The following is a 72,089-nucleotide window of genomic DNA, read 5'->3' as shown; positions in this document are numbered from 1 at the left end:
GGCATTGAAATATTTTACTTAATATGGGATTGAGATATTTTACTTATGAAGTACATTGTTTATATTAATAAGTTCCATGTTAAGCTCCTCCATGATTAATAAATTATGAAATTTGTTAATCCCTTGGGTTTATAATATTTATCTTAGGATTTATGTACCTTGGGTTTATAATATTAATACCTTAGGTTTAATATCATTCACTTGGGTTTATATTATCAATTTATTGGGTTTTTAATCTCTTCGGTTTTAGTATTAATCCCTTTTTTTTATTATTCCCTTGGGTTTATAGTATCAATGCCTTTAGGGTATATATACCTTGCATTTATAATATTAATCCCTTGGTTTTTATATTATTCCCTTAAGTTTATAATACCTTTGGGTTCAATCATGGTCAACCATGGTTAATCATGATCACATTGTGACAAAGACAATCTCTTGGTCCAAAGTCACATTGTCACAACCATGGTCATCCATGGTCAACCATGGTCCAATGTCGCATTGTGACAAAGATTGTCTAAGTATGGAGATCAACCATGGTCAACGATGATTGGCCATTGTCCAACATTGCATTGTGACAAACATTGTCTCAATATGAAAATCAATCATGGTAAACCATATTCCAACTCGCATTGTGATAAATATTTATCTTAGAGTTTATATTCCTTGGGTTTATAATATTTATCCCTTGGGTTTAATAATATTCCCTTGGATTTATAATCCATTAGGTTTATTGCTCCCTTGGGTTTATAATATTTATGTTAGAGTTTATATACCTTGGGTTTATAATATTAATCCATTGGGTTTATATTACCAATCCATTGGGTTTTTAGTATTAATCCCTTCGATTTATTATTCCCCTGGGTTTATAATATCAATTCCTTTACGGTTTATATAACTTTTGTTTATAATATTAATCCCTTGGGTTTAATATTATTCCCTTGGGTTTATTATTCCCTTCGGTTTATAATATCAATCCCCTAGGTTTATTTGGTTCATATTCTTAAGGTATAATATTATTCATAGAGTTTATACTATTAATCCTAGGGTTTAATATAAATCTCTTGGGTTTACAATCATGGTCAACGATGGTCCAATGTCACAATGTGCCAAATATTGTCTCAATATGAAAATTAACTATGGTCAACCATGGTCCCATGTCAGATTGTGAAAAACATCATTTCAGTATGAAAATAAATGATGGTAAATCATGGTCAACCATGTTTATTTTAGGGTTTATTTGTCTCATTATGAAAATCAATCATGGTCAACCATATTCCAAAGTCGCATTGTGACAAATATTTTTGTTAGGGTTTATAAGTTTATATTCCTTGGGTTTATAGTATTTATCCCTTTGGTTTAATATTATTCCCTTGTGTTTAAAATGCATTGGGTTTATTATTCCCTTGGGTTTATAGTATTTATCTTAGGCTTTATATATCTTGGGTTTATAATATTAACTTGTTGGGTTTAATATTATTCCCTTGTGTTTATATTATCAATCCGTTGGGTTTTTAGTATTAATCCCTTCTGTTTATTATTCCCTTGGGTTTATAATACCTTTGGGTTCAATCATGCTCAACCATGGTAAATAACCATGGTCAACCTGGTCACATTGTGACAAATACTATCTCTTGGTTCAAAGTCACATTGTCACATGATGGTCAACTATGGTGCAACGTCACATTGTAACAAAGATTGTCTCAATATAGAGATCAACCATGGTCAGTTGTTGTCTAACATCTCATTGTGACAAACATTGTCTCAATGTCAAAATCAATCATGGTCAATGATACTCCAACGTCACATTGTGACAAATATTTATCTTACAATTTATAATATTTACCTTAAGGGTTATATTCCTTGGGTTTATAATATTTATCCCTTGGGTTTAATATTATTCCATTGGGTAACTCAAGAAAAATTTTAAGGATAGAAAATTTTCTTGAAGTTTAGAAACATTGGCGAATCTCACTAATCCCTAATATGCAAACTATAAAATGTTTATTGATATAAATGTAAAATTATTCAAATTTATAATGATTGTATATATATCCTCTATATAATGTTGGCGATTTTTAAGGTAAAATAATTTTATATTCTAAAATTTGGGCGAATCGTCTTTTATAAAATTGGAAATTAGCGAATCTTTTTTGTGGAAAAATCATGGAAAATTAGCCCACTGGGTGAACATTAGCCCCTAAAATTTTCCATGATTGGGTTTATGATCCCTTGGGTTTATTATTCCCTTGGGTTTATAATATAAACCCATTTTGGGTTTATATACCTTGAATTTATAATATTAATCCCTTGGGTTTAATATTATTCTCTTGGGTTTATAATACCTTTGGGTTTTAGAATTAATCTCTTGGGTTTATTATTCCCTTTGGTTTATAATATCAATCCTTTGGGTTTATTTGGTTCATATTCCTAGGGTATAATATTATTCATAGGGTTTATAGTATTAATTCTAGGGATTAATATAAAACCCTTTGCTTTACAATCATGGTCATCCATGGTCAACGATGGTCCAATGTCACAATATGCCAAAGATTGTCTCAATATGAGAATCAACCATTGTCAACCATGATCCAGACTCCAACGTCACATTCTGGCAAACATCGTCTCAATATGAAAATCAATGATGGTAAATCATGGTCAACCATGGTCCAATGTCAGATTATGACAAACATCATCTCAGCATGAAAATCAATGATGGTAAATCATGGTTAGCCATGTTTATTTTAGGGTTTATAATATTTATCTTAGGGTTTTTATACCTTGGGTTTATAATATTTATCCTTTGGGTTTAATATTATTCCCTTGCAATGAGCCACTATAGATATTGGAGACAGAGAGAGGCAGGGTCTGACATTTACAACTATATCAAGAGTGAAATCAATAGATGGTTTGCAGATTTCATTGCCTTTTTCTTTTCAATGTTATGAAAAATGTAGGACAGTGTGAGAAGGGATTGGTTGGAAAGCATGAATGGTCATGATAATAATCTTGTTGATTTGAATTAGTGCAACTTTTTTCATCTGTCTCACTGTTTTGGAAGAGGATAGCGTTTAATAACTGTGTTTGGGTGGAATGTTTAAAGTTGAATTTCGTATCAACCACATTTAAATTGTTGTTTGATTTTTATTAAATGTTTCTTTCATAATTACTTTATTATTATTATTATTATTATTATTATTATTATAGTAATAATATAATATTAATTATTATTAATATAGTTCTTATATTTATATTGATAGTATTGATAATAACATTAGTAACATCAATTTTTAATATTATTGATAATTTCTATATTATATGTGTTTCATATGGGCTATCGGCATTTATCAACCACATTTATTAATGTGGTTGCGCTAGTTTATAAATATAGCCTTAAAATGTACTATAGTCAAATTACAATCAGTCTTTATTGTTTATGTTATTTGTTTATTAGGTCACTGCTAGTCTTTATACTTTCACTTAAAGTGTATTTTTTAATACAGTTTAGCGATTATATTACGTTATAATTAAAGAATATATTTAACAAATTATTATTTTTGAATTTCAAGATAAGAATTGCAACTTAAAAAAATAGTTACAATTATTAAATTTCTTACCTTATTACTTTAACAATAATTTAAATAATGAAAATTAAATAAAATAATTATAATATACTTATTATTAAAAACAATGTGTATAAAGATTTGAGATGGAAAGAGTTTCACACATTAATAATAAATAATAATATGTTCAGATATGGTAGAGAAGAAAAATAAACACGTTATGAGAACACAGAGTTAAAAAAAAATATACCCATGATGAAAAATTGATAAAATATCTACATTAACCTAAAAAAATGTCGTTATCCGAATCATAATTAAATCCCTAGTTACACACATTTCCATCTATGTTAATAGAGATAAAACATGCCAATTCTCACAACTTATTATATTTTCTTTTCACAACACATAAGTGCTATGACCTTTTACGTTAAATTGTGTAATTATCTAACAATCGTGATGATATGGCCTTGTGAGCAGTTTTAAATTATTCCATTCCTCTATGTCCTTTTATATTTTAGCTTGGTAAAGAGCACACTAATCATAGCAGCTTATTATGCGTATTTTCGACACCACATAAGTGTTATGTCATTTTACATTAAATTGTGTAATTATTTAAATTATGTCTCATGTGCTATGTCATTTTACATTGAAATTTCAGGAATTCCATTTTAAGCATGATTGATTTACATGAGAATACATTCAATTCCCTAGTAATGATTTATATTTTTGTTTATAATTTTTATTAAATGTATTTACTTGGAGTAGTACAAAATCACAGATCGTAAAAGGACATTTTAACCATAGTTGAAATTTGTAGGCATGGTAGTATTTGGAAATAATCATTCCATCGTAAGAGTCCAACCAGTCATAAATTGAAATATTATTTAAAAAGAATAAAATTAAATATGTAAGGTTAAACTATGAAATATATATATATTAAATAATAAAATTAAATGTGTAATGTTTAACTATGAAAAATAAAAATATTTATTTTTTGAAACACAAACTATTACCAATTAAACAAAAAATCTATTCTGATATATTCTACGGAAAGGAAAGTATAATAATAATTTAATGAAAATGTATAATATAAGATAATCCATGTGATGTCAATTCCTTTGATAAAATAATTCAAACATCATTCTAGTTAGTATGCAATCCACAATTGATGTTATACGTAACATGTAATCATATTCATATTCAACTACTACACTCAAAGCTTGAGCTCCACTCATCTCTAGAAGTCAAAGCATTGAACTTTTGCTTTGACATTAATCATTAACAAATCTACAATAATTATTCCCAAAGGCCTAGAGTTGAACCTCTGTTGTAATACCACTCTATAAAACCCCCATCCACCCTTAGCCCATAGTAAGGGTAGAAGAAAGCATTACTATCCTTGACTAGACCTCCAAAGTCCTATTATGGAAATGGGGTCTTAAAATTTTGTCCTTTTTCAAAATAATTAGAACTTAAAATAAACATCTCCATTACATCTAGCTCGTCGAGAACTTTCGCACACTATTAAATTTCTCAAAAATTGACATATGGATCACAAGATACAACCATTAGTAGTTGGGCTAATAAATCCTTTCCATGTTAGCATTGTGTAGTTGTGTGGTACCTACATGAACCACACATGGCTTCCATGTGGCACCCCTCCACCCTTTAGGGGAAATTCCACGTCATCACACCAACCCATAAAATATTAACCATTGATCCACCCCTTGGAGTACATATATGTGTGTGTGTGCGTGTGTTGATGTGGCGCATTTACTTATAGACACACACACACACACACACATCATGCCCCCTCGGTTGATCACAAACCTTCAGTCGCACACAGATCGATGATTGACATTAAATGAAGACCACTTCCCTCGTCCCCTCACTAACGTCACGTAGTAAGGGGGGATCCCTCAGTTGTGGTTCCTATTACAGTTCCACATCTGAGATCAAGTGACTAAAATTTAACCAAACCAAATCAACAAAATGAGGGGGGGTGGTTAAACCTATGAAGTATGAAGAGGAAAAGGGGCCCCTTAAATTAATTTTTGACCCCTCCTGGAACCTTGAAATTCATCAAAATTCAATTATAATAAATCTTTGTCCCATTGTATAGGGCGTTTAATATTGTTTCTTAGGTGAGACAAAAGTCTGTGCATGTCAAAAAAATGGGAAGGCTTATCATCTCTTGGTATGTTCCCTTGGACCACTATTTCGTACCCATGAGAAAATGCTCGAGGCAAGATGAGAGTTTCCACATCAAAAGTTAGGAAAATTTCCCATCTCAGTTAATAAATAACGTAGGCCCACTCCCTACACTAAACATTGTTGTCCCAAGGCCCGAGACCTAAAGACATCAATCATCTCCATCAACTGCTACCAACTTTTCTTATCTCTGCCTATAAATCATCGAGACCTTGAGATGACATCAACTCAAGATGACATCACTCTGATATCATGTTCATGTAATCCTATCATCATAGCCTCCTTCAGGAATTCCACATGTCATATTTTTTTGGGCCACTTGCCCCACCAAAAGGGCCATTGGCACATGCCACATGGTAGTCCTTCTGAATGCCATGTCACTACTAATACATGTCATCTTGTCACATAGCATAGGTCCCACCAGGTTTTTGTCCCTTATGCTAAGCATGAATCCCCTGCATAAATATTTGACATTCGGTGTCTCCTCACAATGTGCGGAGGGCTCGAGATGGAAGTCCTTTGCGTCGATTGTCAGAGTTTTCTCATCTCGGCTTCTTGGCTCAACCTTCCACATTTATGTGCAATTTGAGGCTCCCAAGATTTAAGACATCAAGACGGTAATTTCGTGATAGTGATGATTGTTGGGAATTTATTTCAATATACCCTGGATACTTAGATATAGCTTCAAGGCAATCCCTATATATATGAATATAGATATATGTGTCAATGGTAATTTCCGTCGACACTGTGGCTATTTCTCTCCCTCCTGAGCTTGTTATGTCCAACCTTTAATACTTAGTTGTTTTTATGACCCCTCTCTTGAGTTTACATATTTATACATATATATAGTCATGAGCCTTTGTCGAGGGCTCTCGAATCTCAACCACAGTTACCAATCATATCCTTGGAGCTTGCATGCAATGATATATATCTATATGTAAAACTCTTGCAACATATAGTTGATAAGCCTCTCACTCCTTGTCTGGCCCATATAGACATGTACATGTATACATATATCACTATCTGTCCTAAGCTCTACATGATATATATATATATATATATATATATATATATATATAGATATATATATATATATATATATATATATATATATATATATATATATATATATATATATATATATAATGGGTAGGGGTGCTCTTAGTGACCTGCCATATAAGCCTATCTCTCGTAATTTTGTAATATGTATATGTAAGTCTATGTTAAACACAAAAAGGCCTTTCCATTTGACATTTAAAGAGCTCCACTATGCACTACTATCAATCAATTAAATGCAAGACCTTAATCAAACAATATAGATTTACTCATCTCTTATGCACTATTAATTAAAATGAATTCAAGCTCATAAATATACATAGAGGTTATCAATCACACAATAAACATTGTTTCTCACCATTCTTACAAGAAATAAACCTTTATTCAGCAAATCATATAGAAATGGCATTATTTATCATTCATGTAAGAGGCATATATCTATCAATTTTAACACAAGCATTTAAGAAACATTGTAAGAATTCAAATAAATTTTATATAAGGCTCACATACACATATATTCAAATAGATACTTATCCTAAGATAGGGAACTTGGAAACTGAGACTGGGTGTAACACCCTCCTCCCAAATATACCCAAGTAACCGACCAACCAAGGTAAGCATGTGACAAGAAGTCACTATGATATGATTCGACCTCCTAAGTCACCTTAAAGAAGTTGAACTGACGGAAACACACGATACAAACCTTCCACATCAGCAACAAGACCTAAAAGAATCATCCCAACCTCTCAGGTAACTAACCCCTAAGTCCCACAAAGTTCTTAGAACATTACACTCCTAGACGCTCCTTAATATGGGCATTCATGCATCCAAGAGGATTTGGATGCTCCCACAACATGGGTATGCCAGCATTTAGGGACTTTTCTGCCTAGTGTTTTGCTCGCGTCCCTGGGATTTAAGCCACCTTTTCAAGCCCAGAGACTAGGTCACTGGCCATAATTAAATGACACCTTTAGAACAGAAATATAAGAATGGAATGGTTATACAAATGCAATTACTTGAACAAGCCCTTGACTCGGCCTATACTAGCCACGACAGGCATTTCGTCAAACCTGTCACAAATATGTAATCTACAGGTGTAAACAACATATCTAAGCATAGGGGTCTCATACTCATATGTGAATCACTACGAAGCATTGATGGCTCAAAACAATAGCTCCAGTTTGATCCATTAGGTCATAGATACATTGTTCATACATTTACAAGTAAAAACATGATGCGAGTCGTACATAGCTATTGTCGTAATACATTTGCATAACCAACGTAATAACAAAAAAAATACTAAGGAAACAAAATCCATTTAATCCACATATGAACTAGTATAATACTAATGAAACAAAAAGGAGAAATAACAACTAGTTGCGGGACTTCCATGAACCACTCGACTATAGACATGGCTGAGCCAAATGTCTCTTCAGCCAGTCACCCCTATGCCATATTCCAAGCATTAATGTGGGATCTCACAAAAAACATCAATAAAAAACCGTTGAGGGCTTCCAGAGGCCAACCACCTCAACCAATCAAATTTTCATTCCACCTCATGGCTAGACATCACAAAACATTATCTGGTTAGTCTCTACCTAAGACTTCTAGGGTTCGAAAGCGTTTTTTACAATCAAGGCTTCTAGGACTAGTAACTCAACCCAAAGTTGTTGCTGGGTTTCCAAAGCATTTGTCCAACCAGGGCTTCTAATACTGGTAACTCAACCCACTAAGGGCTTCCAGAGCATTTTTCCAACTAAGGATTCCAAGACTAGTAACTCAACGCACACCGAGGAAACATAAGAAACAACCAAGAAAAAAAAACACAAAAACAAAAAAAAAAAAAAAAAAAAAAAACAAAAAACAAAAACAAAAAAAAACCCATAGCACCACGACTATTCATGAAATGGAAAGGCTACGAAAATCCATTTCCAATTTAGGCAATCCCCCATGCCAGTGACAGGTCATGACCAATAAACCATATGCATATGCCATGCATGCTAAACTAATGAGGAAATCATACATTCAACTCAATACCTACAATCAAAACCTATTGTAACTATTGATCCCAATGTCCTCTTGTGCTTTCCTACTCTTCCTTTGCCTTCTTGCTCCAAAAATCCAAGTATGCCACACTCCTCCAAGGGTGCTCCAAGAAAACTCTAAGTGTCCAAGAGTATGAGAGAGAGAGAGAGAGAGAATAGAGAGAGAGCTCCAAAACTGAACTAACAAAAGTATGTGTACTGATCCTCATAAGTCTTTTTATTAACAAGGCCTCTATTTTCTTCATTTTCCATGATTTTCCTTCATTTTCCTCCTCACAAGCAACTTGTGACCTTTCACCTCCATTTTCTCCTAATTTCCATTGTTTTCGTAAATAAATGTGCCAAATGCCATTTTTCCTTTCCAAAGCCTTTATCGTTGCCTTTTCCAATTTCCTTAGCCATTAATTAACCACTAGTGATCCCCATCACTATGATTTTTCCCAACATTGAGTTTGGAATACGTGTCCTCTCAACCATAGTTATTATTTTCCCTTTATTAACTTTTATTACATGGAATTTTTGTCAGGCTTGTTACACTGGGACTTCAATTCTCCATCCAACCTTAGATTGGCTTGCAATGCAACATTTCTTGGAGTCAATCACCCATGACCCAAATTTTAGAGCTTGAGGAAAGGTTCTCAAAGGAAACTTCTCGCACCATCAACAACACTTGGAGTCTAAAGATCCACCTATCTCCACCGAGTAACCAAGTACTTGATCCCGCAATGCCTCTACACTAAACTGATAATCCTAGAGGACACTAGAACACTGCAAAACTAGTAGTCTAGTGTAATATTTTTTTTTCTCCTTCACTGCAATAATCGTGTCCATCTTGTCTACGCTACTTTCAAGTTCCACATTAAGTTCTCTAGGCAAGGGTGTAAGTGTTCACCTTTACTGATTCCTCGCGCACTCTCCAAATTCCACTTTTGTGGGTCTCATTTAACTAAGCCTGTATGGATCGGTTTTTCTCAACATCCCCATTACCACGGTTGTAACCATATAGTGTTGGCATGGTCATTTTTTCTACCCATCACTAGTCTCCCTATTAGCACAGTCATCTTTTAGTTAATTTTTTGGCCCTTTTTTCTTGTGGAATTTCCCAAAGGAGTTTGGGATCACCCTTATCCTGTAAATCCATAATTGTGCAGTCATCCAATGAAAGGCCCAGTAGTTAGCTCATGACAAGTATTAATAACCACATCCTCCAACTTCCCAAGCAATCTCCTCTGCAAGCTTTGAAAATTGTATTCTAATTCCCATCATGTTAATTACAACTATTATCAGTACATCATTTACAATAGGGGATTAATAAGAAGCGGTGCCATAAATCATTTCCCTTACTTCTATGCTTTTTACATCTAATTTTTCCTAATGATTATTTTGATACATATATATTACGTTCTAGTGTATTCATATTCTCTTCGATTATAACTTTGGTTTCTCGTCCCCCATCTCTAACTCTACGTGAGGGGATATTATAGATAATACTATGGTGGTTGTAATTCCAATATTGTTGTTCAATTTGTCTTCATCTTTTGCATCTTTTGACACTTGTAGATCTCTCATCATAGAAAATTTGAGGTAAAAAGTGGGCCTTAAAACAAAAATGTACAACAAAAGTCAACTTTAAAATAACCAATAGGATTCAACAATATGATGTCTACCATGGGGGATGATTCACCATTTTTTAAGTAAAAAGGTAAAAAGATAAAAAAAAAAAAAAAAGTAAAAAAACTACTTTTTCAACTCATATTTTCAACTTGTCTCCTTACAATTTTACTCAAATTTGGAGCGGGAGCACTCGTTGGATGCATAATTAAATTTTCCATCTAAGGAGTACCCTTGTTGCATACTTTCAATGGATCCCAGTACACGAAAACCATGAAATACATGAACAAACATGATTGCAATTATATTTTTCATGTATTTCACATTTTTTGTGTAGTAGGTTCATCAATAGTACACAACATGGGTACTCCTTGGTTGCAATTTTTTTTTTTCATCCAATGAGTTCTCCCACCCAAAATTTGAGTAAAACCATAGGGATATAAGTTAAAAATATGAGTCGAAAAAGTAGTTTTTTCCTTTTTCACTCCAAAACTTGATGAGGTGATCTAACCTTATTTTATTATTTCCACTATTATTTTATAATATTCCTTAGGATGCCCATTTTAGAGCTCAAATTTTCTCTAATTCCCATTTGACTTTAGTCAAGGATCCCATTTCACTTTAGTCAAGGATTTATTCTAATTTCTTCCTTGGAAGAAAAATTTAGCAACTTGTCAAGTAGAAGGGAGATTCTGTCTTTGATGGAATTGGATATTTATGATTTTCCTTTGTATTAGGTTATTATTCCCTTCCTTGTTTTCTATCACTTTTTGTTATGGAGTTGATAAGTCCCTTGCATTGATCAAAGTAGATTGGTGTGTTGTCGTGAAGGGTGATTGATAATCCCTCCTCTTATATTCTCCTTTTTGTTTCTCCTTTCTTTTACTAATTTGAAGAGTTTTACATGATGAACTAATACATATAATCTATTTACATGATATCATAAATTTATTTCCAATATTTTTAAACAGAAAATAATATGTATTAGACCAAAAGGAGCTACATTGAAGCTAAGAGCATTACATGTTTTACAATTCCATGAATATCTTATATATATATATATAAGATATTCATGGAATTGTAAAACATGTAATGCTATTAGCTTCAATGTAGCTCCTTTTGGTCTAATACATATTATTTTCTGTTTAAAAAAATTGGACATAAATTTATGATACCATGTAAATAGATTATATGTATTAGTTCATTTTATATATATATATATATATATATATATATATAAATTACTAGATCCTTTAGCAACCTTTCCAAAAAGGAATTCCAATATTTTCTGCAAGTAAATTGTTTCACATATTTAGCTAAAATGCAGATTATACAAAAGTACATATAACATAACTCATAGATTAATAGTATCCTGATATTCCTACCGATATATACGAGCGGATCTTGGCTCCTCTACGTCTATGGGATATTTGTTTCGATGGAAAAAGTTTGTTGGTTTCACTTATAAAGAGAGGTTGTTAGAAGCTAAAGAGATAATATACCTGCATTGAGCAATGAACAAGGGTCTAACATGATTGTATTCTTCCTCAATACTTTCAGTTCTGTTATAGTTGAAGAATTAGATTTGGAACATTTGTATTGTCAGTCATGCTCCCTTGCTCAATCTCTACATAGTTGATCAAAATTGTTATCAAAGCATTAGAAATGTCGTAGTTAATTTCCTCCTAGCATAAAATCACATTCTGAACCTCCTTCATTATTGGGTTATACATGCCTAAGGTATCACAAATTTTTATCCCAAAGAAAACACAACTATAAATGTAGAAATAATTAAAATACATAAACCACATAATACTTAGACTCCAACAATGAAATTTCCTTTTAGCCTGAAGCTAGGAATTTGCTAGAGGGAAAAGTCAACTAGCATCAATGAAAACACCAACAAAAATTAGTAAAATCACAAGAGGGTGCTTAGTAACTAGTGTTTCTTGATTAATGTTGCAATTGGATCTCACATAGAGAGCCTAACTTGAATTAAAATACTCAATTTCAAGAGAGGAAGAGACTCGATATACCAATTTGTACAACACACAATCACTCTTATTACTTTGGTCAATGTGCCCCTATCGCACTAGAACCACATTAATACTACCAATAAACAAATCCAAATGCACCATTGGTGCTGGTATTTCTTGCATGATCACAATGCTCCTATTGATGAACCATAAGTGAGATCATTTGGATCAGTGAGCGAAATGGGCATACCATGTATATGCTCTCGTTCCATGTGAATTCTAGTTGTTGGTTCAATGCCTATGCCAATTGACGTTGGAGACATTTGTTGGTCAAATGTCCATTAAAACATGGTATTAAACTATGAATAATAACCCCATTTTCAATCAAGACATTAGGATTAAGGGAGGAGAACACATTTTTAGAATGACTTTCTCTGTTGTTCAACTCTCACATGATACGGTAAACCAATAATCATCTAAAGTTGATTAATATTTGTTTGGTCTTGCACTTGAAATTATTCATGATTTTCCCTCCAACTGTAGATTTTCTCAACATAGTTTTGATTATTAACCTCAAATTCCTTCGGATTATCAAAGATTTGATGCCTGTTATTGGGAAATGGAAGGGTTCTTCTATTGAAAATATATCTCTAGAAGACTATTGCATACACTTCTTAATCGTGAGCATAATGCACAACATTGTTTCCATTGAGTCTATGAAGACTCCCCGAACTTGGCATATATATATATATTTGCAAACCATGATGAAAATATGGTTTAAACATTTAAATGATTAGCTACACTTTTGTGCTTAATATTGAAAAATTGATATTAAAATATTTTATTTGTAGTTCATATAACATATATTTTTTTTCCTTATTAATATTTTAAATATATCTTCAACATATCTGAATATTAAAGACACTTAGAGATACACTAGTTTTTTTTACCTCATATATATATAGAAATGTGTCTTTCGAAATGAATATTGAATTAATTAATTTATAATTTATATTGAAATTTGTTTGTTATTAATTTTTTTTAAATGTTACTTATGAATTTCATATTAAATATAGAAGAAATTATGGATCACTTTCATGCAAAACTATAAAAAGTTACAACAATAATTATTTTTTTAATTTTGATATAGTCTATATCTAAATATTTTAACAAATGTACACTTGAAATATTGCATTTACAATTGATATTACTTTTGTGATTAATATTTATTTAAATGTCATTTTCAACTAAATATTTTAACAAATGTACACTTGAAATATTGCATTTACAATTGATATTACTTTTGTGATTAATATTTATTTAAATGTCATTTTCAACTAAATATTAAGTATAATGAGATGGATTTCACATCTTTCATAATAAAATATATTTAAAAAAATAAATAAATATTCTTTAACTTTTCATGAAAATAAAAGTATTTTTTAATATTCTAAAGCTACAAGTTAAATGGTTTTAGTTTGAATGGTTTAGTAAACCTATTATTTTTATATTTAAAATATATTCTAATTTATATATTTATAATATTTATGAAACAGTTATTAAAGTTATTTTTAATATAAATTATAATATTTATGAAACAGTTATTAAAGTTATTTTTAAAATATAATTATGGTATTGTAGAATTAATAAATATTGTTTTTAATAAAACAAAAGTGAAATAATGGAAAAATGTAGAGTATTTTAAATATATTATTATTATTTGTTTGTTGTGTCTTGTTGATGTTATGAGCCTTATTTAATTCTTAGATCTTATTTATGAAAAAGTTATTAAGAATCCTTAATAGATTCCTAATTCTATAAATCTACATCCTTTCTGACCTATAAATGTACATGCTTTCTGGCTTATGGGATGAAGTTGTGTGAGTAGGCAGTTTTAGGTTGAGCTAGCCTCACTTGACAGCTGCACATTTCTTCCCTATTTTTTTATTTCTTGATTTTAATTTGGTATCGAGCATCAACATCTGAGATTGTGATTGAGTCTAGTGTGTGTTTTAAGTGTTCGTGTCTTCTTTTTTTTGGACCTGAGGTGGAAGAACTATTGCATGATATTTTTGGAGCTGACTACTATCGCGTGAATTGGTTACCACATTTGAGAGTCTGAAGAGTCATGCCTTTGCATTTTGTCGCGCGTGAGCTTCACATGGAATTGCACCAGTTTTGTGTTGGGAATTTTCTGCTAAATTCCAAAACAAAACTAACTCAACAAAGAGTAATACTTTGTTTTGCCATAGGATCAAAAGCTGAACAGAAAAATGCTCTGTTTTAATATAGCAGAAATAAAAATCGTTTGCGAAATACGGTGTTTCAGCAACGCAGTTTCATCAATTGCTGAATGCAGTGTTTCAGCAATGCTGAAACTGGAGTTTCAGCAACACTCTGTTTTGACGCAGAGAAACTATTTCTGAATATGGTGTTTCAGCAACACAAAAAAAAACTTGTATTAATTAACAGGAAACCAACTGTTACAAAAACATATTCCTCACACAGAGGGATTTCACAACTGCTGTTAAAAAAACATCTTCCTCTTAACAGAGGGATTCTCCAAGGAACGCTTCAGTTCCACACAAATATCATCTTCCTCTTAACACAGGGATTCTCCAACGAACGCTTAAGTTCCACACAAATAGCATCTTCCTCTTAACAGAGGGATTACAACATGCCTGCTTCAGAGGCACTTCAATCTGTCTCTACCTGCAAATTGACACTGCTGTGTCTGCACTGCTGTGCATTACAAACAAGAAAAATACTTTGTCTCTGTTTTGAACCTTTACACTGTTGTGTGTAAAAATCTCTTCATTCATGCTGCTCTTCACAATGGCGCTCAGGCTGTAATATCTCTGCACCGCAGTGCATTACAGACTTTGTCTTCTCCTCGAAAAAAAAACACTACATTGTTGTGTGTAAAACTTTCAATACATGTGCACTTCTGCGTCTCACATCATCTCTCTATCACTGTACTACTGTGCATAAAACAACTTCTTAAATTACCTCGCGCTGCTGTGAATTCCTTTCACATTCAACAACAAAAATACGCACTGCGTGCTCCCCTTGCAAGTTCTCAAAGAACAACAACTAAAACATATTCACACTACTGTGTGCTGCGTTTTCATATTCACCAACAGAAAACTATACTCACGCTGCTGCGTTTTTCCACACATTACAAGTTCAACAAAAACATTGCATACGCTGCTGCGTATTCTTTGTATTCCATCCATATTGCTTTGTGTATTACATTCAACCTGCTGGAATAATTCTCCTTACATTTGCTGCGGCGAGTTTCTCTTTGCATTCCATTCACAAAAACTGGACATTCACGCTCTGCTGCGTTTTCCCCTCTTTTTCATTTGCACTCAGTTGCGCTTCACTTACATTTCATTTTAGTCCCTGCACTCCTATGCATAAAAGTTTCATTCATATGAGATCGCGCTGCTGCTCATTACATTAAAACAACACACCAGAAAAACTACTTAAAATTTTTATGACAAGACTAGAAATTAAAACAAGGTATGGAGCGGCAGACAAATAAGTTTAATTCCTGAAATTTCTGGATGTTGCGGTACATTCCCCATGTCCGCAATAAAACCTGGTGTTTACTATTTTTACCAACGTTTACCAATCACATTAAATTTCATTTATTGCCTGACTGATAAACCTGGCCGTCAATGAAGATTCAACTTCACGTCACGCAAAAGATAGCTCCATGCTGCAGGCCTGTACATTGAACTGGCGGTTCTGCAGCTGCACGGCAGTTGAAATTAATATTCCAACACTCCCCTTTAATTTCAACTGCTGGGTTAAAATTACAGTTCCTTTTGCTTGCTCTTGGCATAAGCTCCTTAACATCTTTCTCATCCAAACTGCTTGACATGCTGCTGTTGTAGCTGCCACATATTCTGCCTCTACTGTAATGATCAAGAATTACAGGCTCCCCCTAACTGTATGCATCGTCTCCTTTTGGCAGAGTCTTCTCAAAAAAGACTTAGATTGGCGGGAGAGCTCAAAGGACTTTCGGACTGTATTTCCTTCCTTCTCCATACTTGTGTAACTTTCTTCTTTTGCATGGTTCTAGCTTGTGTAAGAGCCCATGTTAAGTTACAATCACGTGCCATATGACCAATGTTATGACACTTGAAGCATTCCACATTGTTCATGAATAAGATTTCATGATTTCTTCCTGTAAAATTGTTTCTTGGAGGTTGTCAGAGACTATAACATCTATCTCTATGAGATGCTTTACAGTCTTTTGCCATATGACCAAAGTTTGAACAAGAATAACAATAACCAAAAAATGAACTTTGGTACCTGGGAGATGGAGGTTTCCTTGATGTACTTCTGAAGCCTTTCTGCCTTGAGATCCTTTGATGATAACCATTGCCTCTTGCCTCTTTGACATCATCTACATTTCTTTTTGGAGTAGGATTTCTTCTATTGTAGCCTTGATTTTTCTCCTTGCCTTTGCTGGAACTAGGAGCATCACAATTTCTCTCTAGCTTCTTTACATCTATTTTCCTTAAAGCATTTTCATTCTTGTTTGAGGGTTAACCTGCATACCCGAGTCCTGATTTATCAGATGGACATCTGTGATAGCTGAGCATGTCATCCAAGGCTTGAGAGCTCTTCAAGATTTTGTTCATCCCTTCAACCTTTTTTCTGAGGAGGACAATCTCGTCTTCCAATCTTTCACACTCATTATTCTTCTTTGTAAGTTGTTCCTCAGTTTCTTCCTTTCTACGAGTAGCTTCAGATGCTGCTATTTTAAGGGAGATGATATCTGACTTCATTTTGGAGATTTCTTCATTTTTTGCTTGACTGCTCTCCATTCTCTTCTCAGCTCCTTGTGCCTGTTTCTTGGCTTCTTGTAATTGAAACTTAAGGGAGGAGACCTCTACCTTGTACTGACCAATCTCTTCTTCAAGTTTGTTCACTCTCTTGTTCCTTTGTTCAAGTTGACTTGACAAGGTATTTTCCTGCTTCTTTGCTTTATTCAATTGATTTGTCATGGATATGACTTCTTCATGATGCTTCCTTTTGCTTTGATCAAATTCCTTCTTAAGCTTGGCAAGCTCTTCATCCCTTTCTTGTACTTGAAGCTTGATGAGGTCAACTTTCTCATTTTCAGCTTCTATGATGGGTTCAGGATCTCCTTCTTGATTGTGTTCTATTTTAGTAGTAGAGGGAGACACATCCTTAGGAGGATTGGAGACTTTCTTCCTTGACCTTGCCATTTGACTGTGTATTTAAAATCACTGACTGTCTTCAACAGCAACACAGAAAACTAGTTTAAGAAATACCTTGGATTTTTTACTGAGTCTTCACTCTGGTGGAGAAGCTGCTGCAGCAAGAAATCCTTCCTTCAGCTTCTTTGACACCTTCAAAGAGCCTGGACAAGCTCTGATACCATTGTCGGGAATTTTCTGCTAAATTCCAAAACAAAACTAACTGAACAGAGAGTAATACTCTGTTTTGCCACAGGATCAAAAGCTGAACAAAACAATGCTCTATTTTAACACAGCGGAAATAAAAATCGTTTGCGGAATACGGTGTTTCAGCAACGCAGTTTCGTCAATTGCTGAATGCAATGTTTCAGCAACGTTGAAATTGGAGTTTCAGCAACACTCTGTTTTGACGCAGAGAAACTATTTTCTGAATACGGTGTTTCAGCAACACAAAAAAAACTTGTATTAATTAACAGGAAACCAACTGTTACAAAAACATCTTCCTCACACAGAGGGATTTCACAACTGCTGTTACAAAAGCATCTTCCTCTTAACAGAGGGATTCTCCAAGGAACGCTTCAGTTCCACACAAATAGCGTCTTCCTCTTAACAGAGAGATTACAACATGCCTGCTTTAGAGGCACTTCAATCTGTCTCTACTTGCAAATTGACACTGTTTTGTCTGCACTGTTGTGCATTACAAACAAGAAAAATACTCTATCTCTGTTTTGAACCTTTACACTGCTGTGTGTAAAAATCTCTTCATTCGCGCTGCTCTTCACAATGGCGCTGAGGCTGTAATATCTCTACACCGCTGTGCATTACAGACTCTGTCTTCTCCTAAAAAACATTACATTGCTGTGTGTAAAACTTTCAATACATGTGCACTGCTGCATCTCACATCATCTCTCCATCACTGCACTGTTGTGCATAAAACAACTTCTTAAATTACCCTCGCGCTGCTGCGCATTCCTTTCACATTCAACAACAAAAATACGCACTGCGTGCTCCCCTTGCAAGTTCTCAACGAACAACAACTAAAACATATTCACACTACTGTGCGCTGCGTTTTCATATTCACCAACAGAAAACTATACTCACACTGCTGCGTTTTTCCACACATTGCAAGTTCAACAAAAACATTACATATGCTGCTGCGTATTCTTTGCATTCCATTCACAAAAACTGGACATTCACGCTCTGTTGCGTTTTTCCCTCTTTTTCGTTTGCGCTCAGTTGCGCTTCACTTACATTTCATTTTAGTCCCTACACTGCTGTGCATAAAAGCTTCATTCATATGAGCTCGCACTACTGCTCATTACATTAAAACAACACACCAGAAAAACAACTTAAATTTTTTATCGCAAGAGTAGAAATTAAAACAAAGTATGGAGCGGCAGACAAATAAGTTTAATTCCTAAAATTTCTAGATGTTGCGGTACATTCTCCATGTCTGCAATAAAACCTGGTGTTTACTATTTTTACCAAAGTTTACCAATCACATTAAATTTCATTTATTGCATGACTGATAAACCTGGCCATCAATGAAGATTCAACTTCACGTCACGCAAAAGATAGCTCCATGTTGCAGGCCTGTACATTGAACTGACAGTTCTGCAGCTGCACGGCAGTTGAAATTAATATTCCAACATTTTGTTGATCATAGAACGTGTGGAGCTAAGGTCATTTGTCTAGTAGGTTTCTGGCTACCTGTCCAATATCTGGTGTGTAGATCTTCCTGGTTGAAGTAGCACAAAGTAAAGGGCCGATTATTGTTGTGTGAGAACATCAACAGTTCGAGTTGGAAGAGTTATTCGATCCTGGACCTGTGTGTTTAGCACTGTTTAGAGAGCGTTGTTTAGTTTTTGGAAGAGTCGTCCGATCCCTGAGAACGTTGTTCAATCCTGAAGTGACAATCCTTCTGCATCGTGAATCTTGGAAGTGACGTGAAGGTGTAGCCAAGGTGGGAACCTGTTATTATTGGAGAAAGTTGTTGATGTTGGGCGTGTCCACTAGGCGGACGACATAAGCTTTGGAGCACCATTTAAGAGCGAGCTCAGTCACTGGGGGCTTATGAGTTTTAAGTTATGAGCTTGAATTTTTTTTCTTTTTTGTGTGCTCAGCCAATTAGGTCGATGCCTGTCAATTTTCCTGACACGATTTGTGATCTCTCTTTGTGTGGATAAGTGCTGCGATGAGCGTGCACGAGTGCATTGTTTTAATTATGCAACCTACGTCTGGGAATAGTTTTTGCATTGATTTCCCATGAGTAATTGGTATTGGTTGGCTCTTATTCTCTGTTGGAAAGTCTCAAAGAAGATTTTCTGTTTTTTCTCATGTAAAGTGGTCATATGGATGGTGTGGATATATGCTGAGGCAATTGGAAGTGCATGCGTTTAAGAGCGATTGGAAGAGTTGTTGATTCACTTTTCAAATTTTGACGAGGATTCGTTGGAAGAGTTGTTGGTCCTTGTGTGTGGTACCGTGAAAATTGAATTTTTTGTCAGTCAGATCGCTGTGAGAGCTGAGTTTGTTGTGTGTTTGAAGCAGTTGGAGAGCACTTTTCGATCGACATAGGCTTGGAGCCATCACTGAGAGACGCACTGAGCCCAATTCTGTTTCATTGAAGTTTGTATAATGTAAAAATTATGTGAAGGGGTTGCTTGTGGGAAATTGTGTGAAACCTTGAAAGACTACTGCTGGGAATGAACCGTTGAGTAATTTGACCACCTATGAAGTAAGCAGTTGTGGCGAATGGTGTGTCGTTGTCTGGAGGAGCCACTGTCACGAAAGGCTCTGCAGCAGCTGCATGGCAGTGATAAGAATTGTGCGGGAACATGCTTAGACTTCCAAAGTGCATTGTTTTCTTTGCTTCAGATTTATCTCTGTGGCAGAGGTAAAGTGGTGCACAGGAAATATGTTTATTTTTTTTAGACCTTTTCGACAATAACCGTTTTGATGATTACTTCTTCAAGAATCCATTTGAAAGCATTTCTAGATCAGGTAGTATTTTTGAGCTGGAAGAATTATCCAATAAACGAGCTAGAAGAATTATCCAATAAACAATGTGATTTTATGGATGATGAGTATGACGAGCCACATTCCACTCCACAAGATTCTGCTATTGAAGCGTTGCCAATTATTTGTAAACAATTGGGTCATAACCTACTGTAGAAGATCTAAATGATGACCTGGACCATGCAACCAAAATGATTTAGAGAAGAATTATAGATAAGGCTTTGATAGGGTGACTTACCAGGGAGCACATGAAATGAGATAAAAATTTGTTTGGGTGGAAAGATCCCAGGCTCAAATGATTGATATTAGAAGTAATTAGAAGTAATGAGAGGAAAAATGCTTCAAGTTTGCACTTCTGGAAGCATTATCTATCATGAATGAACAAGAAAAATCATATCACATGGCTTATGGTGAGTCAAAAAAGGAAAAACATGATTTTGGGTGAATTTTTTCAGTTGGGGGAGATTTAATGGAGAAATGTAGATTGTTCTAGATATATTATTATGCTTTGTTGAGATTATGGGTTTTATTGAGTTCTTAGATTTGATTTATGAAAAAGTTGTTCAAACTCCTCAGAAAAAGTTGTTCAACTCCTCAATAGATTCCTAATCCTATAAATGTATATGCTTTTTACTTATGAAATGAAATTGTGTGAGTAGATAGTCTCAGATTCAACTAGGCTCACGTGAAAGCTGCACATTTCTTCAGTATTTTGTCCTTTAATTTTAATAATTTTAAGATTCAACACATATTGTAATTTATCTATTTATAAATATTTTATGAAATATCCATTAAAAATTATCTTAAAAATACAATTATAATACTGCAAACTTAATAAATATATTATAAATTTAATAAATGTGATTTCTAATTAAACGAAAGCGATTCATCCTTTAAAATTAAGTCGCAAATTACAATCCAAAACAAACTAAAGGTATCAAAATAGTAAGTTGCCGGGACAAAAATAAATGGTAATTGTTCAGTAAGCGATAAGAGTGGGTCGAGTAAAAGTTGAAAAAGGGATGCAATCCATTGATATTCCGCACATGATGAAAAGAAAATATGCTTAAGCTTCCCGCATTATAAAATCGAGAACAACAATATACTCAATAATAATACCCTTTGCTTCATTAAAAACGTATCAAAATTTTATTAAGTACTCGATTAATCTCCACACGTAAATGAAATGGGGTCAGAGTTTGGGTAAGGCCTACACCTCTCGTGTCCATGAAGGGAGTGGAAAAATAAGATATTATAAGTGGTTCGATCAATAGACTTTGTTTGAATGTTATTTAATGCCAAGTTGGCGGTTTGATTCTTTGGATAGTTTCTTGTCAGTTTACAGCTGCATTATCTCTTAAAAAACCAGTTATCTGATAGGAGTTTAGATAAATGATTGAATGGTTGGAATTTAATTCCAACTGCAACATAAACAGCTGGACAGAAATCTGATTTGCTATATATATTCCAGACTGTTGGATGCCTCAAAGTCATGCTTGATATTTTCCACATTAATGTGCATTAAATTTTCAGCATTAAATTCCCCTGCAACAGCCGACTTCATTTCTTCAAAACACATCACCGCTTGCTGCATTCAATATGCAGATAAGCTTTAGAAGATATTTTTATTATATTATTGTTTAAAGTCAAATATGTTTTAACATATAAATGTAATGAACAACAGTTCTTTCCAATGTTAGAAGAATGATAGAGAGTTCCTTTTTGTAACGCATAGCAGTGCTGAAACTGTAATTTTCTGAGATAGTGAGAAATTGGTTTGTGGAACTGAAGTGTTCCTGATGTAATCCCTCTGTCAAGAGGAAGATGCTCTTCAGCATAATCTCGTGTGAAAATCCCTCTATGTGAGGAAGACATTTTTGTAACAGTTGGTTTATTGTTAATGAATACAAGTTTTTCTTTTTTGTGCATTGTTGTTACACCGTAAGCAGAAAATTGTTTCTTGGCGTCAAAACAGAGTGTTGCTGAAACACCGTTGCTGAAACACTACAAACAACAACTGAAGAAACTGCGTTGCTGAAACACTGTATTCCGCAAACGATTTTTATTTCCGCTGTGTTAAAACAGAGTATTGTTTTGTTTTTCATTTTTGTTTGGAATGATCAGAAATTCCCAACATGGTATCAGAGCTAGTCTAGGCACTCAGTGAGTCAAAAACAGAGTTTGTTTTTCACTGTAGGAGATGTAAGAAGCTTATTGAGCAGATTTTCTCCAGCAGAGAAAGTTTTTGCTTGTTTTTATTTATACAGTCAGTATCTCTTCTTTATTTATACAGGTTAAGATGGCAGATGCTGGAACAGGTTTGACAAATTCCCAACTGCCACAGTTTAATGGGAAAAATCACAGTTATTGGTCCATAACAATGAAAGCATTGTTTGCTTCTCAAGGAATATGGGAGCTGGTTGAAACTGGCTATGCTGAACCTGCAGATGCAACAGCGTTGGCTGCTTTGACAGTAGCAGAAAGAGACCAGTTGAAGAGCGACAGGAAGAAGGATGCCAAAGCTCTCTTTTTTCTCTTCCAATCAGTACATGAAAGTGTTTTTCCACGGATTGCAGCAGCAACAAAATCCAAGGAGGCATGGGATATTCTCAAAACTGCCTATCAAGGCATGGAGAAGGTGAAGACTGCAAAGTTGCAGATGTTGAGGAGAGACTTTGAAACACTCAGCATGAAGGAATCTGATATAATAGATTCATTCTTCACTCAGGTTATTGGGTTGATAACCCAGAGAAGATCTCATGGTGAGATTCTTGAAGAAAGAAGGATTGTAGAGAAGATCTTGAGAATTTTACCCTCAAGATTTGAATCTATTGTGGTAGCAATAGAAGAAACAAAGGATCTCTCACAGTAAACAGTAGATGAACTGAGTGCTTCTCTTATGTCTCATGAACACAGACTGAGTAGAGGAACAGATTCCTCTTTTGAGCAAGCATTCAAGACTCAGATGTCTTTTGGCCAAGGAAAAGGTCGAGGCAGAGCAAATAACAGAGGTCGTGGAAGAAGCCAAACTGAAGGCAGAAATAATCCTGCAAGCACAAGTGGAAGGAGCTGCAATCAGAACCAAGATGAAGATTCAAGCAAACAGCAAGCTCATGGACAAAGGTATGACAAATCCCAAGTCCAATGTCATTATTGTAAGAAATATGGGCACTACGCCAATGAATGTAGGAAAAAACAAAATGACATGAATAGTAGGCAGAATGCTAATTTTGCAAATGAAGAAGATAAGAATCCAAAGATTGTGCTGTTAACATGTAACATTGCACAAGACAAACAAGAAGATTTTTGTTTCTTAGACTCAGGTTGTAGTAATCACATGACTGGAAATATTGAAATGTTTGCCAATCTAGATGAAAATGTGAAATCTGAGGTAACAACAGGAACTGATAGTAAGATATCTGTCAAGGGTAAGGGCAGAGTCAGTATCCAAGCAAGAAATGGAGAACAGATGATTGCGCCAGAGGTATACTATGTACCTAGTCTGAAATGTAATCTTTTGAGCATTGGACAGCTCATTAACAAAGGTTACAATGTGTTCTTCAAAGATGATATGTGTACAATCAGAGACATACCTCCAAGTAAGAAGATCATTACATAGGTGCAGATGACCAGCAATAGAATGTTTCCTCTCAAACTCAGGGCAAATTTGAAGGAAGGAAGAACTATTGCAGCTGTAACACAAGAAGTCTTTCAGGAACAAGTGAAAGATGAAAATTGGTTGTGGCACTTGAGATTTGGACATCTCAATTTCGTAGGCTTGAATCTGTTGCACAGAAAGGGAATGGTAAAGGGATTGCCATTGATCGAGAAACTGGACAGCCTTTGTGAAAGCTGCATCTTGGGCAAGCAACACAAAGAAAGCTTTCCAGCAGGAAAGAGTATAAGGGAAAAAGCACCCTTGGAAATTGTTCACTCTGATGTGTGTGGACCGATGCAAATACCATCATTTGCCGGAAATAAATATGTTTTAATTTTCATTGATGATTACACCAGAAAGACATGGGTGTATATGCTGAAACAGAAGAGTGAAGTGTTTGAGAAATTCCGCCGCTTCAAAACTCTTGTTGAGAAGCAGTGTGGGCATTATATCAAAGTGCTCAGAACAGATAGAGGAGGAGAGTACATCTCCAAAGACTTTCTGCGTTTTTGGAGAGAGAATGGCATACAAAAGCAGTTCACCACGAGGTATACACCTCAGCAAAACGGTGTTGCCGAAAGGAAAAATAGGACCATTCTTGACATGGTCAGAAGTATGCTGAAGGCAAAACACTTGCCGCATGAGTATTGGACAGAAGCTGTCATTTGCGTAGTTTACATCTTGAATAGATGCCCAACTAAAGCTATCATGAACAAAATACCAGAAGAAGCATGGAGTGGTCAAAAGCAAACTGTCACTCACATGAGAGTATTCGGTTGTGTAGCATATGCACATGTACCGAATCAGCTAAGGAAGAAGCTTGACAGTAAGGGGGAGAAGTGTGTCTTTATTGGCTATTGTGATGAGTCAAAAGCATACAAACTCTATAATCCATCCACCAAGAAATTAATGGTAACCAGAGATGTGCAGTTCATTGAAGATGAAGCTTGGGATGGAAGCTTAGAGAAGACAGTGAATGTGAAGACAATTGTGTCTCACGAAGAAGAAGAGGAAGGGACAGCAGCAAATAATCCTTCCTTGGTGGCTCCTCCTCCACCACAGCAAGTACAACAAACCACACCACAAGCTGGAATTCGAACAGCCTTGAGAAGTCAAGGAAGTGCTTCTCCAAGCACACCACAGGGACCAGAAATACCCTCAAGTTCGAATGGAACTCCAAGCACACCAAGAAGACCAAGATTCAGAAATATGAATGAGATTTATGAACAAGGAGAGGTAAGTAACAATACCAGTATGAATTCATTATTCGCTTTGTATTGTCATGTTGATGACCCAGTTCATTTTGAAGATGTTGTAAATAAAGATAAATGGATTGAAGCAATGAATGAAGAAATTGGTGCAATTGAGAAGAGTAAAACATGGGAGTTAGTGGACCTCCCTGAAGGCAAAGATGCCATTGGAGTTAAGTGGGTTTATAAGACCAAAAGCAAAGTTGAAGGCAAGATTGAGAGGCACAAAGCAAGACTTGTTGTGAAAGGCTACAAACAGCAACAAGGCAAAGACTATGATGAAACCTTTGCACCAGTAGCAAGGATGGAAACAGTCAGAATAGTGTTGTCTATTGCAGCACAACACAAATGAAAGATTTATCAGATGGATGTTAAATCTGCATTCCTGAATGGAGTGTTAAAAGAAGAGGTTTATGTTGAACAACCTCCAGGTTATGAAGTTGAAGGCCAAGAGCATAAAGTCTGCAAACTGAAGAAGGCTCTTTATGGGCTGAAGCAAGGTCCAAGAGCATGGTACAGCAGAATAGATGCTTATCTGATTGATAATGGGTTTGATAAGTGTGATGGTGAACCCACACTCTACATAAAGGAGAATGACGGTAAGATTCTTATTGTTGTTTTATATGTAGATGATTTGATTTTTACTAGCAATGATGCTTCTCTCATTGTTGATTTTAAAGAAGTCATGAAAATTGAATTTGAAATGACTGACTTGGGCTTCTTAAGATATTTTCTTGGAATTGAAGTAGACCAAAGTGAAAATGGTGTTTTCATTTCTCAAGTTAAATATGTAGAAGCAGTGTTGAAGAGATTTAACATGCAGAACAGCAAGGCAGCTGTGAGTCCAACTGTAATGGGGTTGAAATTGACCAAAGAAGAGAGCAGTAAGGATTTTGATCCCAAACAGTACAAGAGCATAGTTGGCAGCCTTATGTACTTGACTGCAACTAGGCCGGACATTATGCACGCTGTGAGTTTAATCTCCAGATTTATGGAAAGACCGAAAGAGACTCATTGGTAGGCAGCCAAGAGGATTCTAAGGTATGTGAATGGAATGAAGGGGTTTGGTATTTTATACTCCTCTTCTGAAAGTTTCATGTTGACAGGTTACACTAACAATGATTGGGCTGGAAGTGTTGATGATAGGAAAAGCACATCTGGATATGTGTTTCATATGGGATCGGGAGCCATCTCATGGGCTTCCAAGAAGCAACCAGTTGTGTCTTTGTCAACAGCAGAGGCAGATTATGTGGCAGCAACAGCAGCAGCATGCCAAGCAGTGTGGCTGAGAAGAGTTCTCAGAGATTTGTGTCATGAACAAGAAAAGGGCACAACCATTTACTGTGACAATAGCTCGGAAATAGCATTATCTAAAAACTCTGTTTTTCATAAAAGGACAAAGCACATAGACACCAAATTTCACTTCATACATGAATTGGTTAACAATGATGAGATTGTTTTGCAGCACTGCAGAACAGAGGATCAGTTCGCTGACATCTTGACAAAACCATTGGGAAAGAAAAGTTTTGATCATTTCAGGAAATGCCTGGGTATGCAGAAAAACCCAGCAGTTGAAATTAAGGGGGAGTGTTGGAATTTAATTCCAACTGCAACATAAACAACTGGACATAAATCTGATTTGCTGTAGATATTCCAGACTGTTGGATGCCTCAAAGTCGTGCTTGATATTTTCCACATTAATGTGCATTAAATTTTCAGCATTAAATTCCCCTGCAACAACGGACTTCATTTCTTCAAAAGGAATCACTGCTTGCTGCATTCAATACACAGATAAGTTTTAGAAGATATTTTTATTATTTTATTGTTTAAAGTCAAATATGTTTTAACATATAAATGTAATGAACAACAATTCTTTCCAATGTGAGAAGAATGATAGAGTTCCTTTTTGTAACGCACAGCAGTGCTGAAACTGTAATTTTCTGAGATAGTGAGAAATTGGTTTGTGGAACTTAAGTGTTCTTGATGTAATCCCTCTGTCAAGAGGAAGATTCTGTTCAGCATAATCTCCTGTGAAAATCCCTCTATGTGAGGAAGACATTTTTGTAACAGTTGGTTTATTGTTAATGAGTAAAAGTTTTTTTTTTGTGCGTTGTTGTTACACCGTAAGCAGAAAATTGTTTCTCGGCGTCAAAACAGAGTGTTGTTGAAACACTAGTTTCAGCGTTACTGAAACACCGTTGCTGAAACACTGCAAATAGCAACTGACGAAACTGCGTTGCTGAAACACCGTATTCCGCAAACGATTTTTATTTCCGCTGTGTTAAAATAGAGTATTGTTCTATTTTTCAGTTTTTTTTGGAATGATCAGAAATTCCCAACATGAATGGATATCTTGGTTTCAACTCATCTTCCCACTTGAGGGAGGTTGGAGCTATTGTCAGCCCACTCCATGTCTTTGGGTTTACAGGCTTCCGCCTGTAAGAGGACCGCACATTCCTGCAAATTTTCGTATTTGATACATAAAATCGATCAGCATCCATATAATATAAATATCAACAAATTTTTTAACCTTGGGCTGCATCTAATGCTATTTGAGTGGTGCTTTCCAATTTAACTCCGAAATTTCTACACGACCTGAAAAACATATTTAGAATCAAATATACGTTTTTGGCCACTGCAATATGGGAGCAACTCAAATCAAACAAACGACATGGAGCGGCAATATATTTACCCTAAAGACGTTATATGAGGATACCGCACTATTATAAGAGGATCTTTCACTAGTATATAAAAGAGTTTTAAGACAATATTTAAGATAATTTTTGGGTGAATTGTCTTAACTTGATACCAAAAAAATTGTGTATTGTTTTAAATATTGTCTTTTAAGTTTTAAATGATTGTTTCTATAAAAATAATATGTAACACAGAGATTATTGTCTCTTAGGAGACAATTTCGTTTTTGTCTCTCTAGAGACAATAGTAGGGATTAAAGACATATCTTCTTTATAGAGACAATATGTCTTTGATCCCATCTAGTCTCTATAGAGACAATAAAAAATTATATTTAAAGGAACTACAATATCACTTTTGTCTATTTAGAAACAATATAAAACAATGAATCCAAGAAAAAATATGAAAAAATCAATAAAGAAAATATTTAATTAAAAATCAACTACAATATCATTGATTAATTCATGTTAGAGCACAATGGAATCGAACTATCAACCTCCTTATAAGGCAATAAGAAGAGACTCTTCCATTGAGCTAGCACCCTTTAAAAAATCATGTGAGGAGTTATGGTAGTCCTTGAAATCACAGATATAGGGATTGACTTTTAAAAAATGTTCGACACATAATGACATAATTTTTGTAAAATTTGTTATCATGCAATCCCTATTTTTAACTTAATAAAAAATAACTCAATGTCACATCCGTGTAGCATGACTTGCACAAAAGGTTAATAATACACAATAATCTACAAACAATTTAATATAGTCATAGAAAGAATCGTAAACAAAATTAGCACAAGTTGTTAATATATTGCCACAACTATTGAATGGTTTTTGTTTACTGTGTTTCTACTATTCATATATCCAACAATATGATCACTTTGTCTAGTTCCTCTTTGGCCATGCAAACAATTAAAAATTTATATGGGAAATAGATAAGCACGAAGACTTTCTACAAATTGGTAAAGAAAGGAAAAGGCTAAAAATGATTATATTTCAAATCCAGCTAACAAAATAAATCAACATCAAGTCTACGCAATCAAGATTGATTATTTTTATAATAACATTTCACCTCAAATTTGAAATACCATTTTTAAGCGACATCCCTAGATGAAGCATTAACCTGTTAGTTTATAGGAAATTTGGAAGACTTAGCCATTTTAATTCATGTTCTATTGTCCATCTAGTTATATAGAAATGAGGCAAATGTCTAAAGAGAAGAGAAGCACATCTTGGGAATCTATCATAGGCTTAAAGCAAGCCTTAGATCAGCACCAAAAAATCCAAAAGAGAAGGCGGCTCAGTGGGGAAACAAAGGGAAACCCAATGAGGAGTGGGAAGGTGAATGGATAAAACTACAAGATAATAATGAGGACAAGATTCAAGGAAGGCCTTTAAAGAGGAACCAACGACCATGCAGTGCCCATGGGACCAACTACCATTATTTTAGTTGCAAGAATAAATGAGGTCACAAAGAGTATTTTTGATACTCTATATTAGTCATTGGATGGTTGTCAATGACACTACAGGTAAGAAATATTCACCATCAAGTGACAGTAAGATGAATAAGAGAGATGTCTACCAGCTTTGGACGCATTTCCTTCACCACAGTATTAACATGGAATTTTAAAGAATCATAGATACTAGACTACCTTAATTTGCATGATGTATTCTTGTAGAAGCAACATTCAGAATAGACAAATACAGGATTAGCCAAATTATCAAGTAGAACATTCTGAATAGTTGCATGCAGCTCATGTAAATCTATAGTTAAATAAATTTTTTGAAAGAATAACCCTCATGTGTGCCACTTCCGTACATGGAGTAGCAACGCTCATTTTTCATTTCTTTTTGTCTCATATGTCGAGGCATAATAACTGTAAGAAAATAGAGAAGCCACTCTATCAAAATCTGAATCATCGTTATTGTATTTCAAAATGGTTTGAAAATTTGTCCAAAATTATAGAGTATGCAGGTTCACATCCAAATTAGCTAATAATAAAATAATAATAATCAAAACTTTCATCGCAAATTCTATCTGGTTATGGGACTTAATCAAATAGCCTGGCGTAATCTACATATAACTTCATAGACTGAGGTATTTATCCATCCTTTGCATTCTCAAGATTGGAAGGCTCCAACAATGAAGCACCCTGAAGAAATTTTAAAGTTGCTTCAAAGTAAAGGCCTGTGATATCATGTTCACCATCTTCTATAGCCTACAACATCTATTTCCAGCAAATTAAACTCCTAAAGCAATTATACTTTTAAACAAATTTCATCAAATCACAAAGAATTTTTTAGACTAGGGGTACATGGAGTGACAAGGATAATTAACATCAATCAAACCTTCAATCCGTCTTCAATGTGTTTCAAACTCTTGGCCTCCTTTAAGGCAATATTTCCCCCAACTTTCCCAAGTTATCGCCTAACATGACTTGTATCCATTGGTTCTGCAGGATCTCTCCTAGAAACTACAATAGCTACAAGGGGAGTTGTACTATGGATCACTTATCCATGCAAGTTATCAACTTTTCTTGATTATTTTCATGTTGTTGAAATTCACCATTAAAGCCATCAATTTATAATTCTACCTTAGCTTTAGAGGCTTGTGTACTATTGCATCACCTTCATTCTTGTCTTTTCCTTGTCCGATATTGCCCTCTTCTGCAAAGGATGAAGTGACATATTGGGAAAAAAATCAAGATAGCTTAAATTTATCATTGTTGGACAAATAACCAAATTGATAGGACAAGTTTGAAGGAAAATGTAACAAATGCAGAAAATTATAGAGAAATAGCAAAGTACATAGTAAATATTCACCAAGTCGCAATCCAAAGAAAAGAAAGGATTTGCAAACACATACTTATGTTAGAGGAATTTTGTTTTGTCTTCCATTTTTATCCTTATTTGTATTTGTGTATTCCCATTGCAACACCATTCTCCTTAATCTCTTCTTGCAAAATACATGTGCCTGATTGATTTTTTGTAGATGTTGAATTACATCAGTTGAACATTTATTCTTTATAACAAGAGGCTTCACACTATGTATCAATGCTTTATATCATATATCAACTTTGCTTGATTCTTTGGGAATTGTTGACAATTCAGTATTAGAGACATGAACTTCTACTCTAGCTTTAATCTTCTTTAAAGAATTATGTTACATTGCCTCAACTTCATTCTTGCAATTTCCTTGCCCCACATTTCTCTCTGCTACACATGATGAAGAGTTCACCATCATAAAACTCAAGATAACATAATTTTATTATTATTTGATAAATGACCAGAATCATAGGACAAGTTTGAAGAAAAATGTAATAAGTGTATAAAATCATGGATAAGTGACAACATACATAGAAAATAATTACCAAGTGGCAACTAATTCACAAGAATTGATTTTAAAACACATACCTCTATAAGAAACATTATGTTTCAGCTTCCATTTTTCTTGTTGTTTGAATTTGTCAATTCCCATTATAACACCATTCCCATTAATTGTCGATTGTAATATGCCTTTGCCTGCTTGAATTTTTTCTAGAGGCTTTTGAACTACATCAATTGAGTTATTTCTCCTAACAAAGCTCTATTTATTCTTATTTGAAAGAGAACTTGAGTGATCCATTCAACCTACAAATTTCACGAGTTAAATCATTTCTTGTTCTTTCTTACTAATGTTGGAAATCACACTTGGCTTTAAATATTTTATGTACTGAATTGTCCCAACATGTTTGATATTAAAGAGGTGTTTAGAGTCCAGACATAGGAGCACCTAGAGGTTGAAGTTTTTCTTTATTTGGATCCAAGACTAGCTTGGTTGTATACCATACATCCCATTAATAACTTGCATGGTTGAATCTTCAGTAACATCACACAGATTCATGTAGCTGTATTGAAACAAGAACATATTAAAATCAAATAGCTCATTACAAACTACAAAACTAGCCTACAAACCCACACATATTTATCAAACATGATATTTATAAACTTGTTAGTAAGTTGTTAACTATGAAAAATACTAAATCAGACATAAGGTAATATTCTATGGCTCAAATGTTTTCCAAACATATAAACTTACAAGGCAATAATGAATTTGACAAAACAACTAATATTTTCCAAACACATAAAATTATAGCCAGAAAGCATTTGACAAAACCACTTTTTTGGAAGTGATGAATGTTTCACCTCAACATCTGGGAAAACCACTTTTTTGGAAGTGATGAACCTTTCACCGTAAATGGGGGCAAGCAAAATTTCCATCAGGAATCACATGTTACCTAGACTTTTATAGAACACTGATGGATATTGTCCTTTGATGTTTCCTTTGTTCGTTTCCTATATGCATAAGATCTCTCTAGAGTTAATTTTCCAGTTCATATCATAGCTTGAAGTTTGTAATCTATCTTCGAACTTTCCATCATAACATTTTTTATATTTCTTATGTTCATTTCTTAATATTTTATACTATATTTCATTTTAATATATATATATATATATATATATATATATATATATATATATATATATATATATATATATATATATATATAAACTCGAATTTAATGGTTAACCTCGTCGAACAATTCGAACTCAAACAGAACATAAACATTTCAAAAGATTTCAACATCACAATTTCACATTAAGAACCATTGCATGCTAGGTAATAAATCCAAATATTCTCAGACAAAAATTAAGGACAATTGGTACATAAGTAATATTTTCCCTTCAATAATGCTTGTATTTTCATCTTGAATGATACATTCTTACTCTGTATAAAATAGCTAAGTTCATTTGGGAAATACATAGTAGTTCATTTGAAAATGAAAACTTGGATATAATGAAGGATCCACAATTGGGAGCATAAAATATGGAAACAAACCAGTTTATCACACCAAATAGTAAAACTAGGATGAGTGGTGGAAGTGCCAAAAAAAATTCATGAACTCGCAAATTTAATCTAGCAAAATTATTTTACCACAAAAAAACAAGAAAGGAGATTGAAATGCTCAACGTCTTTAGTTTAATTGCAAAACAACAAAATATTAGACTTTGAAATAACTTGAAACTTCATTCATATAGAAAAGCCATTAAATTCATTCATTTTTGTTGAGTTGTGAAAATCTCTATGATTCATCCACAAATATTGATCGCAAACAAGAAAGGTAGAATATATTATGGATGTTCCATTTCCTATGTTCTCTAGGTCTAGGTTGCAAATCTACTAGATGCAATATTATTGCTCCATTTTTTGAAAATATTCTAGAATGACCTATAGCCATAGTAATCATTAGGGACAAAATCTTCCTTCAAGCTTTGAGCTTCCCTTGTCATTTTGTTCACCTTTGCTAGTAAATTAAGCATATTTCATAAAGCATGATGGCCCATCTAATATTCATTGCATAGACTGCCAGAGACTCATTGCAACTTCACAACCCAGTTACAAGAACATTGTTGAGTAATTTTATTGAGTAACCCAACTACATTCAATGAGCATGTCATTTCCAAGATAATATTCCTTCAAGCACAAACTATGGAATTTAGTGACATCTACACCATACATCTTTTCAAACATTATCATCCATGTAAAAAAATGAACGAGACAATTTGCGGAACCTTTTTTAAATCCATCATAGCTTTTCCCCATGCTCTACCAATCTGGAAAGAATGCTTCAAGTAAAATCCCATTTTTCATGCTTTGTCTACTACACACCCATCATTGAGAAACTATACGACAAAGAAATACTTTGAAAACATCTAAATCCTTCCATACTATTGTTCCAAAGTCAGTAGAATAAACTAATTTAGCATAATTGTATACAAAGTAAAAATGACACATCTTATAGTACAGTAGCAAGATACACAACTCTTATATCCCAATTGATTCTGATTGGGCCAAACTCTCTCATAAAAAGAATGGAAGGTTTAAGCATTTTGCAACTTTCCCACAACATCAATCTCCTACTATACCTCCAACATGGAAAGAATAAATACCATCACAATGCTTATGTATGAACACCCAAATAATATACCATATTGTGACAACAGTTAGTTACTTTAGACCCAACGGGCATTTGAGATCTTATGTTGTATTTTGTCATACCCTAGCCAATGGATTTTTGTTGTAGGATCCTTAGGAGGAATTTAAATTAAGATCTTGTGTCTTAGATCTTTTCAAATGGATTGAGGCAGTGTCAATCCATTTGGAAATGAGATTTGGTTTTTAAGGACAACATTTAGAGGTGGCTTCTGCTCTAGCAAGGGTTGGCTACCAAAATTAAACTTCATAAAGAAGATATATTGTATGACAAATGTTTCTTGTGTTCTATGTGGAAATGATGAAGAGGTCAAGCATATATTTCAGAGATGTTAGATTGATTTTTTAGGCATGGTTTTAGGTTTAACTTCACTTCTTCAAAAGTTTGCTTTTGTGTAAAAGGCCTCTTTTGGAGTACATTCCTCTTTTGGAGTACATTCAAAAGGTTTCAGATAGTTGCAAATCCTTATGGAATTTAGTATTGTTGATTAATATTGGTTGCTTATGGAAACATCCATGTAAATTTACTTTAAAAGATGACCCCTCTTTTTTTAACCTAGGGGATCTAAGGAACTTCAAGTGGTCATTGGATCTGCTTGTGAGAGCCAAAATTAGTGTTTTGATGTTGAGTTTCTTTATCTTGGTGCGCAAGATCATATGCCTACCTTTTAGGTTATTTTAGGGTAGGATTTTCCTAGTAACCCTGTTGTTCATGTGATGTAATTTTCTGCTCCATGATATACTAATTTCATCTTTGAAATAATACATACAACATCTCAAAAGAAAAAGTTTGAGTAGTGAGCTAACACTTCACACCCACCTTTGAGGACATTAACACAACATTTCAGGGGACCTCATAAAAAATGTAAAATCCTACTTTCAATGGTATCTCAAGTTGTAGTGTCCATCTTCTTCTCTAGAATGTCCCACCTGTTAAGAAGTTTTGCACCAATTTTTCCAAATAAGGTTTGATAATTAAATTCACCCTAGTAGGTTGCATATGCACCTAAATGGCCTTATTTATATTAGAGATGGTTGTATAATGTAGGATTTATTATATTACAACGACATTTCAAGGGATAACAAGTACAAAATGAATTTGTGATTTTAATATCTCTCACTTACTATGTAGCAGTCATGTCTTTGTATATGAAAATTTGTCAATTTATTTTCTAGTGAATGGAAACAATTCACTCAATGGGCATACGACATAAAAGTTTGATGTTCCACACAAATTAAGTCATTGTGGAACCATATGATATCACAGAGAAAAAACATAATAATACAAAATATCTAAACATAAATGAACACAATCACTTAAATATATTCAACACATCCTACTTCTCAAACACTGCTAACTATAATAGTTGTATGAAGAAAATTTCAGAATACAAAAGATAGTTCCTTATGTGAAAGACCACAATGAGTCCAAGACAAAAAAAAAAGAGGACCTTCAATTCTTTGCTTTGATGGCCAGATATAGTGTATTCCATGTTTGAATGGACCATCCCATAGAGTGAATAATTACCTCTACCAACAACAAGCCACTCAATGCATCCCCAACTACTTGATTGATCAAACTACTCATTGCCAGAAATATTTGAACAACCCTCCTCTTCTTTGAGTATGGAAGTTAAATTTGAAGAAGTTTAATGAATGAAAACTACTCAAATGATAACATTATCTATTTACTAGACTAAATACTAGCAATATTTGAATTATTGGAGCCCATTTACTGTCAAACAAACTTGTTGATGCAGAAAAAAGATTTTCATCGAATTCTTTCAACCATAGTAAGAATTCCTCAAAAAACAAAATAGTGTCATGTCCATTTTCTTCAAAATAGATACTGATATCATATTCAATAGCCTTCTCATGTAAAGTGCTTCACTCTAGTGGAAGTGAACACAACTTCAAAACCAATTTCCCTCAAGTACCTTGTTGAACCTCCATTAGCATAAGCAGTCTGTACAATTCCCAATGTAATGGAATGGCACTCTTCATTGAAAGGATTCTGAGCTAATATTATTGCTGGTGAAATTTCTACCTTTTCTTGGTTATATATAGAATTTAATTGTTTCTTGATGAAAATAGAAAAAAGAGTCAATTTTTTCTCACCATTAATTAGCTCAACACCTTTTTCCTCTTGGGATGACATATAGAAATAAACTAGTCTATCTACATCACAATCCAAGCTTGCACACCTTTTCAAAATTTTACATAGTAGTTACTATGTAATAGAAAAGCATAAGACAAACAAAAATAGGTACTATCTTCCATTATAGTAAACATAGAGGACAAGAAAATCACCTTCTTCCAACATCATCCCCTCCAAATCCACTGGGAGTAACCTTCTCCTTCGGCACAAATTCAACCCCAACACTATCATTGAGCCCTCCCTCACCTTCCCTGCTAGATTTCCTGATATTCACTTCAATACCCTCCAAAACTTGTTGTAATGTATACAATTTTTTTGCATCTACTCCATTTAATCCATCTGCCACCACTCCTTTAATACAAGGTCCTAACTTTTGCACTCTGGGCCTTGGTCCCAGAATAATCTCGTATCCAAATGATTGTACTGAAAGATAAGTGTCAATGATTCAGTATACAAATATAAAACAATAGTCAAGAATCAAGATTCATTCGTAAGGTGGCTCAATCAACTTCAGAAACATTCCCAATACAAGGAATTCAGATAACAAGTACAAATTAAAGAATTCTATCAAATGTTACACACAATTTCAAGATTTACATAATGTGAGATTAAACACACTTGCTTGACTAAACTTGAAAGCTGCATATATTAATCAGATTTTGTTGTTGGCATGCCTTTGTTTCTACTCCAGACCATCCTGTGAACTTGTGGAGTAGTCAATATACCCATGTCAACTTCCATCACTCCTTTTGTAGCCCCAGTTCCCTTCGGAAGTTGCCACCATTAGCCATGACAATATTGAAAGAGAAAAAATATCTTTTCCCAGTCATATATTTAGCATCTATTCTACTATGCCTCTAAAAGTATGAATTTATTACTTTAATAGAAACAGTGAGTAGCTATTCTCCATTAGGCCTTGTGTCTCTGGCCACAAGTAACACCCCAAAATATGCATCCCCACATAAACTGCCCCGGTTTTTTATGAAATCATCAATCAGCTGAAAAAAACCAATGAAATCAATGGGCTATATAAATTCAAGGAATGATTTTGTAACCAAGTACTACTAGAAAAAAAATAATGATTCCATTTTACTAAGCTGAAAAATATTATCTTAATTTGATACACACATTTACAAATAAATATGGTGCTATTTTTAGGATCCAAAGCTCACCTATAAAAATCTCCCTTCATTGACAATGTCTGTGATGCTCACCTATACAAAATTCCTTGTATTGAAAACATTTGCAATGGCATCTGAAAAGGGCTCCTATTCTTGGATCAACATGCCACCTCCTGGAACTACCACCTTCCCACCATTATTATATGCTAGATTATGTGAGGTTGTGATCATTAATCTAGTAACAGATCCAATTTTCAATGACCTTAGAGTTGTTAATTTTTGCAACTAGGGTCAAATTCCACCTTGGACAACTTAGATGACTGAGATTATGATTTCATTAAATTCCTCTGTTTTATAAGACCAAAATCGGCCTAAAGATCACCCTATTTGGACAAGAAGAAGTTTATTTTTGAATTATTTTGTTCACTCATGTATAATGGAATGGGTCGGCCCTAAGCACATGTGAAATTGGTTAGTTCAGCCTCAACCCTAAGTGGACCCTCATAGACACCTATAAATAGAATAGACCTCAATCTCGTTTATACACTTTGATCAAGCCATCTTCTACTCTTCTCTTTTGTCTTGGTTCACACAAGTCTAACGGAAGAAGTTTGCGCAAGGGTTTGAAATTATAGGCATGAAGCTCACATAGATCTAGGGTTTCTGTTTCTCAGACGGAGGCATGTAACTGATATTTTTCATCGCCAGATGCACACACATAGTAGTTAAGGAAGCAACCAGGGTTTCTGAGGCAGATCAAATAGTATTAGTCATTGGACGCTCACACAGAGTGGTTAAGGGAGTATCTAGGTAGTCCCGGATGCACACACAATAACTGGAAGAGAGTGTATGGGGGTTTGGATCAAATATGAGTGATTTTGACCCCAGACGCATGCATATATTCTTCTTGAGAGCATTTGGGAAGACACAAACACCCTCACACAGTATCTAAGGTAGCGTCTAGGGAGTTTCAGACAGACACAGTTAGTTTTCCTAGGAGTGTCCTGGGTTTTGATCTAGGGTTTGGAAGTTTCCTTCAGTTGGATTTAGCGATTTGGTATACCAAGGGTTTCTCTCTGCTATTCTATAGATCTTCAATCTATTTTGTAATCATCTGCTACAAATTTATGCATTGGGCTCATTGTACTCTTTGTTGAAATTTTTTATGACAATCTAATAAAGAAGAATATTGGAAAAGGTTTTCTCACTTATGGGGTTTTTCCCTGGTGTTTGACCAATGCTCTACATCTTATGGTTGTGTTGTTGTCTTCTTTATCTTTTTTTTTTCACATGTGGTTCACGGATACCCATGGTCAATGGGCAGCCGCTACGTCCACGAAATAACTGGGCGCTCGACCCCGAAGGGGAGCACACCCCTCGGCCTATACTGACCTGACCCCAAGAGCTTTCGGGATTTGACCCTGTGACCTCCCGATTGGCGAGGCACTGTTTTGACCGATTGAGCTAACTCTTGGGGCTTTGTTGTCTTCTTTATCACTACATATACTCTTCTATTTTCAGTTATATTTTATGATTGGTTACATTGCTAATAATTGGATGCATTGTTAATGAAGTAAATTGGGCTAAAGTAATTGATACAACATAGAAAAATTTAAAAAATTAACATGGTATTAGAGTTGAGGTGAAGGACAAGCCCAATATAAGACAAGCATTGAAGCCCTCATTATTAGAAAGAAAATTTCCTAGTCAAGGTTAAGATGTCTTCCTCTACCTTCAAGGAGCATGAAAAGTTGGGTGATGCATCAAACTTTGTTGCATGGAAATTCAGGTTGGAGATCATAACTGACAACAATGATGTGCTGGAATACATTCAATGAAGGATACCCAAACCTCCAGAAAATGCTTCTACTTCCCTCAAAAATAGGTAAAAGAAAGGTGATTCCAAAGAAAAGAAAATTATTGCTGATTGTTTACAAGGTCATTTACTTGCATATGTTGGGAATTTAAGAAAGTCTAAAGACATTTATGTCAAGACAGCCGACATGTATGAAATTAAAAAATTGAATGGGATCATAACCTTGAAATATCAAGTCAAGGAAACCAAGATGAACATAGGAGAATTTGTTCAATCCTACATTATGAGGATTTTTGGCCTTAGAGATCAATTGTAGAGAGTTGGAGAAAATGTTCTTGACAGGGAACTTGTAGTTGTGACTCTTAGAGGTCTACCTCCTATTTGGGAAACCTTCATTATTTCAATAAGAAACAACAATTTCCTTCCATCATTTGATGAAATCGTTTGGAATCCCACTCAAGAATAATCAAGGATGATAGCTAGAGGAATGATTTGAAAGCATGAAGAAGGAGATCCCACTACATATATCACTCATGACAAAAAGAAGAAGGGAAAAGGAGGTCCATCAAGGAACCCTCCTTCTAAAAATGAAAAAGGAAGGAATGACATATCTTTATCTCATATTGAATGCTATAATTGCCACAAGAAAGGTCATTATGCTCAAGACTATCCCAAGAAAATAAAAATGCCATGTTACAACACCAGAAGAAACAACAATAATAAAAGAAGGAAAGAAAATCAAAGGAATAACTGTGATAGAAGATATGAAAGAAGAAGAAGAGATTCCTCAATCGGTCATGAAGAAGATCATCCTCCTCAAAAGAAGTCAAGAGCTCCTAGGTATGAAAGTAATGTTGTAAATAAATCTAATTATATTTTTATTGCTGCCCTTACTAGTTCTTCTCCACTGGATTCGTCAGATATTTGGTTGGTTGATAGTGGGGCAACTCGTCATTTCTCTAGATACAAGGAATTACTCTCTAATCTGGTAGAGAGGGAGACGAAGTTGAAGATCATTCTTGGAAACAACTCCACTCATCCCGTGGAAGGCTTTGGGTCCATCTAACTTCAATTGAATTATGGGGAATCCATTCTGTTGCATGATGTTATGTATGTGTCAGGATTAATGAAGAATTGGGTATCTGTATCTGCATTGGAAGATAAAGGGATGAGGGTTGCCTTCATCAAAGGAAAATTTTTTACTTGGTTTACTAATTCACCTATGAAAGATGCATTCACATTAGGATCGAGATTTGAAGGTCTTTATAGAGTCACTGGAAGGCCACTTCTAGCATTGGTTCATAACACCAATCATTTGAGCAAGTTATGGCACCGCAAATTGGCTCATCTTCACTATGATGGTCTTCTAAAATTGGAGAAACTAATCTTGGGTATTACTGATGTTCAGGCCCATCATGATGGAGTTTTTCTAGGTTATGTAGGTGGAAAGAAAATAAGTGGACTATTCCCCTCTAGTGAGAACAAGACAAATGACATCCTCCATCTCATTCATTCTGATATATGTGGTTTGATGCCTATGCATTCTATTGGTGGCCATATCTACTACATCACCTTCATTTACGACTTCTCAAGAAAGACATGGATATACTACCTTAAGCACAAGGATGAAGCCTTTGAAATGTTCAAGGAATTGAAAGCCTTGATCGAAAATCAAACAGGGAAGAGAATCAAAGTGTTCATGTTCGATAATCAAGGGGACTACATGTCAAAAAAATTCATATCATTTTACAAGAAAGAAGGGATCAATAAGGAAACAATTATGCCATATACTCTCAAAAAAAATGGTTTAGTTGAAAGGAAGAACTAGTCTATATTAGAAGTTGTCAGTGCCATGCTCCGTGATCAAAAGGTGATGAAATTCCTTTGGGCAGAAGGCACACATGATACCGTATATGTTCAAAATAGGGTGCCTCATCAAGCATTAGAAAACAAGACTCCCAAAGTGTAACACCCTCCTCCCACATCTACCCAAGCAACCGACCAGCTGGGGTAAACATGCGACGAGAGGACACTATGATAAGATTCAACCTCCTTGGTGACTTTAAGGAAAAGGAATCGACAAAACATCACATATATTCACCCAACATCATCCACAGAAACTTAAGAAGACAAGTCAGCCACTCAGACTTCCTGTCCCTGGGTCCTACTGTTGTTTGAGAAAACTTAGGGTAGGGTAATGCTCCCTAGACACTACCTAGGCGAGTTAGTTTTAGGACTAACACTCCCTAGACACTAGAAAGGTGCTTTATAATGCTCCCCAGACACTACCCAACCGAGTTAGTCTCAAAACTAATGCTAGCATTTTGGGATTTGAGCCACCTTTTTCGGCCCAGAGCCTAGGACACTACCCATAATGGAATGATCATTTAGAATTAGTAAGGATACAAGATAACAAGAATACAAAAGTAATAATATGAAAAAATTCATAACCATACACCTACTAGCCATGATAGGCATTTTGTCAAGCATATCATCAACATGTAACCTTGAGGTGTAAATAATAGAATTAAGGGTAGGGATATCATACTTATCTGAGAGTCGCTATGAACCATTGTATCCTCATGTCCTTTACTGCCTTATCACTTATTATGTCATAAATACAATATCCATTCAAACACAAGTAAAAACATGTTGAGAGCCAAACATAGCTGCTGCCATAAAATGTACATATAACCAGCATAATAGGAACATAAATACAATGGACATATCAGCCATCAAAATCCATATATATATATATATATATATATATATATATATATATATTAGTACATTTGCACATGAAAATCAAGGAATGAATTCCTCATTAATAAATGGAATGAACCAACCAGTGATGGGACTACCACATTCCACTTGACCATAGATTGGCTGAGCCAAGTTTCTCTTCAGCCAATCACCCCCGTGCCATATTCCAAGCATGAATGTGGGACTCATAGAACACATCAAAAATACCAATCAATGTGGATGCCATCGGATTTCTCCCCCTACACCGTGAGGAATTTGAGTGCCTCTTAGTCTCTCAAGCTTTACCGTGCATTCCATCTCGGAATCACTAGGCCCAACGGAGATATAATCCACCTCTTGGCTTTACCATATATCCCGCCATTCACCAGCAAGGATTCCTAGGCTTGCCGAGGCACACAATCTTGCTTTACCACAACCCACAGTCTAGTTCAGGGGCCACTAGGCCAGTGGCCTCGTGCATCCTCAGTCTGGTTCAAGGACCACTACCACCATGTGTTTTTCAATTCGAATATCCACCCCACTCAGCGTTGAATCCAATCCGTCCATCCTCCACAAAAGGCATGAGAGAACCCATCTCATCAAAGCTATCAGGAAATGGCAAGACTAGGCTGAAAATACTGTCGCACCTGGAAAAACCCATGCCATGGTAGAAAATAAATACATGAGATCCCATGCATGCCAAATATAGCAAGGAAAATACATATGCAAGTTGATACCCGCAATGAAGCCTATTGTAGCTGCTTTATCTTTCCTTTCCCTACTTAATCTTTGCTTCCTCTTTCCTTCTTTGCCTTTCTTGATCCACTGCCAAAGTTCTCCAAGAAAACTCTAAGTGTCCAAGAGTATGAGAGAGAGAGAATAATGAGAGAGCTCCAAAGCTAAACTGACCAAGTCTTGCCCACTGATCCTCAGAAACCCTTTTATTAATGAGGCCTCTATTTTCTCCATTTTCCATTATTTTTTTTCAATTTCCTCCTCAGATGCAACATGTGACCTTTCACCTTCCTTTTCTCCCAATTTCCATTATTTTCATAAATAATTGGGCCAAAATACCTTTTTGACTCTTTAATGCCTTTGCCAATTTCCTTAGCCATAAAGAACCAAATGAACACCCCCTAGGATGTCTTGCCCACCATTCAACTTGGAATACGTATCCCATCATCTGTGGTATTTATATATTTTTAAATGGATTTTTCACCTGAGATGTTACACAAAGACATATTCACAGGTGTTAAGATGGATATTAGCCATGTTCATGTATTTGGATGCCTTGTATATTTTCATGTGCTGAAGAAAAAAAGAAACAAGTTGGAAGTTACAAGAAGAAAAGGTACGTTTGTGGGTTATTATGAAAATTCTAAAGCATATATAATATATATTCCTGGTCAGAAGAAGGTAGAAAATACAAGGACATAACATTTAACGAAGATGCAACTCTTAGTAAAGCGAGAGATCTTCCTCTACCTCCTCCTCCCAAGGAAGAGACTGGTGACTGGGATATTCGAGATGGTCATTCCCTCCCCGAGTTAGATATTGTTGATGAACCCATGGAGCCTATGGATCCTTTAGATCCTCCTCAAAGTCATCCTCCTACTAGGATGATACCACCTTAGCTCCACGATACTCTACAAAATGATGAAAGAAATGTTCCCATTCATAGATCATTTACAGAAAGGAAGCAACCGTCCAGGTATCAAGGATATATTGCAACCATGAGCACTATGATTCAAGTCGAAACATCCACATTTGAAGAAGCCGTAAAAGAACAAGTTTAGAAGGATGTTATGGCTAAGGAATATGAATCTGCTATGAAAAATGATGTATGGGATATTGTGCCAAGACCGAATGGGAAGTTTGTCATGACTTCAAAGTGGCTATTCAAGATCAAACATTGAATTGATGGTAGAATTTAGAAATACAAAGCAAGGTTCATAGCTCGAGGATTCTCTTAGAAAGAGGGAGAATATTATGATGACATATTTTCTCTTGTGGCTTGATATACAACCATCCATTCAATAGTTTCCCTTGCTACTAGTCAAGGATGGACTCTTCATCAGATAGACGTTAAGACCACATTTCTTCATGGCATGTTATAGGAAGAAGTATATGTTGAACAACCATAGGGATTTGAAGTATAATATCGAAGAATGCATGTTTGCATGTTGAAGAAGGCATTATATGGTTTGGATCAAGCTCCCCAAGCTTGGCATGTATGCATTAATAGTTACTTAATGAAGTTGGGATTCACAAGAAGCAATGTTGATCGCAACCTTTACTTCAAGGTAGTCCAAGGTATGCCATTGATTTTTGTTTCATATGTTGATGGTCTATTCTTGACAGGTAGTGAACCTCTAATGATTGAGTGTAAGAGGGAGATAGCCTTTGAATTTGAGATGAAGCACCTTGGTATCATGCACTACTTTCTAGGTCTTGAGGTGTGGAAAAGGCCTGGTGAGATTTTGCTTTCACAAGGAAAATACATTGTGAAGCTGCTGGAAAGATTTGGAATGACTGAATGCAAATCCATGGCTACACCGATGGAAATGAACTGCAAGAAATTATGTGGAGAAGTTGTAGGACCCGATTTGGCAAATCCATCAGAGTATAGACAACTAATTGGGGCTTTGATGCTCCTTGTGAACACCTGTCCAAACATATGCTATGTAGTAAAAATATTGAGTCAATTCATGACCGAGCCCCTCCATGCACATTGGATCACTTCCAAACACGTATTGAGATATTTGCATGGGTTGATCACACTTGGTTTGAGATATTCTGCCAGAGATGTTCAACTTCATGGATACATTGATGCTGACTCGGAAGGAAATGTTATATAAAAAAGGAGTACATATGTATGTTGCTTTAGTCTTGGATTTTCCATGATATCTTGGATGAGCAGAAAACAAAATTTTATAGCATTGAGCACCACCGAAGAAGAATACATTGTTGCTACCATGGATAGCTTTGAAGCAGTTTGGTTGAGGAAGCTCTTTGGAGAGCTACTTAAGCAGGTCCTAGACACTACAAAGATATATTGCGATAATATGAGTAGGATCCATGTGGAAGAGAATCATGTGTTTCATGGAAAGTCTAAGAACATCGAGATTTGATATCCCTTTATTCGATACATGGTGCAAAGAGGAGTTTTTAGACTCCATCACATTTTGACAAATGAGCGGATTGTAGATATTCTCACCAAGGCACTATTGAAAGGAAATTTCTTGGTCTTTAGGGAGAATCTTGGACCGATGGATGTGGCCCCTCCAGATAATGGGTAGAGCTAATCGAGGACACTGAGCCAACTCTTCCCACCCTGTTTGAGCTCCCAGGGTGAGGAATTGAGATAAAGGGCTCCTGGGGTTGAGCGATCTCTAGAGAATAGGGTACTCCCCTATATGGTACCTATAAGGATGGAGATGTTTCTCCCCTATATTAATAGGGTTAGAGATGTTTCTCCCATATATAGTCTATGCAAAGTATACCCAAGTTGGTATCATACCCTCGAGAAAGGCTTGTTGGGAATACCGCTCCTCGTTTCGCCAATGGGTTGAGAGTGTACTTGGGGTGCAATCCAAGTCGGTTATGATGCAGGTGCTCTACTACATGACTATTGAGGGTCATTGATGGGAAGATAAGTAGGAAATAGGATTGGGTTGATACTTGCTTCCCTCTTGAGATTCCAGGTTAAGAACGATCTCCCTGATGAGATTCCAGGGTTGAATATATGATTAAGTTATCATATTGCTTGGTATGGATGGAAGATATTTCTCCCCAATTCTTCTTCTTTTAGATTTGAGAAAGTTTCAAAAGATAGAGTTGATCAGAGACAACCAAGCATGACGACAACATGACAAGATGAGGTGATGATCAACAGACATATATTGGCAAGTGGAATTATTCCTAGCTGAGAGGGAGTGATAATTTTTGGAACCACGGTCAAATTCCACCTTAGACAGCTCAGATGACCGAGATGACAATTGCATTAAATTCCTATTTTCGAGAGAATCAAAATCGACCAAAAGATCGCCCTATTTGGACAAGCGAAAGTTGATTTTTGAATTATTTTATTCACTCATGTATAATGGAATGGATCAACCCTAAGCACATGTGAAATTGGTTAGGTTAGCCTCAACCCCAAGTGGACCCTCATGGAAACCTATAAATAGAAGAGATCTCAAGCTCATTTCTACACATTGATCAAGCCATCTTCTACTCTTATCTTTTGTCTTGATTCTCACAGGTCTGATGCAAGAAGTTCAAGCAAGGGTCGAAAATTACATGAATGAAGCTCGTATGTATCTAAGGTTTTTTTTTCTTGGATGCAAGCACATAACTGAGCATTTTCGTCCCTGGATGAACGCACACAATATCTAAGGGAGTGTCCAGGAAGTCTTAGATGCTCGCACAGAGGCCTGAAGAGAGTGTTCAAGGTTTCTGAGGCATATTAGACAATATTAGTCCCTAGACACTTGGACAAAGTGGTTAAGGGAGTGTCCAGATAGTCCTGAATGCACACACAGTAACTGGAAGAGAGTGTCTAGGGGTTTTGATGAATCTGGGTGAGTTTTACCTTGGATGCATGCATAGAGTCTTCTTGAGAGCGCCTGGGTAGACATAGACGCCCTCACACAGTGTTTGAGGGAGCGTCCAAAGAGTTTCAAACACACAGAGAAAATATTGCTAAGAGCATCCTGGGTTTTGATCTAAGGTTTGGGAGTTGCCTTCAATTAGCTTCAGTGATCTGGTAGATCAAGGGTTTCTCTCTAATGTTCTATAGATATGCAATCTATTTCTGTAAATCTCTACTGCAAATATATGTATTGGGCTCATTATACTCTCTACTGAAAACATTTTATGATGATCTAATAAAGAAGAAGATTTAAAAGGGTTTTCCTCCTTATGGGGTTTTTCCTTGGTCTTGGACCAATTTGTTGTCTCTTATGGTTGTGTTGTTGTCTTTTTTGTCATTACATATATTGTTCTATCTTTATTTATATTTTATGATTGGTTACATTGCTAATAATTAGATGCATTGTTAATGAAGAAGTAAATTGGGCTAAATTAATTGATACAACATAGAACAATATGAAATATTAACAAAGCTAGAACACCAACTATGAATAGAGTTTATGACAAAGGCAATCCATTGTATCGAAACACTGTTGTCACATAAGAAAATTGATGCCTATAACATTGTAAACAAAAGAGTTAAAAGAAAAAACTAGAAGGATCCATCATGACACAACTCCTAACGCAAAAATGGCCCCAAAATCCCATTTGCAGAAACAATTCGAAACTGGCATTTAATACTTTATTTTATGCATAATACAAATAATATACGGGGCTTGACCTCATAAAAAAATGTGGATAAATGTCAACCACTAATTATTAACCATTTTTGTACTGAGGGACACATTTAACATCACAGGTAGGGAAAGTTCCATCAATAGTTTTTTTTGTGTGTGTGTTTGTGTAACGCTTGGGTATCTAGGGAGACATTCAACATCACAAGTAGGGGAAGGGAAGGTCCATCAATAGTTTTATTTGTGAGTATGTTTCTGTAACACTCTGGTAATGTTTAACACAATAGGTAGGGAAAGGGATGGTCCATCAACAATTTTACTTGTGTGTGTGTTTGTGTAACACTTGGATGGACAAGTTTTAAAAGAATGTTAATTTTTTAGATATATCTCAAGGAGGCCACAAGAAGAAAACTGGGTTACTTAAAGTGGGGTAGTGTTATAGCCCCCACAATAGTTTGATTCCTCAAAAAATTGGGTAGCACACTCCCACAAGGGAGCCATTGATAAGTAATTGAGTTATCATGGCTACTCAGTTAAGTTGATTGACTTAGTGGTCACATGCCAAAAATACCATGTGACAAACCTTTGGTTCCATCAAATACCATTAATAAACTTTTAGGTACATTGTATTTTTAAATAGTAGCATGGAGGATAAACTTTGAAGGAAGGAAAACCAACGATAATTGAACTATGGAATGGGAATATTCAAAGTTGTCCACATTTTGAATCCAAAAAAGGAACCTCTTTCGGATTTGAAACATCAATAACTTTTAAATATAACTATGATATTCTTTATCTACAAAACAAAACATCACTATAGAGAATCTGAGTTCTTCATCTGCAAAAGTACACCATAGAAACCTAAAATATACCAATATTCAAACCTTCAAGTTAGCAGTTTCTTTCTCTTTGTTAGTAAAGACACCTGTGGATTCAACCACATACTCTATGCCAACCCACCCCATGGCATTTCCTCATGATTTCTACAGTTTTCAAAAGAAAATTAAAATATTTAGAGAAATAGGAACAAATAGACAATGTCAGCACACACGCCCTCTTCATTTCTAAGCTCAAGCAATGATTGAGATACAAAATTTGTTCACTTATTGACGTAAACAAATGTATTGTCTAAAAGAAAATACAATGACTAAATTTTCTCCAAACAGTACATTTTTTTGAGTCTTTGACCTTGACTTCATGATGCTTCCATTATTTGTGGACACTTTCATACTTGAACATATAAGTATGAAAAATAATAGGGGCACAAAATTATTACAAACATCTTGAGTCAGAAAAATATGGTAGTAGAAAGAAATCAAATGAGTTAATAAAATTATCATGCTTTAGTTTCTCTGTAAAACATAAATGTTTTTGGGAATAAATTGAAGAACAAAAAATATTACAAATTTTTCTACTATAACCTTAATGGCCAGTACATACCTCTCAACATATAATGAGAATGGGAGCATCTTGCTTTAGCATAATTTCCTGGGCCCTAGCAGGTTCTTTGTTGCAATGTGTCCTTAGTTAAAATTTTTCCTTAGGTTTAACCAATGGAACAATTTTGATTTGAGTTGTGCTTCGATTGTAGTATATCTAGGGGGGATAATATGGGGTATAGAGGGAGGTACCTGGGGGAATAATGTAATAATGTATTCTGCCATATTTAATAAATAAAGTGATTAACCCAGATTATGTAAGAGACCACAAGTAGTTAGGGAATAATTTGATAAGTCCATTGTAATGGATGTATGGTATTGAGAGGCCCATGGTATTGTATGTATGAAGCCTATATAGAGGCTATAGACTCTCCATTGAGACATGTCAAGTACTATTATATTGACAAGCATATGACTTGTGGAGTGTTCTCCTTTCTTAAGCAGCTATTGTATGGTGTTTCCCTACCTCAAAGGTTCTGATATTAATAAAGATATAAATTTTTATCATCTATTGTGTTATTTCTTGGGAATATTTTTCATTTTAATATTACAAGTTAGATCTACTACAAGTGGTGTTAGAGCTCTTTCTTGGGCAAAGTGGGGATATTCTTTTTTCATTTTTTGCAGGAATATTTTGGGCGACAAGTTTGCAAATCATATTTGAAAATTTTGGTGCAAAAATTGCAAAAAAAAATAAAATATATGAATTCTTTGCAAAAATATACCTAATTTCAAAAAAAAAAATCAGTAGAATAAGAGTTTGGATGAGGGAGATATCGCTAATTTAAAATTAGTTGTTTTGCAGAAGTTTTTCTGACAACAATTCATGGATGACAAAACTACAATAATTTTTTGTAGTTTTTGTCAAAACGTTTTGGAAACTAATTGCAGATATGAGATCCTATTGAAAAATCACCCAAATTCAAAAAAAAAATTGGTTGAATCGGAGTCTGGATGAGGGAGATATCGCTGATTTAAAATCAACTTTTCTTTTTTAGAATTTTTGTAATGGCCAGAAAGTTGCAGAGTAGATATGAGTTCTGAAAGTGTCCATCTCTTGATTTCAGTCAAAAAAGAATATGTAGAATGACCATTATATTTCCACAAACATGTTATATTAATGATTTTGAGTGATATTGGCCAAGTTATACCAATTTTAAATTTTGGCCAAAATAAGTGATTTTGTTCCAAACTCTTACTCTATTTTTATGGGTTCTAGAAAGCTATATTTTACAGGAAAAGAAGATGGTCCTACTATTGAAGAATACCTAACATACAAGAAGTTACAATTCCCAATAACTTGGTATTAAGGACCAGGAAAATATTTTAAGGATGAGGCTACCATATGGTGGAACTCATTTAACCATGATCAACTAAGGAAACATCCCAATGACGAACTTCAAAAAGTCCTTTTGCACAAATGGTCTCATGCTAGAAAAAACGAGAATAAGACACGTAAGGGGATATTTTCTGATGGTATCTCCTTATTACAAGTTCATGGATGTATTCAGAAGGCGAATATCATTGTGTATATAAATCCTAGTTGCAAGAATAATTTTAGCAATGTTAATTTGGCCAAAAAAATACAATTTCCAACAAAATAGATTGAAAACACACAAGTGGATAATGATGATGTTCAAATTTATAAATATTTGAAGATTTCTATGGATAATTATGTGTTGCATTCGAATTTTTATATTTCAGATATGGAACATGTGGATGTTGTTTTCAGATACCCTTGGATGGAATCTGTTGGTACTGTCAATATTAATGTGGAGAAGAAATTTTTGAAGCTCTGGTATCAAAAGAAGAAAATTACATTGCGGGATATTTCCATCAGTAAATAGGTAGAGTCCAAGGAGGCCCAAGAAAAAAATTCTACAGGAACTGATAAATCAGATGAGGAGTCTGTGGTGGAAGTAATACCGGAAAACAGGCAACAATCGCATGCGCCACAACAGGTACCAGTTACCACTCAGGATCCATTAGGTGGAGAATTGAAGAAAGATACACCATTAGCTAAAACTTCAGTATATCACCACCAACACTACCCAAATAGACAATAATAATAATAATAATAATATAAACATTTAATAGAAACAAGAATAAAAACTTAATAATAATATTTAATTAATTAAACTAAATTTATTTCTTAACATTATCAAACTTTTCAGCTCCATACATTACCATCTCATCACTCTCCTCTATTTATTGCCCCATCATTATCTGAATTTTTCACACATCTGATCCCGATGATGAACCACAGAGGTTGGTTCGAAACGTCGATACATAAATCATGAATACGATGACTCCAGAAGACAACACTAATTATCAACAAGGACAACAACCCATGGATGACACATAGAGAGGAGGGACAAGCCACCCATAGCACGTCAACACAGAGGAACCACTAGAAACAAATTCCATATCAAACGAGCGAGGCACTAACTAGATTGAGTGTTAACCTTTCTCTGGGATGGCTAGATGCATGTGCATGGTACCTGTTGACTACTCTTTTGAGTAGATCTTATTATTTTTTTTCTTCTCATGTTTAAGAGATGAAACATGTTTAAGGGGGGTGGAATGTAGTATACCTAGGTGGCATAATATGGGGTATAGAGGAAGGTGCCCAAGGGAATAATATGATGTAATGATTAAGGATGATAAATAAATGGGCCATAGTTTATAAATAAAGTGGTTAAATCCACATCATGAAAGGGACCACAAGTAGTTAGGAAATAATGCGATAAGCCCATGGTATTGGATGTATGGTATTTAGAGACCCATGGTATTGTATGTATGAAGCCTATATAGAGGCTAAAGACTCCCCATTAAGAATGTGAAGCATTTTTTTCATTGACAAACATATGGCTTGTGGAGTCGTCTCCTTCCTTTAGGAGTAGTTGTATGGTGTTACCCTAACTCAAGCGTTTGATTAGCAAAATATTTTTGTTCTATCATATCTTGTTTGATTTATTGGGCATATTTTCCATTTTAATATATTTTCAAGTCAGATCTACTACAATTGATACGCAACCCGAAACATATTCACAAGACAGTCAGTTCTAACTGGTAGCGAAATTGTTGATATTCTAATTCAATGTCTAACCACGATTTCTTAAACTACAGTTGGGCTGAGGGGAAGTATATTTTGTTTTAGTTTTCTAAGTTTTCCTATCATCTATTGAAATCTGTGGTTAATTTTAAGTGGTCTATTTTTGGCATCTTCGTTGTGGGATCCATGGAGGAGTTGCAGAGATTGAAATAGATCTCTGTTTGTAGGGACTAACATATCTGTGTTCGTTGAGTGAACGAAAGTTTTGTTGTGTGCTCAAATTTAACATGGGTTCGTAGCAGGCTGTGGTGGATCAGCATGTCTGTCATTAGTGTGCCTCGCTGGCGGATCGTTGGTGTGGCCAGAATATTTCATTTGAGAGAAGTTATGGAACGCTACCCTAGATTTGGTGTATACGATATGGTGAGAAAAAATTTGATTCCTCCTGTGGATCGAATCTGCTACTGTCTGTGACCTGCGTAACATTCTACCATTTAGATTTATTCAAACTCACAGATTTCAGATCTAGTCAAAAGATATTGATCGCAAAGATTTGAATTTGCAGAGTCCCCTATAGCCATGGTTGTTGTTGCTTCTTACTGCACTGAGTCATTGGAAAATGGTTTCAGAAAGGCTCTCAATTTGGAGAGTGGTGAGGGGGTTCGTCACGGATCTATGAGTCTACTGCCTGGTTCATGCTCGAGCTAATGTGGTTGCTGGTGTGTAGGAAGCAATCGGTGCAGTGGAGGTCGAGTGGGTGCGGTGGTGGCAGCGGGTGTAGCAGTGGGAGTGTCCTGCACTCAGTGGGAGCGGCCTGTGTATAGCGAATCTGCAAAGTACATGCTTATTTTTTCACGATCATCTTCAATCATGTTTCTACTACTGGGCGATTTAGCTCCTTACATAAACAGTGAATGGGCTATAGCTCATGGTGTATCTCCTTCTCCCAGATACCAACATGCTAGTGGAGCAACATCGTGAATTTCTTACATCAAAGCCTAGCTGTTGAGGCTCGCTGAACCTGAGTTCCTATTTATCTCGCACTTTGGTTTTAATGAGTGGTGCCAAGGCTTGAGGTTATTATAGATAAGCAGAAGAAGGTTACTCACTCCAGTTTGATAGAAGCTACTAAAAAATTGATACTTGAGCCACAAAAGGCTAAGGTTAAGTTGAAGGCGGAAAATGTGGATATTTGTTACCCTCATGTGTTTCAGAGGGGAGGTAAGCTTGATTTGAGGCCCAACGCTGTTAGAAATAATGAGAATCTATACTACGAAGCCACTGGTGTCATTTTTTGCACTATTGGATCGCAGTATAATAGCTATTGCTCGAACGTATCCAGAACTTATCTGATCGATGCAGAGCCAGTTCAGTGGAAGGCATATAAGGTGTTGTTGAAGGTCTAGGAAGCAATGATTAATGCGCTCAAGCTAGGAAATCCTACGAGTGGTGCTTATAATGCCCAGTGGAAGTCGTTCAAAGAGATCGACCAGGGTTTCTTCCCAATTTGACAAAATTTGCAGGAACAAGGATCGGAATCGAGTTTCGGGAGTCAGGATTGAGCTTGAATGCAACGAATGACAAATTCCTTAGAGCTGGAATGGTGTTCAATGTTGCACTTGGGCTTCAGAATTTATGAGACTGCAAAGATAGAGAAATTTGATGATTTGTTAATCTGAAGTTTTCTTATTTATTTTAATTTTTATTTATTTTTATTTTTTTATGTCTTGGAATGATGGATAAAATTATTGTGCCTTATTGAGCCTAGCTAAGTCAATTTAGGTAAAGTTATTTTGTTATAATTTGTGACTCTAACAAATGACGACATGTTATGTATGGAGTTCCAAGATTTAACTGAGAAAGAAAAATATGACCAAGATGTGAAACGTGCAGCAACAATGATTAAACGATGATGGACAATGAGGTGAAAGTGTGAGTTTGTGGAATAGACTCTATTATGTTGTAATGTAAGCAAGTCTAGGATGTTTTGTAGTGGTTTTTGTAATGTATGTACCTGGTAACTCCAAGAGTTGGAGTTGTGTTGTAAGCCTTATAAGGCATGTGTATCCCCATACAGTTTGTGGTAATCTAAAAACCACTTTGTATTTGTAGTGTCGGTTTGTGGTAAGCCAGAAACCACATGTAAGAGTGAAGTGGGACAAAGATTCCTGTTGGCATGGTTTAGGGTTAGTCGAGAAAACCCTTGGCCTCGTTGAGTTAGGTCTTTGGTGAGCCTTAGTGGCTGGAGTGCCCTAGTGGCAGATTTATGGCCCATAACGGCTGAAGTGAGCCTTCATGGCTGTGTTTAGCCTTGGTGGCTGAGAGCCCTTGGAGGCATGGTTGAGGGTGATCCGATAAAACCCAATGCATGGTTACGGGTAATCTGACAAAACCCAGGTTAACAATGATGGAGGGGGATTTACACATACAAGTACATGTATGCAGCTATAATGGTTGACAGAACCATGTATGCGAAGGACATCCTACAAGACTGGTGGTTGCAGCGGTTGGCACCCATGCATTCTGATAGATGGTTGTTCCTTTATATGGACGTTGACATATTCTTTTGTTATGTTTGACCACAACTAGATTTTGCAGATTGATATTCAGACAAGTAGTCATTAAGGGGGAGTGTTGGAAAATGTAACTCCTACTTGTCTTAGTTGTGATTCTTACTAAGTAAAGGAGTTTGTTCCTAGTAGTTAGGATCTATTTCCTACATTGGTGTGTGGTTGAGATATTCTCTCAACCAACAGATTGTGTGTGCATGTATATATGTAATTGCATTTGATTAATAAAATAATATAGACATTATCAGATTTTAGAAGTTATCAAAACTAAGTTTGAGATAAAAGATTGGATTTGGATCCTTGCTATTTGGTTTAGTGGGAAGGAATTGACTGTAAGGAAAGATATCCAAGCATAAGAATTTCTGAAATGTACGTTTAGATGCTTGATATGATTTGTATACACAAACTTGATATTATATTGGAAAACCATCTAATAATCCCCATGTTGCAGAAATTTCTGCGAAAAGAATCTTATAGGATCAATACCCAGTGACTTTGGTCAATTGAATGAATTTATTAGCATGTAAACATAATGATAACATATGTCTGGATATGTGGTCAAATGAAATTACCAATTAGGGATTGTTGAAACTGTGTTGATTAGTATTCTTAATGTTGGATTAAAATTATTTGGTTGTTAAAATAAAAATCTAATTGTGCTGCTTCCATTTGAATATTCTATTGTGTTCATATTAGCAGGTCACTTGAAAATAATCATTTGATTGGATCTTTTCCAAACTTCTCCATTTTAACCATGTTGGAGAGAATGTAAGTATTTTATTTGAACATAAACCTTAACTTTGTAGGTCATTTGATCTTCAGCCAATTATGTATTTTTGGGAAAATACCACAAATATTACAAAGAAAGTTGTGGTTATTTGTTCGTTAGTTGTGTAGACATAGTTCTAGAGTGTATTAGAAAAATTAGAGAGATGTGTAGAGAGAACAATTAGACACACAAATCACACGCTCTGTTTTATTGATCACAAGAGATACAAATATAAAGGGCATAACACATTGACTTTGACACATCTAGATTATGACTTAAACTTATAATATAAGAATCAACAACTTCTAGACTAATGCCTAGGGACTCACAATGACAACTACACATGACATGGTATCATTTCTTCCAACACCCTCCCTTAATGCTTACATGGATAATATTAAAAGCACATATTACAAAAATAAATAAACCTTTGTCTCACTAGTCTTCATCAGTACCCACACTCACTCTGGAATCTAGGAAACACCACTCTTTCACCACCACATCTTCAAGCTATCCCTTGACCTCCATTTAAAATGTAACTGCCTTTGACCATCGTTGACAAACTTTGCAAGATCAACAATATTGACAACTTGGCTCATCCGGGCTTATGCGATAAGAGCCATCAAGTAATGAACCATCCTATGGACCAGTTAACCCTAAGGTGCATTGCAAGTATTTTAACGGAAAGGTCCCTTGTTTTAGTTTCGATGGCCCACGTTTCCTCTTGCGCCACTTTGGCCATAAGCCGTACTTAAAAAATTATGCACCCATGCTCATAAATATAGGCGGGTCAGCCCTCAGTTCATCTCCTTTCCATTGCGCTCTCCATTCTCCGATCCCCACCGTCGATCTTCCCACTAATCTGATGGTCCACACTTCACCCGACCAACGTTATATGCTCGACCATTCACTTCCGTTGGATCATTTCCGCCAGATCTAATGGCTATAGTGTATATCGCTTAGGCATTAAGCGAGAGGGATACCCGCCCGATAAGGTGGTTTCCTCTCTCCTCCTCGTTGCTACTTGTCACTTGATGGGTGGCATTGGGTGCCAATCCAAATTAGCACTTACCTCTTGTGGTCTCGCCCAAAATACCACCTTTTGCTTTCAAATCCCCCATTGCGATATCAATTCCTCTATCTCTGTGATATGATCTTGTCCATTGATCATATCAATCCAACGACCCCGTATCCCACTTCCCACCAGTCACCCGGGGAGGAAATTTGTTGGCTCTGTCAGTGTTTTTTGACAGTCAGACAGTTGAACTAAAATAACGGAATATATGGCCAAAAGGGGAAAAAACAACAGCACGATGCAGCCGAACCAACAGAAATGGTCATGGAATGTTGTTGGCACGATCGAGCCACCTGACAGCATGGAAAAATTACCAGAATATGGTTACTTTGTTGTTAGAAAAAGAAACCTATGAGCTCATGTTTGTCTAGTTATGGAATCAAGTAGTTGAGAAGACATAGGGGTTAAATTAAGACATCTTAAGCTTCAAAGGGTTCGAGAACATTGTAAAAAGCCAATAAATGGTTGAAAGTTCAAAGTATCAAGGGTTCAACTTTTGGAGACTGTGGATACTCTATTCCTCCCAACGTCTCATCTTAATTCCAGTAATACAAGCTTCTTTTGTTGTTACATGTTCAATCGCCATCTTCTCCTCTGTTCTAAGCTTGCACTTGAATAGGCTATTCATGTTTTCTTCTATGTCTAATGCTAGATAACTGTCATCTTATCTCTACATTGATAAATTAGATTTGCAAGCTTCATTTACTTTCTGTAGTTGGCCATTCATATGTGTTTATGTATGTAGTTGCTGGTACAGTTAGGGTTCCCCATCTATTCTTTGAATCTATAAACTATTGAGCATTAGTGGTCGAAAGCCTTGTCAAGCTGAGGGTGTTCATGCATGTCTTGAGTGAAAATAGAGTTGAAACAATCATTTAACTAGATCCAAACCCCAATCCATTCCAATAGTTCAGAGAATGATATTGAAGATTATATGTTACCAGGCATCTCCCAGCTACAAACTAGGAGAGTTTCCTGGAGTGCTAACATAATTGGCGTTGTTGCCGGGGAGAGGAGACTGAAGCTCAGCTTCCCTGGGGGACGACACGGATCCAACTTTGATGATAGACAAATTTTGGACACTATTTGGGTTGTAGTCATCTATCTAGCGACTCTACTGGAGGAAAAACCTCTTGGTGACTCCACTCCATAGTTCTGGCTCATTTTGTGAGGCATACTCCTAGAAATCCTCAGAAGCCATCAGATAACCCAGTACCTAACCCTGAAAAAAATCATCAAAGAAAGAAAGGCGTTTTAGAAAGGAGCATTAGGTTCAGGTAGCTCTAAACAATATTCTATATCTCTTCAAGAAAATCCTGTAATAGAACAAATACATGTTGAGAGTATAACATCTAATACTAGCAGTGAAGAAAAAATCTCAAACATTCATAGAGCTCCTTATTCTTTAGGTTCTTCTTTCATTGTAGGCCTAAAGGAAGCCTCTCCTCCTATCCATCATACTCCTTTAGTCCTATCAGTCACTCCTCAACTCTCTGTCATTCAGATTTCCAGTACCCTTATAGCCACCATAGCTATGGCAGCACCTACCAAAATGGAAAGAATCATAGCTGCTAGGTATGGACCTCTAGTACTGCCCACTCCTTTGAATGCCATGCCTACTGGAGAATGTCATAAGTATATGCCTATGTTCACTAGGATTGAAGGTGTTACAGCCGAGGAACATCTTGAATCATTCTATAGCTATGCTGATAAACTAGACATTAGTGAAGATGATGTATGGATGAGAGTCTTTGTCCAAATAGATGGAGAGGCTAGAAAATGGTTCAGAGAACTTACCCCAAGGTCTATAGTAGATATTGAGGCTTTAGATGATACATTCTTAAAGCGTTTGGGGTCATAAGAAGGATCTACTCTACTACCACACTGAGTTTCAGAACTTAAAGAGGGAAAATGGTGAGTTCTTATCTAATTTTAATAAGAGGTTTAACCACATGTACAACAAGATACCAACTGAAGTAAAACCCACCACTACCTCTGTTAAACTCACCTATGCTAGTGGCTTCGATTTGGACTTCTATCTACTATTAAGGGAGAGACGATATGCTACCTTGGCTAATATGCAGGATGTAGCCTTGGAAGTAGAATCAAACATCATTGTTGCAGAGAAGCTCAAGGGGAATGTTGATAGAAGGAGATAGAGGAGTGAATCTTCATCATATTTAGATCCCAAGATAGATAAAATGACCAAGATTATACAGTCATTAGCCTCTGAAATCTCCAAATTAAAGGTTGAGCAGCACCCTGGGAAAGGAAGAGTTCCTGCTACCTTTGCTCCTAGAAATCCAAATCCATATAGAAGAGCTAATGAGCAGTTGCAAATTCTGCAAAGAAGCAAAGATGCCAATGATGACCAAAGGGTGAAGACCCCTTTCTAGAATGTAGTCATGGAAGAAGAGAAGTTTGAAGAAGAAGATGAGATCCATTGTCTAGAATACAAAGGCAATGCCTCCTTTTTTACCTCAGTTGCCTATGAAAAGTCATTATTCAATGACCAGATCAGCCAAGAGTGGGATGGTGGAGCTGTCTTGAAAACTGATGATCAACACAGATATGATCTGAGGTAGAAGATGAATAATGCCAAGGAAACTCCTATTCAAAGAGTTGTTGTCCCTGCAATACAGAAAGCTAATAAGCGGAAACGACTGGCAGTTGATCCCATCATCCTCAAAGCTCCATCTCACGAGGTAAGAGGCCTTGATAAGTCTCCTTCTCCTTTCAGTTTTGAATCAGAAATTCAGAAGCTAAGCATACCTATACCTTTGATTGAACTAGTGAAGAATGAGTCCTTCATGAGATCTATCGTCGGGGCCCTTAAGCCTAAAGCCATCCAAGCCTCCACTTACTATGTAAATCTGCAAGACAATAAATCGGTTGTTGTTCTCAGCCCAATGACTGAAAGTTGTGATGACATCTCCCCATCATTTTGTGTCTCTTTGACTATTCATGACAAAATCATTCACAACTGCCTTCTGGACACAAGAGCCAGCCATAATCTAATGCCCAAGGCTGTCATGGATGAGTTGGGTCTTGACATTACCAAGTAGTATCATGGCCTGTTTTCTTTTGACTCTAGAAAAGTGAAATGTTTGGGGTTAATCAAAGACCTAGCCATCATCTTGTCTTAGCTACCCATGAAGAGCATGATGATGGATATTGTGGTAGTAGATGTACCCCCCAAGTTTGGCATGTTGCTTTCTAGAGGTTAGATCAAGAGATTAGGTGGAACATTGCAAAATGATTTGTCTTATGCTATTGTCCCAATTTTTGGAGGTGAGAGTAGGAGATTATACAGAGAATCTTAGTTGGCTTATATCATCAGTGATGAAAGGAATCCCACCAATCATCCCGTCTATGTTTTTGACACTGATTTTGGAGCCTGTATTCTTCAGATTGAAGAATACCAGTTCGGCTCTATCCAGCTTAGGAAACCGGTTTTCCAGATCACAGAGGAAGAAGGCCCAAAAATTTGGGACATGTTCTTTGATGGAGCTTGCTCTAAGCAAGCTGCAGGGGCAAGTGTAGTCCTTATGTCCCCCACACAATAATGCATTCATTTATCTTTCGAGTTAACTTTTCAGGTCACAAATAACATAGCAGAGTATGAAGCCTTGATATTGGGCTGAAACGTTGCTAAAGAAATGGGCATCAAAGGTCTGAAGGTGTTTGGAGATGTAGACCTTATCATTCAGTAGGTCAACAAAACTTTCCAAGCAAAGCATCCAAGGCTAAAAGCATACAGAGATGAGGTATGGAAGATCAAGGGTTCTTTTAATAGTTTCAGCATTTCTTACATCCCTAGAATGAAGAACCAGCTTGATGATTCCCTTGCTGTATCTGCTAGTATGTTTATTCCTCCTTTGCCCCCTAAATTGACTTATGAAGTTCAGGCGAAATATAGGCCATCTCTACCTGACAATGTCAAATACTGGAAAGTTTCTGAAGATGATTATGAAATTAATAGGTTTTACAAGTCATTGATGAATTTTCTGAAATGCACATTGAGCAAGAAAATGAAACCATTGAAGAATGCAACCAGTCCAAGCTAAAGGACGAGATTGGTTAGGATAGCATAGTTCAGTTGCCTAGTAACCATATACCTAAAGAATTGGTGCCCCTAAAGAAGTTGTTTGATCATAATGATGTGCCTTATAAGCCTGCCAAAAAAAAAAATGAGTCTGCAGTTCATAGACATAATGTAGGGAGTCCAACCCATCCAAAGTACATAAATTTGTCCACTCAATGGTCTTCTGTGCAAAGTTCCGAGTATTGCACCCTGATGAAGCAATTTGCTGATATTTTTGCTTGGGAGTACAGTGATATTAAGACCTATGACACCAACATCATTCAGCATAAGATTCCACTGGAGAAGAACACCATCCCTTTTAAGCAGAAATTAAGACCTATCATCCCTCTCTTATTGCCTTTGATTGAAAAGGAAATAAAGAAGCTATTGGATGTCAAGATCATAGTTCCCTTAAGGTATTCAAAGTGGATAGCTAACCTTTTGGTAGTAAGAAAGAAGAATGGAGAAATCAGGCTTTGTGTTGACTTCAGGAATCTGAACAAATGCTCTTAAAAAGACGACTACCCCCTGCCTAAGATGGAACACTTGCTGCAAAAAGTTTCAGGGGCTAGAGTCATGTCTTTCTTAGATGGATTTTCAGGTTACAATCAGATTGTTGTACATCCAAAATATCAGGAATAGACCTCCTTCAGTACTCCTTGGGGCACTTTCATGTACTCCAAGATGCCTTTTGGACTGATGAATGCTGGGGCTACTTTTCAGAGGACCATGGACATAACCTTTGTGGGAGAGAAGGACAAGTTTGTCCTTATTTACCTTGATGACATAACAGTCTTTTCCAGCAGTCACAAGGACCATTTGCAACATTTGAAGAAGGTGTTTCTAAAGTGCAGACAGTTTGGAATTTCTGTGAACCCAAAGAAGTCACAGTTTTCTCTAGAAGAAGGCAAACTTCTGGGACATATTGTTCTTGGTGAAGGTGTGAAGATCGATCCAGCAAAAGTTCAAGCAATTCAGACATTGTCCATCCCAAGATAAAAAAGGGACATTCAATCTTTCCTGGGTAAGATTAACTTTGTCAGGAGGTTTATTCCAAACTTTGCAAAGCTAGTGAAGCACATCACTTCCATGCTGAAGAAAGGATCAGAAATAAAATGGACAGATGGTGCAAGAAGCTCTTTTGAAGCCATCAAACAAGCTATCATGGAAGCTCCCACTCTAATCAGTCCAGATTATACCAGGGAGTTTTATATCTTCTCTTTTGCCTCTTATGATACACTTGCAACAGTTATATTGCAAAAAAATGATGAAGATGTAGAGCATCCTGTGGCCTTTTTTAGCAAAACTCTGAGGGATGCTGAACTAAGGTATGACCTTATTGAAAAACAAGCTTATGCTCTCATAAAATATTTAAAGGCATTCAGAATTTATATTCTGCATTCCAAAGTGATTGCATATTGATATGATAATCACCCTATGAGTGACATCCGTTGAAAATTTATTAAACAAAGGTATTACAGACTCATGTGCTGGTGTGTGTTCTGTGTTATGTAAGCAACGGATCAATTAGATTGCCAACACACAGACATTTAAATGGAAAGATAGTAGAGAAATACAGTAAGCAAACATAAAGACACAAGAATTTTAATAAGGAGTTCACCCTATTCTCCAGGGCTACATCTCCGGTCCAGCTTTCAGTGGTGGCCTTGCTTTATTGTGTCTATAAGTAGAGAGTTACAATGTAGGGACTCAATGTGAGTTCTACTGAAGCAAGTTTGCTTGGCAGGGTGGTTCTTGGATTCCCCAAGCCACTTGAGTACACCGATTTCTTCTTCCTACCAACTTTGTGACCTTCTGGTCTACAGTGGAGAGCCCAATGTGGTGTTCAGCCCGGACAGATCCTCTCTGGGATGGCTCGGATCTCTCAAGCCTCTGGTGCTCGACGTTGCCCCTGGTCAGCTCGGCCCTCTGTCCTCTTTCTGCTTTTGCTTCACTGTCTTCTTTCTCTGTGTATTCCGTCCTCCTCTCAGGATTCTAGTCTCTCTGTCTTCTTTCTTCGTCTCTCGGACTGTTCTCCGACTTGACTGTGTATTTTATTCGTTGTTCATGGCTTTGAAGCCATTCAAAATCATGCCTATTCAGTTCCTCTTCCGTCTCTGTCAATTCACCTTTTGCAGCTGCGCTTAGAGTTCCCTATTCCGCGTCATCATGAATGTTGAGGGAGTGGCCACATGTCCTCCTCTAAACAGCGCCAGCCTGCTTTGTCGATTCGTTTCTTCGGTTACGTCGTGGATGAAGTCCTTCTCCACCGTGGCGGTCAAATGGATTCCAAATCTTTCTAAAATGCGGCGTGTTCCTTCGTCGATTCCACTTCCTCCATCGAGCACGATCTCAGCCGTCCGATCTGGGTCCCACAGATCCAACATCATACGCACGTTCCGTGCAGTTGACTTGCTCGACCGATAGCACGTGATCAACGACGGTTTTCTCTCACCTCCACTTGCCATGCGTCCATCGATGCATGGGATCGCTCCAATTTCTACAAAACTCCTTACCGTTTGAGGGCACCCCGATCAATACCGCCCGTTTTTCGGAGCATGGATCCTGCCTTGTCCTTTAGCGCTTTTTCGCTTTTCGCCCATGGTTCTCCGGCTCCCAACGCGACCGAGTGCTCGAGGCTCCTCCATTTTGGCCCTGTTCGCCCAAGTCGGGGCTCCTAGGGGCTACTTTGACCTCCTGCGCAGCCTCCATGGGCCTCGGTCAGCGTGATTTGACCGAGGTCCTCGTCGTTCCACGCTGGCTGCCATTGCCACTGGTTCAGGGGTGTTTTTTATCGCAGTTCTAAATTCTTTAGAGATTTGTCCCGACCTAATACAATCATGGTTCTTTGACAGTCTTTTATGGATCCCATTCGGATCACATATGTACCTTCAGCCTCAGTAAAAGATGTTTTAACTCAGCCAGATATTGATGGAAAGAGAGCTAAATGGATTGCAAAATTCATAGAGTTCAACATAGAGGTGAAGCCCACCAAGCTTGTCAAAGGCCAGGGCTTGGCTAAGCTTATGGCTGAGGAAAATTGTAGTTTGTTAGACATCAATTGCACAGGTTCAAATTCAGGTGGTGAGCGGACAAAGGAAGCAACAGAAGAGCAAGAGCAGAATTAGTCTTTGGCTGAAAATCTAGCCACCTATGAATGGTATTCTAGTGTAGTTCATTTTTTTCAGAAGCTAGAAGTCCCTCTAGGGCATAGCTCAAGTCAAGCCCAGGCCATTAAGCTCAGATCAACCAAATTCTGCATTAATAAAAACCTTCTTTATTGGAAAGACCCATCAGAGATCCTCTTGAGATGTCTAAACAAAGGACAATCTATGGAAGTCGTGCACCAATTCCATTCTAGCATCTGTGGAGGGAATCATTATTGGAAAACCACAGCCCACAAGATCCTGAGAGCTAGGTATTATTGGCTTACTCTGTTCTCTGATGTGTTTTATTTTGTGAATTCTTGTGACAAATGTCAGATGTTTGCAGGAAGACAACAGCTAAAATCTTTGCCCTTAAAGCCAGTACATGCCAGTGGTCCCTTCCAGCAGTGGGGCTTGGACTTCATAGGTGAGATCAATCCACACTCCAGTGTCCATCACAAATGGATCTTGGTAGCCACTGATTATTTCACCAAATGGATTGAGGCTATACCCACTAAAAATGCTAATCATCAGGTTATCATAAAGTTCTTGAATGAGAATATTTTCACTAGATTTGGTTGCCCAACCAAACTAGTCATTGATAATGCAGCAGCTTTCAGGGCGGAAGAATTGGTGGACATGTGTGAATCCATGGGCATTCAATTGTTGCATTCTGCCTCATATTATCATCAAGGCAATGGCCTGGCAGAATCATCTAACAAGAGTCTTGTAAGGATAATAAAAAAACTGTTGGAGGACAACAAAAAGAACTGGGATTCCAAGTTGAAGTTTGCACTATGCGCTGACAAAGTTACCAACAAGAAGTCCATAGGAAATTCTCCATTTAAGTTTGTTTATGGCGCTGATGTTGTTTTTCCTATCCAGCTGATTCTCCATGTGGTCAAATTCTTGCAAGAAGAACAAGACGAAGAGAATGACATGGCGAAGAGAATGAGTAACTTGGTTGAATTACAGCAGATCAAAGAACAACTGGTTGAGAAGTCAAGAATTCATCAGAAGAAAATCAAAGAACCTTTGATAGAAAGGCAAAAATGGATAGTTTTCAAGTTGGTGACTGGGTTCTCAAATGGGATGCATTGAAGGAAAAAAAGGGAAACCATGGTAAATTTGATGCCTTATGGACGGGACCGTTTGTCATTGCTCAAGTTCAGATGAACAATACTTTCATGTTGCACAATTTGGAGGGGGAAGGTGTTTTTGATGGCCTAGTCAATGGGCGGTTTTTGAAACTTTACTTCATATGAGGCTTTAAGGCCTTAATATTGTAATAGGTTTTTTTTAGTTTTTTTTTCTATGCAAATAAACTCCATGCCCCATGGAACACTAGGAGATAATTTTTCTTTGGTTGTTACTAGAAAGGCAGTAGTCTACAGTTCTTGAAACCTCACAGAGAGGCTTTCATCCCTAGAAGGAGCCAGTGTTAGCCCTGAGGTGCATTGTGGCTATTTTAATGGAAAGGTCCCCTATTTTAGCTCCGATGGCCCATGTCTCCTCTTGCACCGCTTCGGCCATAAGCCGGACATCAAAAATTATACACCCACACTGATAAATATCGGCAAGTCCGCTCTCGGTTCATCTCCTTTTCACTGCACTCTCCATTCTTCGATCCCCGTCGTCGATCTTCCCACTGATCTAACAGTCTGCACTTCACTCGACTGATGTTATATGCTCGACCATTCACCATCGTTAGATCATTTCTGCCAGATCTAATGGCCATAGCGCATATCGCTTGGGCAACAAGCGAGAGGGATACCCGCCCGATAAGGCGGTTTCCTCTCTCCTGCTCGCTACTACATGTCATTTAATGAGTGGAATCGGGTGCCAATCCGAATTACCACTTACCTCTTGTGGTCTCACCCAAAATACCACCTTTCTCTTTCAAATCCTTCGATGCAATATCAATTCCTCTATCTATGTGATATGATCCTATCCATTGATCATATCGATCCAACGGCCCCATATCCCACTTCCCACCAGTCATCTGGGGAGGAAATTTGTTGGCTCTGTCAGTGTTTTTTTACAGTCAGATAGTTGAACTAAAATAACAAAATATATGGCCGAAAGGGGAAAAACAATAGCACGATGCAGCCGAACCAACAAAAATGGTCATGGAACGCCGCTGGCATGAGCGAGCCACTTGATAGTGCGGAAAAATTACCAGAATATGGTTATTGTGTTGTTAGTAAAAGAAACCTCTGAGCTCGTGTTTGTCTAGTGATGGCATCAAGTAGTTGAGAAGACAAAGGGGATAGATTAAGACATCTCGAGCCTCAGAGGGTTTGAGAGCATTGTAAAAAGCCTATAAATGGTTAAAAGTTTGAAGTATCAAGGGTTCAACTTTTGGAGACTATGGATACTCTATTCCTCACATCGTTTCATCTTCATTCCAGTAATACAAGATTCTTTTGTTGTTACATGTTCAATCACCATTTTCTCCTCTATTCTAAGCTTGCACTTGAATAGGTTATTCATGTTTTCTTCTGTGTCTAATGCCAGATAATTGTCATCTTATCTCTGCATTGATAAATTAGATTTGCAAGCTTCATTTACTTTTTGTAGCTGGCCATTCATATGTGTTTATGTATGTAACTGCTAGTACAATCAGGATTCACCATCTATTCATTGAATCTATAAACTATTGAGCATTAGTGGTCGAAAGCCTTGTCAAGCTGAGGGTGTTCATGCATGTCTTGAGTGAAAACAGAGTTGAAACAGTCATCTGACTTGATCCAAACCCCAATCCATTCCAATAGTTCAGAGAACGATATTGAAGATTATATGTTATCAGGCATCTCTGAGCTACAACCTAGGAGAGTTTGCTAGAGTGCTAACATGACCAACCACCATCTGTCGAATATTTCGCTTTCGGTTATCTGTCAGTTGCTAGGATGGAGGCTAGATAATGAATGTGTTCAAAATTTGATCAAACAACTTGGCCTTACTGACACACAAGAAATGATTTTTCATCACTGGGGCTTCTTGTTTAAGAACTACCAACTCTTTTTATAACCAGAATTAAAAAAAACTAGAAAACTTCTTCAATTCACACCACAAACACACACAATAGAAAACTTAAACATCTTTTCTTTTAGAACAATTTGAGAGGTGGTTCTGATGGCCACTCATCACTATATAATTCTGACATGTCATCCAAGTTTTTTGCAGTTTCCTTTCCATTCTAATGATCCCTTGCATGAGTTCTACAATTCCATGCAGTATGTCCATATTTGTGATAGTAGAAGCTTTTTGTTAAACCCTTTGTTTTTTTTCATTTTTCCTATGATAAATAGTGCAAGTTCATGCTGACCACCAACATCTGAACCTTTTGAATTTGCCATTTTTTCCTTAGTAGAAGTGATGATACCATTCCTTCTAATGATTGAGAAAACATTTGATTAATGTGAATACAATTTTGCTATACTTGGGAGATAGGATATTTAATAGAATTGCTTTAGAATCATCTATTTCTACGTTAACACCAATTTAGAGAGGTGTTTCATCATGCATTTTGAGACTAAAGAGCTGCATTTTTAAAGAAAACTTTGTGTTCGTAGCCTTTTCCCCAAATAGCTTGTTCAAATGTTCCCATATTTCATGAGTTAATTTTGCTAAATCAATCAAATGCATCTGAGTGTCTAAAAGACCCAATCCAAATATAGCCTTAGCCTTGTCTTCTTTATTTTCACATTCAACTAAAAGCTTGGCATCTGTAGGAGACTTTTCGGTTCCTTTTACTATACTCCACAGACCTCTATTCATAAGATGCATTTGAATTTTAACTTTCCATGTATGGAAATTGATGCCATTAAATTTCTCTAAAGGAAGAGAGTCCATGTTACCTCTTTTTCTTTTTCTTCTTTCAGATCTGAGAGCTGTAGATCTGATTCTTCTCCCACGCTACCAACAGCAACTTGACCCTATTTGCTTGAAATTGCACGTTATATTGGATTATAATACTGATGGTACTTGATATTATGGAGAAACTATGAAATCACTCTGTCACCAATAGAGTTCATGCTCAAAGTGAGATCATGAGATTGAATCTCATTATCTCACTGCAATTTAGTTTGCAACGCGCAAATTCAGATCTTGATATGAATGTCAGCTCTTCCACCCATGGAGCTTCACCTTCACACCTCCAACACATCAAACCTCTATACTCGCAGATCCAACCAGCAAAGCATAACAACTTTCAATAGCGTTCAACTACATCGCAACATTCAACTGCATCGTCCTAAGTCAATGTTTGATCCTCAAAGTCTGACAGCGATGGCACGTTGTCTCTTATCGATTTGCAACTACAACAATTGCATATATCTGTTGATCCTCAAACTTTAGCCGAGACACTGATGCCACACAGATCAGATCAAAACGGAAAGACTCTCATACAACCATATAGCCAACACTGCAGCGTATCCATTGCTTATGACACTCTCAGTAGGGCATATGACTTGTTGCACATCGGGCACAAGGAAATAAATCACATAACATGATCTTAAATCAAGATCCGTGCATCACAGGCTGAAACAAACAGTTGAAAAAAAAAACAACACAATCACATGCAGATAGGTCTCATCCTTTATGGCTCTAATAGCATATTAGAAAAATTAGAGATATGTGAGGAGAGAACCATTAAACATATTAATCAGAGACTCTGTTTTATTAATCATAAGAGATACAAATATAAAGGACATAACACACTATAAAGGACATAACACACTGATTTTGACACATTTAGAGTATGACTCCAACTCATGACAGACGAATCTAAACTTCACAATGACAACTACACATGACATGGAAGCATTACTTCCAACATAGTGACTATGGAGACTCAATAACCTTGAAGAGATGTTTTTGGCTCTTTGCACTTCTTGTGACAACTCTTGTTCAAAATAAAATGGATTTCCATTACCAAAATTGTATAACAATCGTGTTTAGCGTTACTGTGCATATTTATAGAGAACAACAATTTTATGTGTAATTCCTATACAACGACTTCGCAAGCCTTCACTGAAACTCATGTAATCTGATATTTCATTTTGGTGTTCATAGCCATTTTCGTTGTATTTTGTTTCCAACTAGTGCAATGTATTCAAGAGACAATGCTAACACCTAAACAGTTGAAGGGCCATATAATCTTAGGCTCATTGAAAATAGTTTTATTTCAATGCATTGCAGGTACTATGGTAATCACTACCTCTGTATGCATAAAGGGAAATGCACGGTTCCGTCAAATTCAATAAAAGACAAAGTCAACGTTGTCCTTGGAATAACGATACCCGGAGTTGTGGTCATCGCTTTAACATTAACGGTATACATTGATGTATGTTGGAAGAAATCCAGGAGGAAACATCACAGAAATGAAGGTCAAGAACTATTTGAGTTTGAGGAATATTATGATGCGAGACATTGTAGGAATCCCTCCCATGAAACTATCTCGGAATGTTCTGTCATTTCTGTAAAGTTGCATATCACTGAATGATTATGGTTCCAAATCCAACGATGACTTCTGCCTTTTCCCAGCAAGAGATGATGGCAGCTACCGGAAACATCAGCAGTAAGATTGGCCAAGGAGGCTTTGGACCGGTTTTTTTGGTAAGCTGCGAGATGGAAATGACATAGCAATAAAAGTGCTATCATTGTTTTCCAACGAAGGAGTTCAGCAGTTCTTGAATGAGGTAATTCTAAGATTCTTAATGAATGGAATGTTGTTTAATTTCTTGGTCGGCCTATGGTGGCGTTTGACAGCGATAAGAAAAATATACATTGTCTCATAAAATTCATGTAAGCGGCTTCACTCGGTTAACAAGTCGATCTTCTTTCTAGAGTCGATCATAAAAACTTGGTATCTCTACTACGCTACTGTAATGAGTGCAGGGGGCTTATGCTTATATACGAACACATGTTTGGAGGGTCCCTAAGCGAACACCTTTATGGTAAATATATTGCTCGTTCTGATCCAGTTTCTACATAATAAGAAAGATACTAGAATATCCCATTAAGATATGCTTGAGTCTGAATTTATTTTCCAGGTAATAGAGCAGGACTTGAGCAAGACTTTGCATGACAAAGATAATTCACAAGGATGTGAAGTCTTCCAATATCCTCTTAGACATGAATTTGAATGGAAAATTGGCAGATTTTGGTATTTCAACACTGACAACTGACGAGGAGGCTGCTCATGTTACCACTACGGTAAAAGGAACGGCAGGATACCTGGATCTAGAGTATATATTCGATGCCTTTCTTGCAATATTCTTGATACCAAAACATTTAAATGTATTTTCTTGTCTAACTTCTCCTCTTGACGTGATATAGGTATTTTAACTGTCAAATGTTGACTTAGAAGAGCGATTTGTATAGTTTTTGAGTGGTTTTGCTAGAGATCATATGTGATAGACCTTTCATAAAATTCCAAGTTACCTGAAGCGGAACGAAACCGCGTTCGATGGGTAAGGGATTGTAGCATCTATCATCCTAAACATGCAAAAAAACAAAAAGAAGTAATTTTGTGGTGCAATATATTCTACTACAAACTAAGAATGACCGTGCTCTTATTTACAGGCAACAGGGTATGTGGATGTGGCGATGAATGAAAATCCCAACAAAATAGCGGACAAAATAGCGGAAATTGTAGGGGAAATAGCGGAAAATTCCACATCAAATCCATGATCATTTCGCGAAACTAGATATTCGATGTCTTCAGGGTGAGCCATGTTCTAGGCCCGCTGCGAGCGAGATATTGACAGCGATCAAAAAGGGCATCAGGCTTGAATCTGATGTTTCTCTAGAAAATAATGAACATGGCGATATGGAGGCCAGACTGGTCTGTTGACGGCTCAGTTCCAAGTTCCATTTGGACTCCAACAACCCACAAGCAGGAGGAGAAGACTTTCCAAGGAGGCTACATAGCAAACTCTTATTATTCGTCTCCTATCTCTGGTTGAAAGATTCAGTCCAACCATCGAGGCACATCAATTCTAGTCAATACAACGAATATTTCTTGTTCTTAGGATGTATTTATTTTTCAGACTCGACCTGAAGTGCATACATCCCATTTTAAATATTTTCAGTCTCCACATAACAACTTAAAAAGTTTCTTCGTATATGGGTATTTTAAATGATGTATGAGTCAATACCATATTAGTTTTTCTCTCCATAACCTTGTAAAACAAATCAAAATATTTAATGTTTGAGAGTAACAACTTATAACATGTGTTGTGTATAGTTGGAAAGATATTTGAATTTAAATATTTATAATAATTATATTGAAGTGTATTTATTTTGAAACAATCTTAATTTAATAATTAATATTTATTACGTAAACGTTAAGAACTTAAGCTCCACTAAATATTATTAATTACACCGAAAAAAAATTAATTAGCTATTTATTGTAATGTCGACCCTAATAAAATATAATTATATGTATAGATATAAAAAATAATTATACAAATCTCACATTTTCGATTATTGATTAAAAAAGAGTTCAAAGCAAAACACAATGATTAACTAAGAATACATAACATATGCATGAACAAAGCCATTATATTTAAGTTTCTAGAACATTTATTCAAATATCTCTTAGTATATTGGGTAAATGTAACTAAAAAAAGTTGACCGTCTCTACGTACAATGTTTAAATGTGACCAAAAACAAGTGCAACTTGGATATATATTTCATTTTTTTTTGAAGTCCATGAAACTAAACCTAGTTCTTTGATAAAAGATATTCGTTGAGTAAGAAACTAGAAAAATGAAGTTTGGGATTAAAATTGTTGTTGCATAAATGTAAAACTGCAGCAACCATTTTGATTTTGTAAAACTCGTTTTATGCTTACCCATATGTAATTTGTTTTATGCTTTCTCATATGTAAATTTGTTTTGAACATATTTTTATGTGAATCTTTATAACTTACTTATAAAATGTATTGTAAGATACCAAATGCATCATATAAATGTAATTCGTTTATAATATAAAGTTAACATACTATCGTTTTTTAGCATCGGATTTTTTTATATATTAATGCTATGGGTATAATAATCAATAAGATTATTATTATTATTCTAATATATTATAATTATAATCATCTTCATTATATGTATTATTATAATAAGCCTTATATATTATTGATTACATAGATTGAACATTCTCAATGATGTAGGGGGAGAGAGGAAGAATGAGAGAGGGAGGAAGATAGTGAGAGAGCTGGAGGGAAGAGAGAGAGAGAGTGACGAGGAAGTGGGAGAGATAGGGAGAGAAAGGAAGAGAGATAGGAGGGGAGAGAGAGAAGGAGAGAGGTAGGGAGAGAGAGATGGGCATTGGTTAGGGAGAGAGGGAGGGAGAGATAGATGGAGTTGGAGGGGGAGAGAGAGAGGGAGAGATGGAGTTGGATGGGGAAAGAGAGGGAAGGAAGAACAAAG

The 72,089-nt window shown here is 36.1% G+C and overlaps 1 pseudogene; it reads right to left on the bottom strand.

The window, feature by feature from the left end:
* Positions 1 to 35,799: 35,799 nt before the first annotated feature.
* Positions 35,800 to 65,647, bottom strand: LOC149188292 (phosphoacetylglucosamine mutase-like; annotated as a pseudogene).
* Positions 65,648 to 72,089: the final 6,442 nt, after the last annotated feature.

Source organism: Pinus tabuliformis, chromosome 3_1 (genome assembly GCF_031772625.1).
Source record: "Pinus tabuliformis cultivar Carrire ecotype Pingquan chromosome 3_1, CPIR1, whole genome shotgun sequence".
Lineage (NCBI taxonomy): Eukaryota > Viridiplantae > Streptophyta > Pinopsida > Pinales > Pinaceae > Pinus > Pinus tabuliformis.
The sequence above is the reverse complement of the archived record's forward strand: the minus strand, read 5'-3'. Positions and strand labels throughout refer to the sequence as shown.